Source organism: Myxocyprinus asiaticus, chromosome 24, assembly GCF_019703515.2.
Source record: "Myxocyprinus asiaticus isolate MX2 ecotype Aquarium Trade chromosome 24, UBuf_Myxa_2, whole genome shotgun sequence".
Lineage (NCBI taxonomy): Eukaryota > Metazoa > Chordata > Actinopteri > Cypriniformes > Catostomidae > Myxocyprinus > Myxocyprinus asiaticus.
This window is the reverse complement of record NC_059367.1, coordinates 47,037,407-47,109,495: the sequence shown is the minus strand read 5'-3', so window position 1 is coordinate 47,109,495 and position 72,089 is coordinate 47,037,407. Positions and strand designations below refer to the sequence as shown.

The 72,089-nt window shown below is 43.8% G+C and overlaps 1 protein-coding gene across 1 annotated transcript; it reads left to right on the top strand.

Annotated features, from left to right (window-relative positions):
- The first annotated feature begins 36,443 nt into the window (after positions 1-36,443).
- Positions 36,444-44,619, top strand: LOC127415223 (taste receptor type 1 member 1-like). The gene is made up of 6 exons (XM_051653875.1): positions 36,444-36,622; positions 36,842-37,139; positions 37,295-38,035; positions 38,225-38,437; positions 38,523-38,643; positions 43,691-44,619. The coding sequence occupies exons 1-6, from the start codon at positions 36,444-36,446 to the stop codon at positions 44,617-44,619; spliced, it is 2,481 nt and encodes an 826-aa protein (XP_051509835.1).
- Positions 44,620-72,089: the final 27,470 nt, after the last annotated feature.

The following is a 72,089-nucleotide window of genomic DNA, read 5'->3' as shown; positions in this document are numbered from 1 at the left end:
ACATAATTAAAGGATGTGAGGTAATGATATATATAAGGTGGAGTCATCAAAGAAAAAGAGGAGGAAGTAAGACAGAGACAGAGAGCAAAGCGAGTACAGTGTAGAAAGACGCAGCCTCATCAGCTGGGCGCACGCTGTGTTTTGTGCTGGAGTGATCGCGGGAGTGTTCTGAGGAACAGTGCTCCGAGCTTCAGATACCGGCATAGAGCGTGTGTGGACTCGAGCTGGAGTGTGTTTCAACCTGGGTATCTTCCTTTCACCTGGAAATCTTTGCTTACGATTCCCCGTTCCAAGCTGTTTCCCCAAGTTGCCAAGAGTAGTGGTTCAGCTGTACGGCTTGCTTCATACACACAAAACTAAACACCCACACCACTTTCGCCACCCGCATCCATTCACGCACCACTCCCGTTGTGTGAGTATACAAATGTCTTTTTTTTTTTCTTTTTTATATATTCATATCCCATATATAGTGAACAATATTTGTCTTAATATTGTTTGTATTTTCCCTTTATTTTTCTTTTGAACGGTTTTTTGATGAGAAGTGGACTCTTGAATCTGCCGATTTGAATGCGGGTCTAGAGCAGATCCTGTTTTTGTTTTTTTTTTGTTTTTTTTTTCTTTGTTTGTTTTTCCCTTTCCCCAATTGAATGAGATAAGGTGTAAAAAGGTACATGTAATGTGTTGTTTTGGTTGTTTTTGTGAAAATATAATTGGAAACTGAATTAAAAACCTCTTTTTCTCATGCCTTTGTTTTATGTTGGTGTAGAGAACTAAAAAAAAAAAAAAAAAAGGTAATTGTTTTGTAGTATGTAACCGGTGACTTTTAGAGCTTATCTGGGTTTTTTGTAATTTTGACAGTCTTTCTCCTGTCTGGCACCCGAACAATTTAATTTAGGTCAATTTATTTAATTATTGATTTAAATTGTTTTTCCTGGGAGTCGCCACTATTACAGAAGTGGCACCTGACTTGAAAAAAAAAATCTTGAACTTGAAAAAAAAAAAGAAAAGAAAAGAATGATTTTAACACTTTGTATTTACTTGAATTCTGAACTGCATTTCAAACTGTGATTGTCTGCTAAGGTGTTTTTTTTGTTTGTTTGTTTTTTTAAAGGGAAAATGTGTGAACTCTGTTTGAGGTGGTAATTGAGTTAATTTCTGGGTAACAATCCAAAGAGGGGAAAAAAAGGTGTGGTGTGACTAATTACTAATTTAAGTACGTATTGGGTCAAATTATGTGAGGACTGTAATTGTTGTGCTGGGAAAAAGTTGTAAACTTCAAAAACTTTTTAGTTTGTTATTTTCCTTTTTATATTTTCCTTATTCCCCTAAATGCCCAAAAACTTGACACATACATATTGAACTTCATTTACTGATTTTATTTGTACAAAAATTTATATTGCCCATTGCCCATTTACTTTTACACACACTACAAACATGGCCGCTTCCACTCCCCCTCTATCAACTTTTGTGGAAATTTATCCCCCTGACATATCAACCCCAGTCTGGCCACCTCTGCAACAAACCCAGCAGCAACCCAGACTACTTCCTCCACCTCGTGTTCCCACCATTCACTCCACATCCACTCCATTCAGCAGCACCCCTTCAAGGGTCCAGGTGGGTTTTGCATCCCCACCACCAGGTGGCAGATCTCCTTTCCAACTGGATCACATGCAACTGTGTACTTCCTCTGAAGTTTCACTACCATCTTCAGGAGCACAGCATGACCTGCCTTGCTCCTGGAAAGGAAATTTATCAGCTTACTGCACATGTACAAGGGAACAGTGATTATTTGTTTGACTGTCTGAAACGGCAGGATAGAGCTGTGAAATCAAAATCAAATCACTTTTATTGTCACACAGCCATATACACAAGTGCAATAGTGTGTGAAATTCTTGGGTGCAGTTCCGAGCAACATAGTAGTCGTGACAGTGATGAGACATATTGCAATTTACAATAAACATCAGATTTACACAACACAATTTAAAATCTAATATACACATAATTACACACAACACAATATACAAATAATAACATACAATGTACAGTATACAATACACACAATATAGAATACACATTATACAATAAAAAAATATATATATAGTATATATATATAAAATATACAGTAGGTTGTATTGTACTGTATTGACATTCAGGCTGTCGGTTGATAGTAAGTTGCCAGTGTGTTGTTAAGAAAGAATATAATTTATGACAGTCCGGTGTGAGATAATAAGATTAATAAAGTGCAGTGCTGATGTATTTGATCGTGAGAGATCAAGAGTTCAAAAGTCTGATTGCTTGGGGGAAGAAGCTGTCATGTAGTCGGCTGGTGCGGGTCCTGATGCTGCGATATCGCCAGCCTGATTGTAGCAGTGAGAACAGCCCATGGCTCGGGTGGCTGGAGTCTCTGATGATCCTCCGAGTTTTTTTTTCACACACCGCCTGGTATATATGTCCAGGAGGGAGGGAAGCTCACCTCCGATAATGTGTCTGGCAGTTCGCACCATCCTTTGCAGGGCTTTGTGGTTGTGGGCGGTGCTATTGCCGTACCAGGTGGAGATGCAGCCAGTCAGGATGCTCTCTACAGTGCTGGTGTAGAACCGTATGAGGATGTGGTGGTTCATTCCAAACTTCCTCAGCCATCTCAGGAAGAAGAGGCACTGATGAGCCTTCTTCACAACGGCCTCAGTGTGGACTGACCATGTGAGTTCCTCAGTGATGTGGACACCCAGGAACTTGAAGCTGCTGACTCTCTCCACTGGTGCTCCATTGATGGTGATGGGGCTGTGTTCTCTTTCTCTTCTCCTGAAGTCCACCAGAAGCTCCTTTGTCTTACTGACGTTGAGGGAGAGGTTGTGCTCCTGACACCAGTGTGTCAAAGAACTTACCCAAGAATTTACAAAGACCATTTCTCTTCATGATGCCAAGCTGGAGACATTGACCGCAAAAATGGAGTCTAACCATCAGCGATTTCTGAACACAATAACTGCAAATAAACACTATGAGGAAGAAACTGCAGATCAAATGACCAAGGCCATGAAGGTGATGGTGACAGGGGAACTACAGTACAAAAAAGTGAAATTACCTTAATTTCAGAAGTTCGCTTCATGGTGGAACAGCTTCAGCTGGAGCTGCATGAGGACATTTGAGCCACACAGCAAAACTCTCAAAAAACTGTGAACAGCTGTCCAAAGAGATTAATCACTGTAGCACTCAACTGAATGCCCTATGAGACCACCTTAAAGAGCTACAACTGGAAATGAGTAACAGCTTCAAAAAGGCAGTGGCAGACCTTCAAAGAAGTGTACCACTATCACCTCCCAATACCATTCCTTCACCTTGACCTCCAGTGACTGCAACGATATCGCACCCTACACCTGCTGTCAAAAGTGATCATTTAAAGTTAACATTCCCCACATTCAGAAGACCATCTGATGACGCTGATCAATTGTTGTACTTAACTCGATGTCAGGAATTTATGGCCTTACATCCCCTGGCTGACGATTATATTTTGGCTACCTTCTGCACTGTCCTGTATGGTACAGCACGTGATTGGTGGGAAGTTGCTCGAACCTCTATTACCACCTGGGATGAGTTCGAATCAGCTTTCCTCTCAGCCTTCCTCTCTGAAGACTATGAAAATGAGCTGGCTGAGCGAGTCCAAATTAGAACACAGGGAGAAAAGATGATTCTTAAAAACATCAAGACTTACCTTGCCAGCAAACTTCGGAGCCGAGTAAACACTGTGGAAAATCATCAGCTGGAAAAGGATCATGAGCATCAGTTGCACTACGAAGGATGCATAATTACTCAACACATACCACAAAAACCCACCTTTAACCAACTTGCTGAAAAACCTCCAGTCCAGTGTTGGAGATGTAAAGGACAACATCCGCCTGGAAATTGTCCACACCATTCCACCCTTCATTCCACACATTCTCCCCATCAGCATCCTTCTGCTGCAAGTAAGCATTCCTCCCAACCTCAGAAGTCAGGAGGTCTGCCTTCTAACAATGCCATGTCTGTCACAGTTCCCTCAAAATCACTCACTAGGTTCGAACATTTCACTTCCACTGCTTCTAACTTGTTTGTTTCCATACCTCAACAGTTAGTTGTTCCCATTTGTATTGGAGCCTGGAAAGGCGAGGCCATAGTACATACAGGAGCAAGTTATACTCTCCTCCATGAGAGCCTGTGGAAGGAGCTCGCTCCACATGACAACCTCCGTCCCTGGTCCTTTGGTCCACTCTATTTGGCCAATGGCGAGGCCGAAGTACCTTTAGTATGGACAGATATACAGATAACACTTCACAACAAAGGCTTCACCATACGTGCTGCCATTCTCACCTCCAAAGCCCTGGCTTATTTCGTAGTCCTAGGTTTGGACTTCATCTTTTCCAGTGGTCTGCAGATAAATGTAGCCAACAGGAAATATTCATTCAAGTCAACCCCCAATGAAGAGTATCCTTTTCAACCAGGCCAGGCCAGCGTTCCAGTTGAAAAACCCCAGCATCTGAAAAGGAGACCACACACCAAAAGTTCAAACCGGACACTTTCTCTACTCAGTTCCATTCCTCCATCACAATTCCCACAGGGATCACAACCACTAGATAGTATGGATGACCAAACCTTAATAGAGGCTGTGGTAAATGAAGCACACTTACCACTTGAAGGAAAACATCAGTTACTTCACCTTCTAGAATCCAACCCACAAGTTTGTACCCTTCGGCTTGGAAGGACAACTGTTCTTCAACACTGCCTCTACACCACTCATCCAGTACCCATTAAACAATGTCCATATCGTTTAACACCTGAAAAACAAGCTGTTGTGAGAGACCAGTTAAAGGAAATGGTGAAGAATTGTATAGTAGAACCATCACACTCTGCCTGAGCCTCACCTGTTGTTCTGGTCCCGAAAAAAGATGGAAGCCTAAGATTCTGCGTAGACTACCATAAGGTTAATGCCATCACTGAGAGAGATGCGTATCCTCTACCGACCATCACAGAGATCCTGGAATCTCTCTCCGAGGCTTTTCCACCATTGACTTGAACAGTGGTTACTGGCAGGTAACTATGGATCCAGAGAGTAAGCCTAAGACTGCCTTCATCACTTCCTCAGGGCTGTACAAGTTTAATGTCATGCCTTTTGGGTTGAAAAACGCTCCCACAACATTTCAGGGATTGATGGAGACCGTCCTGGGAGAGTTACGGGGACAGATATGCTTCGTATATATTGACGATATCATCATATACTCCTCATTCTTGACCCAACATTTTCACGATCTCCAAACTGTCCTCTCCCATTTACAAACAGCAGGCTTGACCATAAATCTGAAAAAGAGTAAATTCTGTCTTCAGGAACTGACATTTCTTGGACATGTTGTGAACCTTAAAAGCATTTCCGCAGACCCCAGCAAAGTGGAAGCCATACGTTCTTACCCTGTACCCAGAAATCTTAAAGTAGTTCAGCGCTTCCTCAGATTGGCGGGATGGTACCACAGGTTTGTACCCAGCTTCTCCCAAATAGCTGAGCCCATCAATGCCTTAAAGAAAAGAGATGTGCATTTCAGTGGTCACCTCAGTGTCAGGAAGCTTTTGATCAACTGAAGGCCTGTTTCATTTCTCCTCCCATCCTGGGTCATCCCGATCTACAACTGCTATTTGTGGTGTATACTGACGCCAGTGACACTGGACTGGGTGCAGTCTTGACACGGAGAGACCAAGGTTTCGAAGAGGTTATCACCATGCCAGTAGAACTCTAAACAAAGCAGAAATAAATTACTCTGCGACTGAAAAAGAATGTCTTTTGGTAGTTTGGGCACTGGAAAGGTGGCAACATTACCTTGAACCTAAACTATTCACCATTGTTCTAATTGGGCACTCTAGTCTTGTTAAGCCTTTGCCAGTCCTTGAAGTGTTTCGTTAGGAGGTGTTATGTTAAGCTTAGTTTGAATGTTAAGATTTAGTGTTTGTTCCAGCGTTTGTTCCACTCCAGCGATTACTATTGTTGAGACTTTCTTCTGTCTCCACTCCAGCGATTGTTCTACTCCAACGTTTATAATTAAAAGACTAAAAGAATCTACTCCTGCATCTCTTCTATTCCTCTTCCACTCCAGACACCAACGTTATACTGGGGTTGTTTTCTCCATGGGGGGAGAGTGTGGCGGAGCTGGGAAAACATAAACAAATGAGCCTTTGTTGTTGCAGACCCTCGAATATCAATGGGAACATAATTAACGGACATGATGTAATGATATATATGGACTCTTGAATCTGCCGATTTGAATGCGGGTCTAGAGCGGATCCTCGGCCTTATCATAATATTTATTATTATATTGTTTTATTTCGTTTTGTTTTTGTTTTGTTTTTTTCCTTTCCCCAATTGAATGAGATAAGGTGTAAAAAGGTTGTTTTGGTTGTTTTTGTGAAAATATAATTGGAAACTGAACTAAAAACCTCTTTTTGTCATGCCATTATTTTATGTTGGTGTAGAGAACAAAAAAAAAAAAAAACAACAAAAAAAGGTCATTGTTTTGTATGTATGTAAGCTTTTAGAGCTTATCTGGGTTTTTTGTAATTTTGACAGGCTTACTCCTGTCTGGCACCCAAACAATTTAATTTAGGTCAATTTATTTCATTATTGATTTAAATAGTTTTTCCTGGGAGTCGCCACCATTACAGTGTCAATCCTGCCAGATTGGGGAAAAAAACATTTAATTACACTTCACTAGTTGCTCACATTCACTGAAACAACACTTAGCTGTTACTACCCTTCATTTGTGTCCTCACACATTGAAGACAACTTCTAGCTGTAACATTACACCTAGGCCCTTAACCCCGTGCAGATCTGTGTCAGCTCTCTCCCTAGTCTTCCACTACAGTGTGGCAACATGTGGCTGAAGACTGACTCCACAGCCCACTGGAAAGACTTGAAGGCGATACTGAGTGACATGCTGGAAAAATTCACCAACTACCTGGCCCACAACTTCATAGGACAGATGAAACCGAGCGACAAGAACGCCACCCATCTGACACAGGAAGTAAACAACCTAAAGCTGCAGTCCACAAAGACCCAAAAGGTGCTAATGGAAATAACACCGCCCTTGCAGAGAGAGCTCTCGCGGCTGAAGCTACAGAGGTTAGTTCACTCTCCGTCTCTGTAGCGGATGTAACCTGATCCTTCCGACGGGTGAATATCCGCAAAGCTGTGGGTCCAGAGCGTCATCAGAGCTTGTGCGAACCAACTGGCTGGTGTTTTTATGGACATTTTCAACCTTTCCCTCTCTTTGTCTGTAATCCCCACATGCTTTAAAACGTCCACCATTGTGCCTGTTCCAAAGCAATCCAAAATAACTTGCTTAAATGACTGGCGTCCTGTTGCTCTGACCCCTATCATCAGCAAATGCTTTGAGAAACTAATCAGAGATTACATCTGCTCTGTGCTGCCTCCCTCACTAGACCCATTGTAGTTTGCTTACTGCAACAACCACTCCACTGATGAAGCCATTGCATCTACAATACACACTGCTCTCTCCCACCTGGAAAAAAGGAACACTTATGTGAGAATGTTGTTTGTAGACTACAGCTCAGCATTCAACACCATAGTGCCCTCCAAGCTTGATGAGAAACTCCGGGCTCTGGGCTTAAACAGCTCGCTGTGCAGCTGGATCGTGGACTTCCTGTCAAGCAGATGCCAGTTGGTTAGAATAGGCAGCAACATCTCCTCATCACTGACCCTCAACACTGGAGCCCCACAGGGCTGTGTTCTCATCACACTCCTGTATTCCCTGTACACACATGACTGTGTGGCAACACACAGCTCCAATGCCATCATTAAGTTTGCCGATGATACGACGGTGGTAGGTCTGATCACTGACAATGATGAAACAGCCTACAGAGAGGAGGTGCACACTCTGACACACTGGTGTCAGGAGTACAACCTCTCCCTCAATGTCAGTAAGACAAAGGAGCTTGTGGTGGACTTCAGGAGAAAAGATAGAGAACACAGTCCCATCACCATCAATGGAGCACCAGTGGAGAGAGTCAGCAGCTTCAAGTTCCTGGGTGTCCACATCACTGAGGAACTAACATGGTCCATTCACACTGAAGTCGTTGTGAAGAAGGCTCATCAGTGCCTCTTCTTCCTGAGACAGCTGAGGAAGTTTGGAATGAACCGCCACATCCTCACACGGTTCTACACCTGCACTGTAGAGAGCATCCTGACTGGCTGCATCTCCACCTGGTACGGCAATAGCACCGCCCACAACCACAAAGCACTGCAAAGGGTGGTGCGAACTGCCAGACACACCATCTGAGGTGAGCTTCCCTCCCTCCAGGACATATATACAAGGCGGTGTGTGAAAAAAGCTCGGAGGATCATCAGAGACTCCAGCCACCCGAGCCATGGGCTGTTCTCACTGCTACCATCAGGCAGGCGGTATCGCAGCATCAGGACCCGCACCAGCTGACTTCATGACAGCTTCTTCCCCCAAGCAATCAGACTTTTGAACTCTTGATCTCCCACGATCAAAATACGTCAGCACTGCACTTTATTACTCTTACTCTTATATCTCACACCGGACTGTCATAAATTAAATTATTATTATATATATTCTCTCTTAACAACTTGCAACTTACTATCAACCGACAGCCTGAATGTCAATACAGTACAATACAACCTACTGTACATTCTATATATACTATATATACTTTTTTTATTATATAATGTGTATTCCATATTGTGTGTATTGTATACTGTACATTGTATGTTATTATTTGTATATTGCGTTGTGTGTAATTATGTGTATATTAGATTTTAAATTGTGTTGTAAATCTGATGTTTATTGTAAACTGATGTTTATGTCTCATCACTTTCACGACTACTATGTTGCTCGGAACTGCACCCAAGAATTTCACACACTATTGCACTTGTGTATATGGTTGTGTGACAATAAAAGTGATTTGATTTGATTTGATTTGATAATGCATGCCATGTGCCGCATAGACCAGCTAGAAGCTGAAGCTCAAGATCGACGCAATGTGTCCAAACAACTGGAACAAGCATCAACGAGAGAAATCGAATGGCCCCAGGAAGCCCTGACAGCTGCCAAGCACAGAGAGCAGCAGGCTAAAGCTGCCCAAGAGGACCTGGAAAAGAAACTCCAGCACAGCAAAAAAAGCGCAACTGGAAAAGGCCAGGTTTGATTTGAAAGACATGAACTCTCGAAACAAGGCCTTGGAAGGCCATCTGGAAATGTCCAGAACTGAAGTTGAAACCCTGACCCAACAACTTGACCTCACCAAAGATGAGCTTGACATGGTCAGAGATGAATGGATACACTCTTACGAGTTAAGTCGAGAGCTTAAGATGGACAGGCATCCCATAGCAGCACTTCAGGTCAACAAAGCAGCATCCTACAACCAAAAGCTTCAACCTGATGAGAGAAACGAGGGCCTGCAGCACAAAACTTCACCAGCCTTCTTCCAAGAACCCCCTCCAACCACAGTGACAGGGTAAACATCCCAACGAACCCTGAAGCAGCATGTTGAATGGATTTTAAAGAACTCGACAAGCTGGCAAGGAACATTGACAAGTTAAAACCAAATCCTGCTGAGGGTCACAAGATCCATGCTTACCTACATGACATAGAATTCCACCTGAACATGAGGCCTCAGATGACTAACAGAAACACTTTATGCCTACTATGGATAACATCCAGCCATGAGGTACAAAGTTTTCTTGACAGACAGTCAAACCACACAAAGTCTGACTACCAACTTCTGAGAGATTGCCCTGATTAAAGAATTTTCAAACCCAGAGTCTGAGCAAGAACTGTTTACCGCCCTGAACACCAAACAGGGATGGAAAGAGACCATACAAGCCTAGTACCATAGACTATGGCAAGAACGAACTTGAGATGGAAGAAAAATTCAACTTCAAAACCATTTTCCTCCGAAACTTGCACCCCACGGTATCAACTAGGAGTCACAGCCTGTCCTCGCAAGATGACAGCTCAATAACTGTGTGACTTGGCACACAAAGCTTATGCTGAACAAAGAATGGCCTCAAGAAAGGCCCACAAGGCATTGTCAGTCTCAAGCCTTACCTCTCAAAACCAAGGGCTGGGATCAGAAGATATGTGGCATCACAGCAAAGCCAGGTTCTTCAGCATAGAGCGGAGTAAACCCCATGGCGAACAAGAGCATGACCCCCACATCAGTGCAAGACCCATATGCATGTCCAACCACTGGGAGAAACCATGGAACAAACCACATCCCTTAAGCAATCTAAAGGAAAGGACAACATGGGAACCCAGATGGACATTTAAAGGCAAACGAAGACGAAGCCATCTCAACACTGTGCAGACAGACACAGAACTAAGCCTGCACAAGAACACAGAACTTAGCCTGCACACAAACCAGATAAGCCACCTGCAGAAAACTCACCAAAACTGCTGAAGCTACTCACAGCATACTTCAAGCAGAATCCACACAAGGCCGACCATAAAAACATTTCATACTCTTCCTGTCACGACCATTGACAGAAATACATGTGCCAGGCACAACAGGACCAACACAGCACTGGCTTATGGACCGGCTTATGGACCTCAACCACATCCTAATTCAACATGACAGAAACTCATACAGCCATACAGCAGCCCATGTCGAGTTATATATAGACATCAAGAACTGTGTTAAAGACTTCTATGAACTGTAGCTTCATCAGCACTGACAGTCATCTAGAGGATCCAGATTAGCCAACACACAAAGTGCCAATCTTCAAATGGGTCTACCAAAACCAAATCAACAGACAACAGTCTGACACAGTTTACAACAGTCTCACATACAGCTAAAACAGTCTGACATAGTTCGAATTGTTCTTACAACACACCTTTATCACAACCAAACACTATAGGGAAATATCAAACTGTTTTCCTCATAGATAAAGCACCCAACATTACTTTAAGGTACTCGGAAACCCTAGCTACCCTACACTAAGTTCATTCAAGCATGCACTAACCACTCAACACTGGTTAGGTTAACTTACACATTATGATAGGAAACACTCAGATTCCTCTTCAATAGGAAAAATGCTAAAGCTAATCCAACTAGCCAGCAAGAAAGTCAAGGGCATTATATCAGGATTGACTCCATATGCTTTTCGTTCACAAGCCATCATGAATTCATAGAGCATATGTAGGATATTAGGTGCAGAAGAGCGAACAATTGCTGCAATATGACTTGAATCTAGAAAACCCAACCTTTTAATCCTGGAATTCCTCAACATCATAAATTAAAAGATTCTGCTCAACAAGGCAGCTCACATCTGGCCAAGAAAATGAACAAAAGGGACTTGTCCATATAGCACATGACTTGAGAACTTCATGCTTCTGAGGAAATACCCCCACATTTAATGGTCATTGCCTGACACTGCCATCAAGACCATCTCTGCAAAGATACCCTAAGGGCAGAGGTTACGGGCAATAAAAGACAGAGAACACACTCCCTGGAAACCCCGGGAAAGGCTTGAACACACTCTGTTTTTGTCCTTCAATATAAACCAAATTGCTACACTTAAACTAGACTCATCAGATCATGAGACATCATGATCATTATTCAGCAAACAGCAGCTAAAAAGGAATCCATGAACATTTCACACAAAGTACCAGTACTTGTGATTTAACCCTCTAAAATGTACAGAATGCATTTGGACCCAAAATGTACACAATACCTAGCCTTGCTAGATAATTCTGAAAATTACTTTATGACCTGTGATCACTTCTGTAACTGACAAATCAATGATTATAATCTTTAATCTTGTGTTATGTCATTTTTACTAAGAATGGTAACTATTCAGGAAGAAAACACCTCATGTTTACTATCGTTGAAATTCTTTCTGCATTTCAGGAATATTTATGTTAATTAATTTTTTATATATTCAGCTGTATCCAAGATATAAAAGTTCATGATTGAAAATGCAATATTTTGAGCGGGACATTTGTAAGAATCCTCCACACAAAGGATTGTAAATCAATTTTGAAAAGGACAGACCAGTTGACCATGTGACTCTGAAAAGCCACTTCTGATTGGCTTAGGACACCTTTGGAGTGAGGCCAATTTCAGCTCAAAAGTTTCCTACCAAGGAAGAAGTCTTCGGCGGTGGTCTCCTCTCTTCTTTGGCTGTCTTGCTCTTCACTTCCTCTGCAGCTCCTCTGTGCTCTTGCCCTTGTGGCTTGCAGCCTCCATGCCATATAGAGTCCAAGGAAACCTGGGATATGAAGTCCAGAGGAAGCCTCTCACTTTCTGCTCTACGGTTCACACACCCAACGGGAGTTGCAAGTCTGCCCTGCGGAAGGCCTCGCTCCAAAGTCCACCTCATCATCCATCGATACAACAGATATCCCTGATCCAACAGAGGTTCAAGACATCGATGGAATGAACTTTCTTCAAAGAACCAAGCCATTCAAGGAAAAGCAACGCTTGGAAACGCAACGACATGCAAGTACATCTCCAGACTTTTGCTGAAAATGCTGGTGTATTATTTAAATACTAAGGGTAATCCGATTGCAAATCGATTTAGACACAAAGAAGGATAAATGGTTCTTAAGGCATTGTCTACAGACTCCATAACATTCATTTTCTTTGTATTGACCATTTATTTCACATTCTGTCACTTTACTCACCAACCTGTTTCATGTTGTATGTGGTAGATATTTTTTTTTATGTTTAGAATAGCAATAAAGTTTGTTTGTATTCAAAGATGTGTATTCAAAGACTGTGGTATATTTTGATCAATAATCCCATCGCATGATTTTAAAAGATCTTGCTTCAAAGCTATACCTAAAATATGTGTGATATTATTTTCAATAAGCTGTGAGAATAATATTACTCAAATAAGTGAATTAATCATAATTCCCTTATTAAAGCTAATTGTAGAGCCGAGGAGGGCGGGGCCGGGCTGGAATGAGACACACCCGGTCCCCAATCAGCCTGGTGGGGCGCGCGAGGGATAAAGGTGGCCGGGGACGACAGTTCGAGAGAGAGAGAGATTGCAGGCAGCTGTACTGTGTGTTTTTGGTTGTGTGTTTTGTTTTAATTTTTTATTAAATTATTATTTAAGTTGTCAAGACAGTTCTCGCCTCCTCCTTTCCACTGAACCCCCTTACACTGGTGCCGAAACCCGGGAAGGAGGAGGGATTCCCGTCGCAGAGTCCTCGACACTGCTGTCCACCCAGGGGAGCGCTGCTGCCATCCGACGGGGGACGGAGTAGCCCGACCACCCGGACGCGGGGAACGGCCGCCGTCCGCCTGGAGTGGTAGGGCCACTGCCAGGGGCGGAGGAGTGTCCCCACGGGACGCCGGGAACGCGGAGGGGCGTTCTGTCCGCGGGGGGTCGGAGGTCTGACTCCGGTCCGCCCGGGGAGGAGCGGCTGCTGTCCGCCTGAGAGGGTGGAGTAGTGATCGAGGACCATGCGACGGTGCATCAGAGAACCGGTGAGTTTCTTTTTTTCTCTCTCTCCTCTCTCTCTCTCTCTGGTGCTCCGTGTTGGCCTTTCCCTCGCCATTTTGTGTTGTTGTTGTTTTTCCCCTCCTGTCTCAACACCGGGAGGAGTGTAGAGCCGAGGAGGGCGGGGCCGGGCTGGAATGAGACACACCCAGTCCCCAATCAGCCTGATGGGGCGCGCGAGGGATAAAGGCGGCCGGGGACGACAGTTCGAGAGAGAGAGAATTGCAGGCAGCTGTACTGTGTGTTTTTGGTTGTGTGTTTTGTTTAAATTGTTTATTAAATTATTATTTAGTTGTCAAGCCGGTTCTCGCCTCCTCCTTTCCACTGAACCCCCTTACACTAATTCCTTACAACAGAAATTGTGTACAATAAATGAACTCACACACAAAACTATGGAGTAGCAGCACTTACCACTTCAGTATAACTCTGACAAATGCAATCAGTTGATAATTATTAATGATTAATTGATGTACAACCTAGTTGTCGAGCCACAGTGTCAATCTATCCACTGCCTGAACTTTCTGCTGTTTATTCTAAAACATACCTGCCATAGACAGGCTGTCAATCTCAAAACATACTTATTCTAAGGAGGAGAAGAGGAACTAGTTCATAGTAATGTATCCTTTCACGTTTAATTTGGGGGAACCACCAAAATGGAGCAAAAAGATGCCCAAATTATCCCCAGCCGCCCAAAGCCATTTTTATGCGCTCAAAAAAAAAAAAAAAAAAAAAAAAAAAAAAAAAAATTCTGCGGGATCCTCCCTGTGCAGAACTGCCCCAAAGTACCCATATCCAGGGTTGGGAGGGTTACTTTTGAAATGTATTCCACTACAGATTACAGAATACATGCTGTAAAATGTAATTTGTAACGTATTTCGTTAGATTACTCAAGGTCAGTAATGTATTCTAAATAATTTGGATTACTTCTTCAGCACTGGTCAATTTTTTCACTTGTTTTGACTATAAAAACTCTGCCAGTACAGTAAGACAAAATACACATGTTAAAAATACATTCTCTGAAAAACCTAAATATCTTATGCAGTGTTGTTTCTAAAACAAGATAAATCAAATTGATCTTGTTTTAAGGATTTTTAGATATTTTTACAGGAAAACAATACAAAAATTATTATCAAGAATATGATTTTTGCCCTACTATCAAAGGTCTTATTAGAAAAAATAAATTATGATCCAACGTGAATTTTCTTAATAAAAAAATATGATCATGCTTGGTAACGTGCATGTAAAATGGCTAGAAATAGCATTTTAACTTAGCATAAAGCTGACAATTTACACAAGGATTATTTCTATTTCTTGTGCCCCAATCTTACTTCAAACTTACTTCTCTGTCTGCTCGTATGAATGTAACACATCATAAGAAAGTGTTTCACCGCTGTTCAAATGCACTTTGGATCTCATCATTTATATGTATAAATTTTTCCATCTGAAAAGACTAAATATTAAATGAAACAAATGACAATAAAATGCAAAGTAATCTCTTCAGTAATCAAAATACTTTTTGAATGTAACTGTATTCTAAATACCAATGATTTAAATTGTAACTGTAGTGGAATACAGTTACTTATATTTTGTATTTTAAATAAGTATTCCCATTACTTGTATTTCGTTACTCCCCAACCCTTCCTGTACAACACTAGCAACTTAGCGGCCAACTTCGGCTTTAACACAACTAACACAAAAAAACAAACCAAATAATAATTTTAGCGGCTACAGATACACTTTGGCTGTCTATGGAAACTTGTCCTAGTAATTAATAATAACGGCTAAATTAGCGGTCAGTATGCTTTAGGTCCCTGTGAAAAAAAACTCTCTAACAAATTAGCAGCTAAATTAGCGGCCTAACATTACACATGGTACACATTGGCTCCCTGGAAATCGCACTAACAATTGCAAAAGCGCAAGATGACATTAAAGTGCCAAAAGTAAGCATACATTGTTTGTTTCCTGACCCTACGTTAACTAGATAATTTAGCAAACTGTGGCATTGGCATTTAACTTACCAGGCATTGGCATCATGCGTTTTAGTCATATCACATTTTATACTGTATATGAATGAAATAACGTTATGCCTTTCAAATATTGACTAAAAGTTGTGGCTAGAATGTAATCTGTCTGCCGCGCTCTCTCATCGTCTTTCTACAGTGTGCTACACAGAGCCATAGACATGAGCAGAGCCGTTACACTGTCTACAGTCTCGTGTAATCTCGCGAGATTACCTCACCACTTGGGTCTGTCTGGGTCTGGATCATAGACTGTAATGATCCATGATACATTGACTGTATGGTCAAATATATATATAAAAATATAAGAACTTTATATATAATAATTATAATTTATAATAATAATAATAATAATAATAATAATAATAATTATTATTATTATTATAATTATTTATGATAATAATAATTATATTTTTAACATATACTTTTTTTTAAAGAGGTCTTATGATCAAAATATAATAAAATGCTAATAAAATAATAATAATGATCATAATAATAAATTAAAAGGCAGATATTTATTTTGTATGTTGTTGAAGACATTGAGGAAAAGGAAATGTGAACCATGCATGCAGGATCCATTAAATTCAGGCTTTGTACTTTTGCACTTGATGTCCAGTGTGAAATCTGGGTCCCAAAGGAAAACCAGTTGAACCACTAGGACCACTGCTGTAAAGAACTTCTCGTGTCCAGGAGAGACAGCATATCACAGTTCTGGGAGCATTATGTGTGTCCGTTCCTTTATTCTTATGACTTTGCCATGCAGATCTCTAAGATATTTTTCAAAAGTGCCAATAAACCTGCTCTTCTGGACATTTCAAGTTTGTATTCGATTATTTGTGTTGAGAATGTTCACCTAGGCGATGACGTAATGGGTTTTTGCCATCCCCTTGTCTGACCACCTGTAGATTATTAGTAATTAAATCTCTGCCTCTAACTTCCTGTGATTGCTGTCTTTGCTTATGGTGATTTTCCTCCCATGACCAGTTGCGGTTTTAACCACCATGCAAACCACACAATTGCGGGATGCCTGAGCATTTTGAGCATTTCAGTTCAGGACAGGGGTCCTCTTCAAACATTTTGCCGTCCGAGTGGGTGTCTTTTTGAGCATTTTTCCACTTCAATATGGGACATTTGGTTACCTGCAGTCTGAATTTCGGCCAAAATATGGGACGTCCTAAAACAGGACAGTTGTCAACCCATAACAGCAAAAAAAATTGCATACTACACCTCTCCTGTTTTTTAAGCCTTTGTCTGTGATGAAGCAGCACTGTCACCTTTACCTCATTGTGACACGTCACCATTAAGCCACACAAGCTACTGAGGAGAACAGAGTTTTATTGAAGAGGTGTGACACACAGCAAGACAGGCAGATGCATAGTTAACACTACAGATGCCTCCAACGCAGGCTGAGAAGTAGTGGTCGACCGATATATCATCAAGGCCGATAAATCGGCCGATTTTCTGCCTTTTTTAATTATCGGCATCAGCTGATACATTTTCCCGTTTGGACGATTTGTTTCTTGAGGGAGCCCAGAATCGCTTGCTTGCATGTGAAACAAGTGAGACATGTAAACGACCAATCATGGTTTGTTTTGTTGTTACATGCCATCGTGTTACTACAATAATAGACCAGTGTGCATTACAGTCTCATTTAAACAATCCACATATCAGAGATGTGGCAGACATGTTTGAGCTCATAATGTTAAAGTGCTCACCTGTTTCATTCTCCCTCTCTCACTTCAACAGTGGAACTTGTAACTTTTTTTTGTTATTAACAATTTTTATTGATTCCAGTGACAGATTAAATAAACTTGACAGAAAATACAGAATAAAATTATATGTATTAAACCCTTCCCTCCGAACATCCCAATTCCAAATGAAGGACTTCGCTATGCTATCAAATTGCTTGAAATACGAAAGGGGGACATCTACAGGGAGAGACTGTAGCAGGTAGTTGAATTCTGGAATACAATTCATTTTAATAACATGAAACTTCCCAAAAATAGATAAATGTAATGAAGCCCACCTGCCCACATTGCTCAAAAACCTTTTTTTATTAAGGGGTCAAAATGAATTTAAGTCGCACAAATTTGCTGGGAATAAAATACCCAAATACTTAATGCCCTGCTTAGGCCACTGGAAGGTGCCCGGCTGAAAAGCCGTTACTGGGCAGTAGACTTTCAGAGCCAAAGCTTTGGATTTAGACCAATTTACTCTGCATCCCAAGAACTTAAAAAAGGAATTAATAACTCTGTGGAGACAAGGCATAGATCTAGTAGGGTCAGAGACTAATTATAAAATATCATCTGCTTAAGCAAAAGCTTATGCGCCATACCTCCCACCACCCCTGGAAAATCATCTTCCTTTCTTATCGTGGCTGCTAATGGTTCCAGGGCAAGACAGAACAACAATGGGGAAAGAGGGCAACCCTGCCGGGTGCCCCTGTCCAGAGTAAAATAATCTGAAATTAATCCATTTGTTTGCACCGCCGCTACCGGGTGTTGAAAAGTAACTTAATCCATCCAATAAAAGTGTTCCTGAACATATTTCCAAAATCTTAAAAAGATAATCCCATTCTACCATAGCAAATGCCTTTTCGGCGTCATGTGAGATGGCAGCGACTAGAGTCTAATCATTCACCACTGACCACATGATATTGATGAGATGCCTGATGTTATCAGAAGAGCTGCAGCCCCGAATAAACCTCACCTGATCTATTTCAATAAGAGATGTCATAACTTTAATTAATTTTTGACAATATTTTTATGTCTAGCTGGATCAGGGAAATTGGATGGTAACTCTTACACTCGCTTGGATCTTTGTCCTTTTTAAGAATCAGACTGATCCGGGCTTGTGTCATGGTTGGCAGAAGCTTTCTATTAAATGATTCCGTATAAACTTCTAACAAAAGTGGAGCCAGTTCTGTAACATAAGATCTCAAAAATTCAGCGGCAAAGCCATTTGGCCCTGGAGCCTTGCCTGCAGGCAAGGCCTTAATTACCTCGCCAAACTCCTCCAAGTTTATCTCAGAATCAAGAGAATTTTTTTCAGTTGTCAGTTTAGGGAGTTCTAATGGTTCCACAAAATTTCTAATATCTTCATCAGTAGACGAAGACGTGGAACTATAGAGATCAAGACAGAATTCTTTAAAAGCATTATTAATATCAATGGCCGAGGTAAAAATTTAACTGCCAGCAGATTTCACTGAGGGAATGGTAGAAAAAGACTCTCTCTGCTTTATATATCTAGCCAAAAGCTGCCCTGCTTTGTCCCCCGACTCAAAATATGACTGTCTTGCCCAGAATAACCAAAACTCCAACTTCCATGACAAAATAATATTTGTAGCGGCCCTTTGGCATTGAAAGGAGGAGGCAGAGAGTTTCCTACGGGTGCCTTTGTTTATTTTGCTTCGGTTGCAATAAACTTTAACGTTCAAGAATGCTTTTGTTTGAATTCAGTCATTTTCATGCATCACATTCCTCTGCAGCACTGTATTGAACACAGTGATTCATCGTATATCATATCACAGCACTTCAAATCTCCTCAAAACATCGTAAAGCACTTCAAAGCACCGTAAAACACAGTAAAACTACACAAAAAGACAAATAAAGAATAAACAAATGTAAATACATATTCACAATATGAAATTAAGCATTCACAGCATAAAAAACATGTTACACACTAACATGTGCGGAGTTTAATTACAAATATTATGCTCGAAATAAGAAATCAAATAACTATGAAATTATCATGAAATGAACACAAAATATAGCATACCTTTCCAAAGGGTTACAAAAACAAAAGATATTCATATTTTTAATGATATTTAGAGCTTCTTTGCATGAGCTTGTGTAACACACGTGAACTCTCTTCTGTGTTGCAAAATCCCCTTATGTACCTTACACCCTAAAGTGGAGACATAAAGCAAAAACGAATTAAGGGGGTGGTCATTACAATGTTATATCTGTATTTCAATCGGGTCAATTCTCTGAGGCACTTCAGCTCTGCCTCTGCACTTTTAATATTCCCTTCCAACTCCATGAGTTCTCATGCTTTGTATTTTTTGATGAATGAGACATACTGTATGATCCGACCCCTAAGAACTGCCTTAAGTGCCTCCCAAGCCACACTCACAGAGAATACTGATGATCAGTTGGTCTTCATATAAACATTGATTTCAGCCTTTAACATTTGTTGAAAATTAGGATTTTGCAAAAGGGATACATTAAAGCGCCAAATATATAATTACCTCACCAGGGCGTGATCTGAGACTAAGATGTTTCTAATTAAGCAATCAACAACAGATGAAATGAGGGACTAAGATATAAAAAAAATCTATAGAATAAATCTTATGGACTGAAAAAAAAATGTATAGTCCCTACCAGATGGGTTCAAAAGTCTCCAAATATCTGTAAGACCAAGATTTTTACACATCCGGTGACACTGTTGCTCTAGGGGGCTTACACACTTTTGCTTCACTATGATCAAGGATTGAATCCGTCATGAGGGGTGCCAGCGGCTTGCAACATCCCTTTTAGATCTATAAAAAAGCCCTGATCATCAGCGTTAGGTGCGTAAATATTAGTCAAAATCAACCTTTGCCCCTGAATTTCTGCTAAAACAATAATGACTCATCCTAATTTATCATTAATCTGTTTGAGACATTTGAATTGTAGAGGTTTACTTATCAATGTAATGACTCCCCTGCTCTTACTGGAGCCAGCACTAAAGAAAACATGTCCACCCCATATCTTCCCAAATTTTCCAGCTTCCTGCGGGGAAAGATGCGTTTCTTGAAGAAACACTATATCATTATTTCATTTAAGAAAGTAAATAACCTTCCTTCTTTTATGGGGTGCCCCAACCCATTCACATTCCACATGGAGAGAGACAATCCACTCATATTAACATTTGACATTTTGACATAAGAGAAAAAGTAGATTGTGTGTCAAAAATAAAATAATAAAGACCACATTCCAACATTAGTGCAACAGTCAAACCCCAAACTTCCCCCCGAACCAAACTAACAGAAAAAAAAAACATGCGTATTAACCCCGCGCACGACAGCGCCTACCGTCATCCATCCCTCTAAACTCATACAGTCCATGTATACCTACGAGAGCCCCCGCGACAGCTTTGCCATCGGACTGCTCAAGTCCGTTGTTTCTATAGAAAAAGACAGAATTACATAACAGAAGAAAATCTATAAAACAAACTCCAGCCAATAGGCAGAATAAACACAAAGAACATGTAGATTAATTTGCATAACTGTCCCTAAGGTGTGTTCCTCCACAAAACAACCTCCAGCCTCTAGTGGAACCAGCACAACAACAAAAAAGCTGTTCAGTTTCTTCAGACAGTCAAACGAATGTTCAGTGAGCCGGCTGTTCATGAATGCAGCAGATGACCTAATCCTTCCAATGTCCTGCAAAAAATACTCCACACAACAAACTCCAGCCAATAGGAGGCATAAACACAAAGAACATACAGATTCATCCACAAACTATCCTGAAGGAGTGTTATTCTACAAAACATACTCCAGCCGCTAGGCGGAACCAGCACAAAAATAAACAAAACAGCCACCCAGTTTCCTCGGGTGGCTGAATGTTCAGTGAGTCAGGTCCACTAGGCTGCAAAGTGAGTGCCACACAATGACTTACTCACTCCACTGACTTTATGAAGGACAATGCTTGTAGGGGACAAGTAAATACTTTGTGGCCATCCTTAGCATCTATTCTCAACCTGGCTGGGAACTTCAGTGCAAAAGCGACCATCCGTCAATGCAAAAGTTTCTTGAAGGAGTGTTATTCCACAAAATAAACTCCAGCCGCTAGGCGAAACCAACACAAAATAAACAAAAAAGGCACCTAGCTTCCTAGGACGGAATGTGAATGTTCAGTGAGTCAGGCTCACTTGGCTGCAAGGTGAAAAACACACCATGGCTTACTCCACTGACTTTTAGAAGGACATCGCCTGCTGTGGGTATGTAAATATTTTGTGGCCATCCTTAGTATCTATTCTCAATTTGGCCAGGAACATCAGTGCAAAAGCGACCTTCTATTGATGTAAGAGTTTCTTGCATTCCTTGAATCGATCATGTTTCTCTCTTGTCGAATTCACAAAGTCTGGGAACAAGAAAATGCTGTGGTTCTTTCAAAAAAGCCTTCCTTTACTCCTCGCCTCGCGTAACACGAGATCTTTATTGGATGAAATTTCAGAAAAAATCTCAGTAATTTTTGCCAGAATTGATCGGGGCCTGTCTCCCTCCACGTATCTCCAAGCCGGAACTCTGTGAGCTCGCTCGATTTTCAGCTTACGGCCTGTTATGTCGAGCAGACTCGGGAAGAGCTCATATAGGAATTTCACCATATTTTGGCCTACTTCGTTCTCAGGAATTCCAACAATTTGGACGTTGTTTCGCCGGCTACGATTCTCTAAATCTTCCAACTTTTCCCAAATGCGTTCCAAATCTATCTTGGTTGCTAGCGGGTTAGCAGATAATTCCCTCTCCAATGACTCCAGATAATGGATCCATTTCTCGACATCCCCCATTCTTGTAACCAACTCAGAGAATTTCGTCTCCATGGCCGTGATCAATAGATGTATTACAGCAAGATCCTCCAAGTCAGCTACGACCTTCGCCAGCATTGCCAACTTGCTCAACAGTTGACGCTGAATCTCTCCCGACACACCGTCCACACTGAGTCCCTGGTCTGCAGCCCTGTCAGGGGTATCAGCTTGAGCACGTAAGTGTCTTTTAATGTCTCCAGAGCCCGAGGATTTTGAATTCTTTGACATATTGTCTTCATAGAATAGTTATGGAACAGGGTGTATTGAATCTCACTGGTTTATGACACAAATAGTATTAAAAACGAGCAAAGTGCGCAGAGCTCGCCTTTCACATGTCCGACCCTCACACGGTGTCAAGCGACCTCCGAACTTGTGACTTTTAACTGTCTTGTCTAATGATAAAAATGCAAATATCAATAAAACTAATATCATATACCATCTGCAAATATGCGCATACCTCGTTTAAACAGATGTAATTCACAAAACTTGAGCAGATCCAGCATCCTCATTTATTTACGTCTAAAGCATGTATTCTATCAGCCTCTCCTCAGCAGTTCCCTGTAACTTTTAACTTTCTTTTCTAATGATGAAAGGCAAATATAAATAAAACTTCTATCATATACCATCTGCATATAAGCAGATATCACGTTTAAACAGATGTAATTCACGAATCTCACGAAATCCAGCGTTTTCTTCCTGTCGAGCACTCATCTAATATCTTCCTCTGAAACACGTATCCTATCAGCCAGAATCAAAACTTAAGGATCAGGATCAAAAGTTCCTCTGATTCACAAATCATGACGGTCAGTCCGTGACAATCCAAGCAGGTGATCCAGGCAGTTTAAACTGTCAGGAGATTGCTGCTTGTGCTAGATCAGAGACTATTTAGCAGAGACGGGCCACTTCTATTAAAATGAATGGGAGAAATTGCAACGCCCAACCAAGAGGCTCTAGCGCCCAACGGTCAACGGATGTAGAATGTCCCGCCTTACAGGTAAAAGAGCCAATCACCTTTTAGATACAGACATCGCCTGTCAATCATCTCAAAAACGCACATGCGCATTAGCTATACAAGCCAGGAAAGTTTTTTGCATAATCTGAGTTAAAGAAGCACAATTTATGATACCCGCTTTGTCAGATTTTACTGCTGATTTGAAATATATTTTTTGATCGTAATCCTGACCAACCTTTTTTAAGATTCCCCGATTCAAGTAGATAGGAGCTGCACTGGCATGACTGGAAATAGTCTCCCAGGAGTGTTCCAAAGATGGTTGCCAGTGGATTGACTTGCTAGAAAGACTTTGGCTGGATCCTCATGAGCGCGTGAGTGCATCTTCAAAGTAAAAGCGCTTCACGTGTGCTATAATTAAATGTCTTATTCAATATGTACTGTATGTACAACTGGTTTGATTTGGTATATTTTGAGAAAATGTGATTGCTAACGTGGACATGCCATCCATGGTTGCTGGACTACTGTGTGTACTGTTATTTCCTTCTTCCTAATATATTAACAATTTCTTCATGTGCAAAGAAATTACTAAAATTTTATGACTAAACAGAAATCAGAAGAAACCATTTCAAATACAATATCATTTTTGTTAGATGATTTTTTTACAAAGTTAAATTTTTGTGTGAAATTGAATAAATATAGTGCTAAATAAGAGTTTGTAATTTTTTTTTTTAGCAATTTTATGTTTTAAATTGCATGATATATCGGCATTGTATCGGCCTATCGCCACCCTGCTCTCTGGATATCAGCATCGGTCATTAAAAAAACATTATCGGTCGACAACTACGGGGAAGCCCTGTGCAAAGGACGTCCGGTGTTGTGCACACAGAAAATGTGTACGAACTGTGTGGTACACAAATCACCTAAGAGGAGTACAGTCAAAGCGGCCAACATTGAACCTGGCGAATTGAGTTCTCCTATGGAGCGAGTTATGTCTCCTATGTGTGAAGCACGTCCTCGACCACAATGACCCAACAGCCATTGGTCCCTGATGTGTTTGAGCTTTGGCTGCTCCCCCATGGGAAATTCCTTTTAGGTCAGATCTGCTCTTGCAAACTCAAGGGACAATCTGGCATACTCAGCCACAGCTGTGGAGACTACATGTCTGGCCTCTGAATGGGGCTCATCTGCCACAACAGGGTTGTCGCAGTCTGTGTTATACACCATACTGCATGCCAGGACCCCCTCAAAGAGTCAGCTGTATGCCTTCAAGTGGTGACTTTTTCTGATTAGTGCTTCTCTAAAGATGAAGACCCAAACCATTGCCCTGTGCAGAATATACCATCTTTTATACAGAGCAGTTCAATGCAGGACTCTCTCCATCCACACTCAAAGTATATGTCACTGCCATAGCAACCACTCATGTCCTCTGAGGGCTTGTTTATAAGCAACACCCATCGGTCAGCAGAATTCTGCATGGTACAAGATGGCTGAGCTTTTTTCGCCACGATACCTTACTGGTCTGCGATTACGTGACTAGAGGCAGTATGCTTACGCATAATCCCTTTGGGGACTGTGCTGCTACTCACTTTGGCATCAGTCAAACATTTTGGGGAACTTCAGGCCCTTCTGGTCAATAACTCCTGAGTAGAGTTTGGACCGGGTCTGTTGTAGGCCATTCTTACAACCTCCTTTACGGCTTAGATTGTTAACTTACAAATATCCTCTCTTGGGTCAGTATGTCTCATTGGCCAAACGAGTCAATTCAGGGTATCAGAACAACTGTCTGTTTGCTTTGGAGGCCGCACAAAGATTTTGGCCATCTCCAAGCAATGAATGTCCCACTGGGTGGTGGATGCCATTACGCTTGCACATGACTCAAAAGGCATGCAATGCCCCATGGCCATAAAAGCTCATTCGACCAGGAGTATGGCCTCCTCCTGGACATAGGCAAAGGTTATGTCTCTAGAAGACATATGTCTGGCTGCAGGTTGGGCTTCCCTTAACACCTTTGTCAGGTTATATAACCTGCATATGTACCTCTTTTCCCAGTTCTTTACAGAGGAAAATGGTTGATCACTGACCAATTGGTCAGTATGGGTGTCAGAAATTTGGTCTCTCCATTCCCAGAGGTGCGAATGAGAGCATAGGTGCCAATGTTGGCTAGTGTCATAGTAACAAAGCCCTTGTCCAGGCACTTGCTTTGCTCCCCTCATTTCTGCTGACCTGGAATATGTGTTGAGACATTGACCCATTACCCAGAATGGCTAATGCCTCTGTCTTGACATCAAGCCTTTTATTTATTGTTCCCACCTCCCTTCCTATTTTTTTAATACGAAGGAGTGGCTCCAGCAATGCTTTTGACTCCCCTGTAATGGCTAGTAGACATTGCACATCAGTGCTATGGTGTGACTGTATATGACTCCTTAGTGTCAGCTTCTGACGGAGCGTCAAAGTGACCTTCTTGAAAGGTAATGTCCCCGTTACTGCATAACCATGGTTCCCTGAAAGGAGGAAAGGAGGTGCTGCATAGCTGTGTCGCAGCTACTGCTTTTTTCACTGTTAAGGGACTGAGAGATGTCTTCTCTCCTTCCTTCAGAAAATCCTGATATGTGAAGCTGACTCCGGCCTTATGCTCACTATGAGGTCAGCATGGGTGGAGTGCCAGGCTTCACTAGCTAATATATTGACATGACTGAATAGAGTTTCAAGTCACCGCCCCTGGGAGGAGCTCCCTTAGTGTCAACTTCTGATGCAGTGTCTTGTTCCCTCCTTTCAGGGAACAATGGTTATGTAGTAACTGAGACGTTTCCCTGTTTGAAAAGCTGTGGATTTTCTGATACAGTAGATTTTGTTGGGGTTAGGTTTTTTTCCTTGTAAATGATAGAACATTACAGACTCTATTTCCATGAGTGCGCAAAGTGCAGCGCTACAACCGTGTGCAATGTCTCATCCAATTTTTGTGAGAGTGCTAATTGTAAGTGCAATTTTTATGCCAAATAGGCGTGGTTGGGAGTGTTTGCGCTATTGTGGGTGTAGGTGCACAAACTGTGGGTGTATTGTATGTAAATGAAATGGTACAAAGTGCAAATTGCTATTTTCCTAAGAATTTGGTCGTTGAGCTAAGATTTTTCAATACCATCTCTTTACTCAGTGCAAAGTCCAAATTCAGTTCCTGTATTTGCAGTTTGGAGATTCCACCAACAGGTGGCAGTAAAGTTCATGTCCAAACTCTGAAAATATAGTGGAACATAAAATTAAGTTCCTACTAATCACTGTTGTAGCTGTTTTGAGAAAAAATTATAATTATGGGATTGTGTTAAACTATCTAAAATTCATGGCTTATTTTTCAATTATCATCATTGTTTATATTTACAACTGTATTTATTCTAATTTTTATATATATATATATATATATATATATATATATATATATATATATATATATTTTTTTTTTTTTTTTTTTTGGTGTGATTTTTAAGTCACTGCAAAAGGGGCCGTGGAAGAAGTTGGACAGAGTAAAATGTTTGGATTTGGTATGATTGTTTTGACAAATACATTATTTTGATTAGCTATATTTTAGTTTAGTTTGAAATATAATTTGAATTTAGAAATATATTTAGTTAAAATTATTCATGTTTCAATAAATTAATTTATTTTTTCTAAATCAAAATCGACTGCTATAAGTGAAGTGCATACAGATACAATCACTGTTAATACTAGCCATGATTTGTGTGTCAGTAGATGAAAATGACTAATAATACTTACATTCTCTATAATTTGAAGGAGAATACATCCAAATTATGAAGAGAAATCGCATTTTCCATGCATATAAAAGGAGCGTGTCACTGTCATATAAATATGCCAGACATTCAACAATGACGCAGTTAATGCACAAGAGAATGTAAGTCCATATTTCTATTCTTTTAATTCATTGCATACAGTCTGTTTACACTACCAACTTCTTATGAATGTGCTGTCTTTGATTAAATCATTGGTGCTTGAGGGAATGGACTTTATAAGAGGACACAGATGCTGGAATAACTGGAGAAGAACCTCAGAATTAAAGTGCACTTGGTCTTGCCTTTTGCACATTGCATTTATGATTTTGCCAAACCCAATTGCACCTAGACTAAGTGCATACTTGAACAAAATACCAAAATTAACTTCATTGCCATGCTCACTGACTTTGTGCTTATGACTTGGCATTGGCATTAGGCATAATGCTTGCACTCTTAAAATAGGGCCCAACAAATTCATACTAAGCATATGTTGGGCTTAGTTTGGAAATGTCAACCACATTTTTTTTAAACAAAGGAAATTTTTTTTAAAAAAATTCTATATTATAGTGGTTTAATGGATAATGGTGTTTAGACCTCTTGCTCAAACAGTGCTGACTGAAGCGCTGAATGTAGACTATATTTTAAAATGCACACTTTTAAGGTTTAGTAACCACACAAGGCCATATTGCAATTTCAATCTTAATTAAATCATGCAGCATTAATGGATATTATAGCAATGTCTTGGAATTCAAAGTCTGCTGGTTTCAAAGCATTTTGGATGGTTTTCCTCATCATGTGTGCTGTAGGTAAGTGCCTCTTTCACAACAGTCACATCTGTTTATGGCGGTTTTTCCTCATTAACATAAGAACGAGAAAGAATCAAAATTTAATATTACATGTTCTTAGGATTGCCAACCCTTCTACATTTTGTGGCAATAATTTTTTTCTAAACTGTGCATTTGAATTCACAGATTTTTTACAAAGTGTGTTACTAATTAATTAAAAATAAACCATCGGTTTTTCATATCGGTGTTTTCATGCTTATAACCGATATGCTTATGATCTTAATTTGAACAATAATTGGCTGATAACTATCAGCAGCCAATACTTCAGTTGATCTCTACTTTTCATGTGTTTTGTGAATGACGGCACTTAAGACAGTTTTATATCAGTGGATTACTTTACACCATCTTTGTTTGCTAGTTTCTCAGATTGGGTTGATTGTATATTGAAGTAGTGTAGTGTACATTATCTTAATTAAAACAATGAGCTAGAATATACAGAAGCACAAATACTATTACTTTGTCACCAGCTGGTATGACCAAAACAATGCAAACTTACACTAAATGTCCAACTACATTGGAGCTGTCCTTCATTATAGCAAAGAAAAATATTTGACCTTTGGTTGTGCTTTAGACACCTATTTAACATTATACTCAAAGATCTACTATCATATACATTACAGTCAATGTAAAGCTGCACTCTTGGCTCAAAGTAAAAACTCTTTAAAACCATAACAAATTTTAAGGACCAATAATATTTTTCCTGTTTTCTTTTTTTTTGTTTGTTTTTTTTAACAGAAGCTACATGGATTCTCATAATATATACATTTTACATAGAGTCAATACCTTTACATCTGGCTTTGTGTTTCATATCAGGATAGTATCTGGATATTCTTTAGTTGAATTGCATTTACACCTTGCAGTCAAATGCATCTCCACTGTCATCAGATAAGAGGTCCGTTCACATTTACCTGTGCAAAATGGTAAACACTACTTACATAGTACATTAGCTTTACATCACAAACAGTTTTCCTGCATTTAATTATTATTATTATTATTATTATTATTAATTTATTTATTTTTTGCCAGAGTGAAATTTTAGGCTGCCAAAGCAAATGTAATGATATTTATCTTGCGTTCTGCAACTTATAAGCACTTCTCATCTGAAATATGCATCTGCATGACGCAATTAAAGCTGAGCCACAGTGATTTTCCAAGTGTATTCCAATGGAATAATTCATGGGATATTGTTATGAAATCGGTTGACAAGATTGCAAGAAGACAGTGTCTGTTGTGTTCTTCACATTGCGGCAAGAACCCACAACACACCGCTTTAACAACAGATGACTGTAGCGCAACCTCATTATATAATTAATCACTTATGTAGTCGTATCTGGATAACAAAATGCCTTTGCATTTACACCTTCTTTGAATGTGGTCAGAATCTGTCCCTGACCACCTCCAAATGTGGTTTCAGTGAATCGATCACAATCCGATCACAATGGGTGCATTTTCACCTGGCATTTAATGTGGTCAGGTGCTATCCGATAGCGACCCGATCACCGAAAACTAATTTTAATGCCAGTTGTAAATGGGGCCAATGTCTGTATTTACTCACCACCTCTAAAACAAACATTGGGAAACAATTATGAGTGATGATTCTGATGTAAATATAAAACTCTTACTAAAAGTTCAGAAGGCTGAAGTTAAACAATTGGTTTCATGACAACTTGCTTTTGTAAAAATGCATTATGGATGAGGAGACAAGATAAAATTGTTCAATAGATTGGCTCCTCATAATTTTGCAGAATGATCTCTGTTAGTATCGGTTTATGCTTTCCAAATGTCCGAACTGCCCCGCTTAGTGGCCAAAGCTGGAACTACACTTGCACTGGACAAGAACTTCTTTCAATGGATGTGACATGAAAGGTACAGCACGCCTGATTTTCGGAAACATATTAGTAATTACATTAATATACTCCTATCCCAAACCCTAATCCTAAACTCTACTGAACCCAAACCGCAAACCTAACCATAATAGAACTGAGACGAAAACAGCATTTTTTTCACTTATTTGCATGATAGTGATGATACATTTTAGACTGCTACGTTTGAAGCACAGTTCTTTGTGATACGTCATATGCACAAATTTAGAGGCATGGGCATGCATTTTTTACATTTTGTTGCAAGCATGCACTAAGTCTTTGGTGTTCGTGGGTTGTCGAAATGCCTGCTCAACATGCAACTAGGTGTGGGTGGTAGTGTTCGTGCTATTTGTGGGTGCATGCATGCAAACAGTGTGTGTATTCTCAAAAATATATAGGAGGCCCATGTAAATTAAGCGGCAAAAAGCCTAATTTGCTATTTTTGTGAGAAATAAGAAAATTGTGCTTAAAATGTCTGAAAACCTTGTATATTCTCAGCGCAAAGTCTGAAAACAGACTTTGCATTTCCAGTTTGGGGATTCCACCAGCAGGTGCTACCAAAGTGCATGTCCAAACTCTGGTTCCCTATCTGTCACTCACTCGACGTTGTGTCGATGTTGTGACACTAGGGGTCACACTTGGGAGCCCGAGACACCTCTGGTCTTTGATAAAAGGCCAATGAAAATTGGCGAGTGGTATTTGCATGCCACTCCCCCGGACATACGGGTATAAAAGGAGCTGCTATGCAACCACTCATTCAGATTTTCTCTTCGGAGCTGAACGGTCATGCTCATTGAGCTGAATACTACTGTTCATTCACCTCTGCTGGATGAGTGGTTGCATACCAGCTCCTTTTACATCCTGGGCAACCTCAACACTACAGCGGACGCGCTGTCACGGCAGGTTACCCTCAGGGGAGAGTGGAGACTCCATCCTTAGGTGGTCCAGCTGATTTGGAGTCGATTCGGACGGGCACAGATGGAATGTTCGCCTCCCAAGAATCCTCCCACTGCCCGCTCTGGTACGACCTCACCGAGGCTCCCCTCGGCATAGACGCACTGGCACACAGCTGGCCCCCTGGCCTACGCAAATATGCGTTTCCCCCAGTGAGCCTGCTTACACAGACCCTGTGCAAGGTCAGGGAGGACAAGGAGCAGGTCGTCCTGGTAGCACCCTACTCGCCCACCCAGACATGGTTCTCGGACCTCACGCTCCTCGTGACAGCTCCCCCCTGGTGGATTCCCCCGAGGAAGGACCTTCTCTCTCAGGGACGGGGCACCCTCTGGCACCCGCGCCCAGACATCTGGAATCTCCATGTCTGGCCCCTGGACAGGATGCGGAATACCTAAGCGGTCTACCACCCGCGTTGGTAGACATGATCACTCAGGCTAGGGCCCCCTCTACGAGGCGCCTGTATGCCTTTAAGTGGCGTCTGTTCGCTAAGTGGTGTTCTTCCCGACACGAAGACCCCCAGAGATGCGCAGTCGGATCAGTCCTTTCCTTCCTGCAGGAGAGGTTGGAAGGGAGGCTGTCCCCTTCCACCTTGAAGGTGTACGTTGCCGCCTTAGCAGCACACCAAAATGCAGTCAACGGTAAGTCCTTAGGGAAGCACGACCTGATCATCAGGTTCCTAAGGGGCACCAGGAGGCTGAATCCCTCCAGACCGTGCCTCGTTCCCTCATCGGACCTCTCTGTAGTTCTTCAGGGTCTACAGAGAGCCCCCTTTGAGCCTTTGCAGTCAGCCGAGCTTAAGGCACTCTCCTTGAAGACTGCCCTCCTGACTGCGCTCACTTCCATCAAGAGGGTAGGTGACCTGCAAGCGTTCTCTGTCAGTGAAACGTGCCAAGAGTTCGGTCCGGGTTACTCTCACGTGATCCTGAGACCCCGACCGGGCTATGTGCCCAAGGTTCCCACCACCCCTTTTAGGGACCAGGTGGTGAACCTGCAAGCGCGGCCCCAGGAGGAGGCAGACCCAGCCCTGTCGTTGCTGTGTCCGGTGTGCGCTTAACGCATCTATTTGGATCGCACAAAGAGCTTTAGAATCTCTGAGCAGCTCTTTGTCTGCTTTGGTGCACAGCGGAAAGGAAGCACTGTCTCCAAGTAGAGGATCGCCCACTGGCTCATTGATGCAATAACTATGGCATATCTTTCCCTGGACATGCCGCCCCCGGTAGGGCTACGAGCCCATTCTACCAGAGGTGTAGCGGCTTCCTGGGCCCTGGCCAGAGGTGCCTCTATAAACAGACATTTGCAGAGCAGTGGGCTGGGCAACACCCAACACCTTTGCAAGGTTCTACAACCTCCGGGTGGAACCGGTTTCGTCCCAGGTAGTGGCACGCAACACAAGCGGATAAGCCCGGGATAGCTGGCCGGGTGTATCGCTTGCACATAGTGCCTTCCACCTCCCTTGGAGCTGAAGACGTGCGCCATTAATTCCCAGTAGTGTTCACAAACTTTGTTCCCTGGTTGACTTCCTCCGAGCCCTGTGGCAGTCGAGTTTTCGGAGAGACTCGCTGCTGGCCCAGTACATGTGCTAACTAAGAGTCCTGTCCTGGGGTAGGTGCTCTGCATGTAGGCGGTTCCTTGTAAGGCTAACCCCATGCGATATATATCTTCCGCTAGTTCGTTTCCCTGTTGGCAAACTGCGTCTTCCTAGGGCAGAGCCCCTCTGCACCAGTCTCCATGTTTGTAGTAACTCCTCCCCCGTTGGGTAGGATCTACCTTGAAGACTCTCCACATGGTCGGAAAGACCATGTGACGTATTTTTCCACTTAAATATCCCCCCTCTTTGGGCGAGGTATGGTCTCCGCGGTGTCTTCCTCTTGGGAGGGACACCCCCCGACTTGACCTGGCGGCCCAGTCGGATAATCCCCCTTCTTTTTTAGGGAGTGGAAAAAGAGAAGGGGAAAAGAGGCCACGACTGGGTTAAGCCTGTCTCTATCTTTTGGGTAGTCGACTTGTCCCCAAAGGGCCGTTCGACACTCATAACTATGTTGGGGGAGGTTACGTGTCGACCTGGTGTGCTGGCTATGAGGCACACAGTAGTCTGCCCACCACACACCGCCAGTTCACGTAACACAGTTCAGCCAATTGTGGCGTTTTGTATAGGGACTCCTAGTGTCACTACATCGACACAACGTCGAGTGAATGACAGATAGGGAACGTCATGGTTACTTGTGTAACCTCCGTTCCCCGATGGAGGGAACGAGATGTTGTGTCCCTCCTGCCACAGTGCTGAACTACCCGCTGAAATGGCCGGACCTTATATCGGCTCCTCAGCATAAAACCTGAATGAGTGGTTGCATACCAGCTCCTTTTATACCCGTATGTCTGAGGGAGTGGCATGCAAATACCATATCAGGATAGTATCTGGATATTTTCATTGGCCTTTTATCAAAGACCAGAGTGTCTCGGGCTCCCAAGAGTGACCCCTAGTGTCACTACATCGACACAACGTCTCGTTCCCTCCATCAGGGAACGGAAGTTACACAAGTAACCATGACGAATTACAGTGGAACATAAAAGTATGTCTCTGACAAGTACGGTTCTAGCCACGGTGTTGTATGTTAGTAGATCAATATGATGAATTATACTTACATTCTCAATAATTTAGGAGCCTACATCCAATTAGTCCTGACGAACACTGCCTTTCTACATGTCTATAAAGAGTGTGTCACAGAGGTATACCTAACATTCAAGAAGGATGCAGTTCCTGTGCAAAATAACATAAGACTCAAATGGTCTTTATTTCTATTGTTCCTAGCTACCGATGTCTTATGAATGGGCTGATTTCATTTATATCTCTTGCTTTGCATGCACAATTTCACAAACAAACCTAAGCCTAGACTTGCATGAAAATACAGAAATGCCCACTGACTTTGTTCAAATGGCGCATCTCCTACCCTGCTCTTAAGATGTAGCAATCTTAAAATAGGGTCCTAAATCACAATTACCTATTTCTCACAACAATAGCTAATAAGATTTTATGCCTTTTATTTATATAGACCTTCCATTTATATATACAGTATACACTCACAGTTTATGCATATACACCCACAAAAAGTGTGAGCACTCCCACCCATGGCCAATTACATGTTGCCCAGGCACAGAAATTGCACCATAAAAGTACTTGATAAGACTCCAGTATTTTAATTCATGTCTTCTGGAGCGATCCAATACGTTTTGGGTGAGAACAGACCAAAATATAACTCCTTTTTCAATATAAATCTTGATTTCAGCAGTCTCCTTGGTGATGTAACGAATGCTGGAACTGCTGACAATGATGTCAATGACGAAGGTGTGAAGATGAAGAACCCAAGTGCAGTTTATTTACAAACGTGAACACCAATAACCCTGACTACAAAACAAAACATGAACATGGACTAAACTAGACTAGACTTGACTTGACTTGACTTGACTTGACTTGACTATGGCTAGACTTGACTACAACGTACCAAACACATACCATCACATTCAATACTAGACCACTACACAATGGAAAACATGAGGCTTAAATACATGGACATGGGGGAACATAAACCAATGAACAAACAGAACTGATAACAAGATAATTAAACAATAAACCAATGAAAACATGACACATGAACATGGAGGGAAAACAGGAATCACATGACAAGGGAAACAAGAACTAAACATTTCAAAATTAAAGACAAGAATCAACAAAATACACCTGACATATCCCCCCCACTAAGGGGTGGCTCCTGACACCCCAACACATAAACAAAACACATAAAACATGACATAAATTCAAAGTTCTGTAGGGAGCTGGGGGGGGGGTGTCTTGAGGTGTGGGGCGTGGCATGGCCAGAAAGGACGAGGGGCATGGGACCAAGGCAAAGTCCATGGGGGGTGGAGCCATGAGAGGCTCGAGGGGCGGAGCCATGGAAGGCGGAGCCGTGAGAGGCTCGAGGGGCGGAGCCATGGAACATGGTGCCCGGAGAGTAGCCAAAGACTCGAAGGGCCAGGGTGGAGCCGATGGCAGGGAGGACCAAGGCGGTGCTGGAGGCTCGGAGGAGCAAGGCGGAGCTGAGGGATCGGAAGACTGAGGTGGAGCCGGTGGGACTGAGGACCAAGGTGGAGCCGTAGGGAAGGAGGTCCCCGGTGAAGCTGACAGATCGGAGGGACGAGGCGCAGCCAGAGGATTGGAGAGCCAAAGCGGAGCCAGGTGACCGACAGACCAAGGAGGAGCCGGAGGGACGAGGGACCCCGGCACAGCCGACAGGCTGAAGGACCGTAGTGGAGCCGAGGGAACGCCGAGCTGAGGCAATGTCGAGGGACCGACAGGCCAAGGCGAAGTCCAGGGCTCGGAGAGTCCAGGCGGGAATGGAGGGCCGAAAGTTCCCCTTGCCTGCTCAGGAGAACTAAGGGTGGGTATAAGGGTGGGAACCATCTCCAGGTCCCACTGCTCAGGTGTGGCTGTGACATGGCATGGAGCAGGCTGAGGCGTTGTGGTGACGTGGCATGGAGCAGGCTGAGGCATTGCTGTGACGTGGCATGGAGCAGGCATAGGCGTTGCTGTGACGTGGCATAGAGCAGGCTGAGGCGTTGCTGTGACGTGGCATGGAGCACGCTGAGGCGTTGCTGTGACGTGGCATGGAGCAGGCTGAGGCGTTGCTGTGACGTGGCATGGAGCAGGCTGAGGCGTTGCTGTGACGTGGCATGGAGCAGGCTGAGGCGTTGCTGTGACGTGGAACTCTGGCTCGGCGGCGGCCATGTCGTGGAACTCTGGCTCGGCATCCGCCTCCCCCACAGTGAACGGGGAACCAATGAGCCGTAGGGCGAGGTCGATATATTGAGCCAGGCTGAGGGAACTGCGACCGCCAGTCATCAAAAAAGAAATGGACTCATTCAGACCAAATCTAAAACAGTCTTTGAGGGCAACCTCATTAAAGTCCACCTGGCTGGCTAGACCTCAGAAGTCCTCAACATAGTCCTCCAGGGGACGATTCCCCTGACGTAGAAGCAGAAGTAAAACTGCTGGGTTCATGGTTGGTCTAGTATTCTGTAACGAATGCTGGAACTGCTGACAATGATGGCAATGACGAAGACGTGAAGATGAAGAACCCAAGTGCAGTTTATTTACAAACGTGAACACCAATAACCCTGACTACAAAACAAAACATGAACATGGAGGGAAAACAGGAATCACATGACAAGGGAAACAAGAACTAAACATTTCAAAATAAAAGACATGAATCAACAAAATACACCTGACAGGCGATCATTATTTTAAGCTCGATTACACTTCCTAGCGCCATCTAGCACTCTGTGCATGCGTCAAACACTAGAAAGTGTAATCAAGCTTAAAAAACATGATTGTGCCTAGAGATTTGAATGGCAAGATGTACAGTGAAAAAGGAGTTTCATTTTGGTCTGTTCTCACCCAAAATCAATTAGATCACTTTAGAAGACATGGATTAAAACACTGGAGTCCTATGGATTACTTTAATGCTGCCTTTATGTGCATTTTGGAGTTTAAAGTTTTGGTCACCATTCACTTGCCTGTATGGACCTACAGAGCTGAGATATTCTTCTAAAAATCTTTGTCTGTGTTCTGCAGAAGAAAGTCATACACATCTGGGATGGCATGAGGGTGAGTAAATGATGAGACAAATTTCATTTTTGGGTGAACTATTCCTTTAAATAAATCCCAAATGGTCCCAAAATGTCATATAAAGTGACATTTTGCATCTCGTGTTGTTGTGGTGTGGTGTAATGCTCTACTTAATAAATGATTGACATATGCTTTGTGAATTTAGATATGGAAATGGTCATTACTATCAGTAAATATAGTGGTTTAAGCAAATTGAAATGTGTTTTAAGCAAATTAAAGTGTAGTATATGAGCTTGACGTGCACATACCTTTTTCATGACCAATGGTCCATTTTAAATCATGCTTCTAAGAAGCAATTACACTTTCCTTTTGTGCTTTACTAGTTGTTTCTTCAAAGTTTCTTGCTCATCATCTGAGTTCAGCTTGGGGGGAGATTACTTATTGGGTGGTCTTTTTGCTTTACATGAAGTGGATCATGCTATGCTCATGTCCACCCCAGGGGCCATTGAATGTTCCAGGTAAGCAAAGACCTTTACATTTTTTATGAGATGAAAAATATAATTAATAATAGGTTATCAAACCTGCCTTCAACTGAATGCTTATCACACTCTTGAGTATATGGTTATTACTAGGCAATATTGTAAATTGAAGCTTTTCTCCTATATTAAATTGCAAGTCACATTTCTAAGACAAAGTTTCAATTAAGTGCAATTAACTTCCTTCCTAATGATTTCTAGGCACATCATCTCAGTATTTGGATATCACATGTTCCAAGTTATGAGGTTTTCTGTTGAGGAGATTAATAACTCCACCACCCTCCTGCCTAATGTTTCTCTAGGCTATGAGATTTTTGACCATTGTACTGCAATGAAGAATTTCCCTGCAGTATTCAGTTTTATCTCACAGAATGGATCAATAAAACCTAAAAAAATGCTGAAAGACCATCAGCCTAAAGTGATTGCTTTAACAGGTCCATTTGGAAGCACGAGAACTATGACGATTGCACCGTTGTTCACAATGGACCTTATACCAATGGTAAATTGTTTCTTTTCAACATTTTACACTTACTTCATACCCTTTATTCAGGACTATCAAACTGAACCATATTGAAATAATTGATAAATATATACACCATATACAATGTAAAGTGAATTGTTTATAAAAAAAAGTGTTTTCTTATCTTTTAAAAGGTAAATTATGGAGCTTCCAGTTATGCGTTAAGTAATAAACTTCAGTATCCCTCTTTTATAAGAACAATCCCCAGCAACAAAGACCTGATACAGATGATTATTCACATCATAAAGTGGTTTGGATGGAACTGGGTTGCCTTTCTTGGTGGTCAAGACGATTACAGTGAAGATGGCCTGAGACAGTTTAACAAGTTTATCAGCAATACTGGCATTTGTTTGGCCTATCAAGAGATTCTTAGCCTAGGGGCAAACTACAGTCGACCACTTAAAAAGATTGATATGCTTAAAATCAATGTCATCGTGGTTTATTCAGTGCAACAATATGCAAAAAACATAATTAAAGCTGCCATAGCAAGCAACATCCGAGACAAAGTTTGGATTGCAAGCCAAGCATGGTCGATGGACCAACAGCTTCCAAGAGAGCCAGGAATTGAGAAAATTGGTACAGTTATTGGCCTTACAGAGAAATTATTGGCATTGCCTGGATTTAATGATTTCATCTATAAAGCCAAAGGAACTACTAAAGTTCACAATACTGATAGCGATGAAGTCCAGAGTGATGCATGTAATCAAGCTTGTGAAAGCTGCTCATTACTGGCTGAAGAGGAAATTATAAATGAAAATCCCACATTCTCCTTTGGCATCTATGCTGCCATATATACCATAGCTCATGCATTACATAAAGTTCTGAAGTGCAACATGAATGGATGCCACAAAAACACAACGGTTAGGCCATACATGGTAAGACTTAATTATTTAATAATAAAATATTGATATATATTATTTTAGCTAATGTTTAAATAAACATTAATGTAAAGGTAACTGCTTCTCTGTAGCTTTTAATAGACCACATAATGTAATGTGCAAGTAATCCATGTAGATTTGTGTATTTTATTATTTTGAACATTTAATTTGCACTGCACTTTACAGCTTCTGGGAGAAATGAAGAAAGTGGATTTTCCACTTAATGGTCGTCAGGTGAAATATGATGATAATGGTGATCCAACCGTAAATTACTCAGTTGTGCTCTGGCATACTAAAACAAATCCTCCACGGTTTGAGATGGTGGGCACATATGATACATATCCAGAAATTACCTTTACCATGAGCAGCTCTCTCATGCCCTGGCATAACAATGGATCTGTAAGTCATCTTTCTTGGAGAACTTTTATCTAAACATTTAGCTGTCTAGATTAGTTTTAATATCACAATTTTCTATTCCAAATAGGTTCCTTTATCAAACTGCTCAGTTGAGTGTAAGGAGGGATTTTCGAAGGTACCGGAGGGATTGCATGAGTGCTGTTTTCAGTGTGAAAAATGCCCAAGAAACAGCTATGTGAATCATTCTCGTAAGTGCTATCTTGGCATTTTAGCTTTATCAGTCCATGCTACCACCACAATACTTCCCTGTAGGTATGGTGCTTTTTGAGGTGAGTCACTATGCTTTGCCATGTTTTTTTTTTTTTTTTTTGTAATGGCTTCTTTTGTGCCATCTCCCAATAACATTTCAGTGTTATGCAGAGCTCTGTATGGTTGACTTGTCCACTATTACTTTATTATCAGCTATTTTAATGTCATTATTTTAATGATTCATTGGTACAGGTAGAGACCAGCTGTAAAGAGTCTGAAATGACATCCAACATATAAAGATGAATTTTCAAATATGCTGTATTTCCCACCATCATTAATTAAAGCTGAAATAAAAGTTGTTTTCAAAAAAGCTGAATTCTGAATTACAAGATAAGCGTGTCGCTCAAAACAAACAAAGACATTTTCAGAGCTCCACAGAAAGACAGTGTTTACAGTTTTCAAGAAATGTAACCTATGAATGGCTTACTTATAGTTGTCTCTGCATATTAAGCTGGGATAGGAGAAAGTATTTTAACACAGAAAAAAAAATTCAACTTTAAATAATAAATTGTATTTTAAAGATGTGAAATCTACACAGTCGTCATGGTTACTTGTGTAACCTCCGTTCCCTGATGGAGGGAACGAGACGTTGTGTCGATGTAGTGACACTAGGGGTCACTCTTGGGAGCCCGAGACACCTCTGGTCTTTGATAAAAGGCCAATGAAAATTGGCGAGTGGTATTTGCATGCCACTCCCCTGGACATACGGGTATAAAAGGAGCTGGTACGCAACCACTCATTCAGGTTTTATGTTGAGGAGCCGATATAAGGTCCGGCCATTTCAGCAGGTAGTTCAGTGTTGTGGCAGGAGGGACACAATGTCTTGTTCCCTCCATCAGGGAACGGAGGTTACACAAGTAACCATGATGTTCCCTATCTGTCACTCACTTGACATTGTGTCGATGTAGTGACACTAGAGGTCCCTATACGAAACGCCACAATTGGCTGAACTGCGTTACGTGAACTGGCCGTGTGTAGTGGGCAGACTAATGTGTGCCTCATAGCCAGCACACCAGGTCAACACGTAACCTCCCCCGACATAGTTATGAGTGTCAAACGGCACTTTGGGGACAAGTCGACTACCCAAAAGATAGAGACAGGCTAACCCAGTCGTGGCCTCTTTTCCCCTTCTTTTTTTCCACTCCCTAAAAAAAGGGGGATTATCCAACTGGGCTGCCAGGTCAAGTCGGGGGGTGTCCCTCCCAAGGGGAAGACACAGCGGAGACCACACCTCACCCAAACTTGTCTACAAACATGGAGACTGGGGCAGAGGGGCTCTGCCCAAGGAAGAGGCAGTTTGCCAACAGAGAAACCAATTAGCAGAATATATATATATCGCATGGGGTTAGCCTTACAGGGAACCGCCACATGCGGAGCATCTACCCCAGAACAGGACTCTTAGTTAGCACGTGTACTGGGCCGGCAGCGAATCTCTCTGAAAACTCGACTGCCACAGGGCTCGGAGGAAGTCAACCAAGGAAAAAACTTGTGAACACTACTGGGAATTAATGGCACACGTCTTCAGCTAAAAAGGAGGTGGAAGGCACTATGTGCTTATCCACTTGTATTGCGTCCCACTACCTGGGACAAAACCGGTTCCACCCGGAGGTTGTAGAACCTTGCAAAGGTGTTAGGTGTTGCCCAGCCTGCTGCTCTGCAAATGTCTGTTAGAGAGGCACCACTGGCCAGGGCCCAGGGAGCCGCTACACCCCTGGTAGAATGGGCTCGTAGCCCTACCGGGGGCAGCATGTCCTGGGCAAGATATGCCATAGTTATGGCGTCAATGAGCCAGTGGGTGATCCTCTGCTTGGAGACAGCGCTTCCTTTCCACTGTGCACCAAAGCAGACAAAGAGCTGCTCAGAAATTCTAAAGCTCTGCGTGCGATCCAAATAGATGCATTAAGCGCGCACCGAACACAGCAACGACAGGGCTGGGTCTGCCTCCTCCAGGGGCAGCGCTTGCAGGTTCACCACCTGGTCCCTAAAAGGAGTGGTGGGAACCTTGGGCACATCGCCCAGTCGGGGTCTCAGGATCATGTGAGTGTAACCCTGACCGAACTCTAGGCACGTTTCGCTGACAGAGAACGCTTGCAGGTCACCTACCCTCTTGATGGAAGTGAGCGCAGTCAGGAGGGCAGTCTTCAAGGAGAGTGCCTTAAGCTCGGCTGACTGCAAAAGCTCAAAGGGGGGGCTCTCTGTAGACCCTGAAGAACTACAGAGAGGTCCGATGAGGGAACGGGGCGCAGTCTGGAGGGATTCAGCCTCCTGGCGCCTCTTAGGAACTTGATGATCAGGTCGTGCTTCCCTAAGGACTTACCGTCGACTGCGTCGTGGTGTGCTGCTATGGCGGCAATGTACACCTTCAAGGTGGAAGGAGACAGCCTCCCTTCCAACCTCTCCTGCAGGAAGGAAGCACTGATCAGACTGTGCATCTCTGGGGGTCTTCCCGTCGGGAATAACACCACTTAACGAACAGATGCCACTTAAAGGTATACAGGCACCTCGTAGAGGGGGCCCTAGCCTGAGTGATCGTGTCTACCACTGGTTAGGTCTTCCACGTCCCGTCCAAGGGCCAGACATGGAGTTTCCAGAGGTCTGGTCGCGGGTGCCAGATGGTGCCCTGTCCCTGAGAAAGAAGATCCTTTCTCAGGGGAATTCGCGAGGAGCGTGAGGTCCGAGAACCACGCCTGGGCGGGCCAGTAGGGTGCTACCAGGACGACCTGCTCCTCGTCCTCCCTGACCTTGCACAGGGTTTGAGCAAGTAGGCCCACTGGGGGAAAAATGCATATTTCTGCACGCCAGGGGGCCAGCTGTGTGCCAACGCGTTTATGCCGAGGGGGGCCTCAGTCAGGGCGTACCAGAGCGAACAGTGGGGAGGATTCTTTGGAGGTGAACAGGTGCACCTGTGCCTGTCCGAATCGACTCCAAATCAGCTGGACCACCTGAGGGTGGAGTCTCCACTCTCCCCTGAGGGAAACCTGTCGTGACAGCACATGCGCTGTAGTGTTGAGGTTGCCCGGGATGTGAATGGCTCGCAGCAACTTGAAGTGCTGCTGACTCCAGAGGAGGAGACAGCGGGCGAGTTGTGACATACAGCGAGAGCACAGACCGCCTTGGCTGTTGACATATGCTACTGTTACCGTGTTGTCTGTCTGAACTAACATGTGCTTGCCCTGGATCAATGGCCGAAACCTCCGCAGGGCGAGCAGAATTGCCAACAACTCGAGGCAGTTGATGTGCCAATGCAGTCGCGGGCCCGTCCACAAGCCGGTGGCTGCGTGCCCGTTGCAAACAGCACCCCAGCCCATTTTGGAGGCGTCCGTCATGACCACGACGTGCATGGAGACCAGTTCTAGGGGACCACCTGCCCGTAGAAATGAGAGGTCGGTCCAAGGGCTGAAAAGACGATGACAGACCGGCGTGATGACCACGTGATGTGTCCCGTGGCACCATGCCCATCTCGGGACTCGAGTCTGAAGCTAGTGCTGAAGCGGTCTCATATGCATCAACCCGAGTGGGGGAGGAAGGGGCCTGTCCTCGTGACCCATGGAGACTGTCACATCGGAGGCGGATTTGTGCCACAGCTGGGTGCTCAGGGGCGGGAGACCGCCACTGGAGCGCCAAACCTGCCAAATAGAGTGGTGGACGGTGGTCATGATGATGGCCATGCACACCAAATACGTGACCCAGGGAACAAGGAAACTGCTCTTGCTGAACTCTTGAGTACTGCAGCCACTTGGGCATGCAGCGCAATTAAATGCAAAAGGTAACAAAAAGATGGAGAGGTCTGCTTACCAGCTCTAGAGCAGTGGGTTTCGTCGTCCCTGGGTCGTCTGTCTCAAGGGCGCTTTGAAGCCTTTCACAGGTTCTGGGCGGATGCGAGACAGGTGGCATCTGCTTTCTGCGGTGGTCTCCATGTCGGGGCCGGGCCGAAGGGGCGGGTTGCGGTGGAGCCGGTGCAGTCACCGCAGGGGTACGCCCTTGGCGACGAGTAGACGGGATGCGGGATCTTGAGCCGTGCCGGGGCAGGATATGCCGGATAGCCTCCATCTACTGCTCCACCGTCGAGAACTGCTGGGCAAAGTCCTTGACGGTGTCGCCGAATAAGCCAGCCTGGGAGATGGGGGCAGCAAGGAATTGTGTCCTGTCGGCCTCGCCCATCTCGACCAGGTTGAGCCCAAGGTGGCGCTCCTGGACCATTAATGTGGACATCGTCCACCTGAGAGACCACACTGTGACCTCCGTCGCTCGGAGAATGAGGTCGGTTGCCGAGCGAAGTTCCTGCATCAATCTCGGGGCGGAACTACCCTCGTGCAGTTCCTTTAGCACCTTGGCGGACTTGCAGGAGAGCCATGGTGTGCAGGGCGGAGGCGGCTTGTCCAGCAGCACCGTAGGCCTTGGCCGTCAGAGACGACGTAAACCTACAGGCCTTTAAAAAGACGTTCCGTGTGTGCCGCTCTTTTAGAGAAATATACTCTTTTAGAGAAATATACTCTTATTTCTGACGAAGCGGCCAGGGGCATTCTCTGCATTGCACCAGTGCAGAGGGGGGAAGAAGCCGCTGAAATGGTGAATGGGTTCAGAGGTGAATGAACAATCGTGGGAATTCAGCTCAGTGAGTGTGACCGTTCGGCTCCGAAGAGAAAATCAGAATGAGTGGTTGCATACCAGCTCCTTTTATACCCGTATGTCCGGGGGAGTGGCATGCAAATACCACTCGCCAGTTTTCATTGGCCTTTTATCAAAGACCAGAGGTGTCTCGGGCTCCCAAGAATGACCCCTAGTGTCACTACATCGACACAACGTCGAGTGACTGACAGATAGGGAACTGTTGTTTCCTAACAAAAATCATCAGTGGTGTGCCGTTTTTTGATTGCTGACAATGGTTAAAATGCTGAGTATGCACCAACTGTTTTAACTTCTTGATCACAAGAGCCTGATTTGGGCTGTTTTGCTAAACATTCAAATTATTTTGCTGCTTTTCAGGGGACCCCTATACCTGTTTTCCATGTGCAGAGAGTGAATGGTCTGATGAGGGGAGCACAACATGCAAGATGCGTTTTGTTGTCTATCTTGAGTACACAGAAATCTCCTCCATCATGTTCATGCTTTCTGCCATATGTCTGATGACTCTCTTAGTTGCAATCTTTTGCCTTTTTGCCTACAATCATAATACACCAGTGGTGAAGTCTGCTGGTGGTAGCATGTGTTTTCTTATGTTGGCATGTTTGATTATGTCTAACAAAAGCTTGTTCTTCTTCTTTGGAAAACCCACATCTTCACATTGTATCTTGAGAAATTTCATATTTGCATTTTTCTTCACTGTCTGTCTCTCCTGTCTGACTGTCCGTGCCTTTCAAATTGTTTATGTCTTCAAAATGGCTGCCAAGTTTCCTAACTTGTACAGCTTGTGGGTGAAGCACAATGGCCAGTGGCTCTTCATTTTGTTTTCTTCTGTTATTGTTTTAATTGCTTGTTTGATATGGGCGACTGTCACACCTGCTAAACCCATCAGGGACACATTTTCTTTTAAAGACCAGATTATGCTTGTCTGTGATAAGGGGAACACTTTAACCATACTTATGTTTGTAAGTTGGTTTCTTGGTGTCTTGTGTCTCGTATTTTCATACATGGCAAGAGACCTGCCAAAAAATTACAACGAGGCCAAATCAATAACTTTCAGTCTGGTTTTGTTTTATATGAGCTGGATTGCATACTTCACAGCATTTTCTACTCTTAAAACCAAATACAGCATGCTTTTTAATGCAATGGCCCAGCTAGCCAGTGTTAATGCAATTGTCTTCAGTTATTTCATACCAAAATCTTACATCATAATATTTCAAGCAAAAAAGAACACTTCTGCATATTTTCAAACATCTATTCAGAATTACTCCCAAACCATTAGTTTGACTTAGTAGTCCACAACAATGGAGTTGCACAGATGCAAATAAAATAAACTTAAAGTGAATTGCAGTTGCTTTTAGTTTCAAGATAGTTGTGCAATTAAAACAATATTTTAGATGTTTGACATAAGTTATTGGACATTTTAGCTAACACTTTGTTTTCATGTATTTTTGAATAATTTAGCATTATGTATAAATATAAGAGAAACACTAACATGTGAAAACTTTGTGTTATTGGCTTAGATCCTTCGTTATTATGATCACTTTGAATTATGATACTATATAATAGTAATGAAAATAAAAGAGGTAATTTATTTGCTTATAAAGTTGTTACTTAAGTGTTAAAGGCAATGCTTCTCTTTAACTTGTAATAAAATGCATACGTTATCTGAATAAAATGTTCAAAATGTACATACATTTCTGACCAGTTATTCAATGTAGATTTTTGAGGTTGTTATTAACAAGCCTGTATGTTTGATGTCATACTGATTGTTCCTTATATACACATGCTTCTATTTTGCATCTAAATAAAGTTTTTATTTTTATTTTTTTATCAAAAATTATAATTTGGGTGAATTTGAGTGAAAGGTTGAACTGAAAATTTTCAACTTTTGAATTTCTTGGTATGCCACCCTTTTTTCCTCTTTTAATCCTCAACTTCAGAGTAAAAGCACCTTATTCACTTTGCAATGTATTTGCAATTGGTTTGATTCTGTTTTTTTTTTTTTTTTTTTTTAGAAAATGCGATTGCTAACGTGGACATGCCATCTATGGTTGCTGGACTACAGTGTGTACTGTAATTTCCTTGTTCCTAATATATTAACAATTTCTTCATGTGCAAGTAAATTACTAAAATGTGATGACTAAACAGAAATCAGAAGAAACTGCAATCTACCATATAAAATACTATATTATCTTTTTAGATTATTTTTTAGAAAGTTAAAGTTTAGTGTGAAATGTAGTAAATATAGTGCTAAATAAGAGTTTATTGATTTTTTTTTTTTTTTTTAGCAATTTTGTGTTTATGTTACTTGCTATATTAAATTGTGTGATATATCGGCAATGTATCAGCCATACGGCCACGCTGCTCTCTGGATATTGGCATTGGCCATTTAAAAACCCATATTGGTCAATCACTACTAAATATATAACTCATAATATAACTCATAACAATTATGTATGTATATATATATATATACACACACACACATACACATACAGTATGTGTGTGTGTGCTCATATTTTTAATTCTGTACACTAGGGTGACCATACCTCCTCTTTTTCCGGACATGTCCTCTTTTTCGGACCTTAAAAAAGCGTCTGGCCGAGATTTCTAAATTTGCGGAAATGTCCGGGATTCGGCTTTAGGTACATTATGATGTGCATCTGGTCTAATACTTCATTGTTTGGCGTGCATATTTGCATTGCTTTGTAAGTCATGCCTTCTTGCACACCAATTGGTCGATTATAAGAGGCTTGCAGCAACTATTGTCCAAATTCCTGCCTGTCAATCTCTTCGCGAACACGCGTTCGGCATCAAACAGTTGCTTGACAGTAGCAGCAAATGACAGCTGATTGGAAACAATGCCCAAACGATAGTGCAAATTTACAGAAGATTTGCAAAAAAAAATTCCCATGCTTTCGTCCAGGTCAAGATCCGTGGAAAGCAGAATGTTTGACATGTAAAGCTGGCACTTATGTGTCAGTTGCTAATAAAGGTGCAAGTGATTTAGAAGCACACATTAGCTCTGCGAAGCATAAACGTTCAGCAAAAGGTGAAAGTCAGGTAAATTAACGGACTACTTTTTGCGACCAGGTAAAATTGTTATCACATTGCTTCATTTTCCATGGCCATTCAGAATAATAGTAATAGTAAATGAAGGTACACTCATGGCATCAAATATTCTATTTTAGTACATGGACATTCAAAAGAATGTTGGAAATTTGTATTTATTTATATATATTTGTGTTATGCTAATAGAGTGTCTTTTTCACTGTATTAAAGTTTGCCCATTGTGCATTTTTATGGATTTCTATTGTGCCCGCAGTTTTTACATTTTTCCTGAACCTGTTTTGTGTGCTGGATACAAAACCTGGCAAGATTGACAGCAAAACTCCGCCTTCGACATTGACCATTTGACATTTATGTTTCGTTACTGTTAGTCTGTGCTGTTCTTCTTATACTACATGTATCCGTATAATGTAAATTCTTGGATTCAATCGAAACACATTTTTGCGCACTGCACTGTGACTGTGGGAGCAGGGGAACAGGAAAAGAGCCCAAGCTAGAATGACAAGATTGTTGACAAAGAAAGTAATGACTATGCCACCCTGGGAATTTTACCCAGGGAATATACAATGACGTAGAATTAAATCCACCTACTAAAAAAAGCCACACAGGTCTGTTTCCACCAATGAAAGTCAAGAAAAACCAGTACAAAAATATATTTTTTATTTGTCACACAATAATCAATAAAACCAGTAAAAGCACTGAAAACTCTGTAGAAATTAAATTAGTTTGGAATTGCAGAGGTTCATCAATTAATTCCACACACTAGGGATGTGCCCGAAGCCGAATACCTTATTCGGAAAGGCACGAAAATGACTTCAAATGACTTCCAAATAAGGAAAAAATATTTGTTAGACTGATTATCCAAGAAGCACAAGGATAAAGTGATATTTTTAATAAACATATACAAAATTACAACATATTATGAACTTATGAACATATATCTGTGAACTGAAGCCAATATTACTAAAGTGTTAACCTTATGAATGAAAGTGCACACAGTGGGATGGCCAAGGTCTTGGCTCTGAATGCAGTCTCTGTTTATTGTACGCATATCAGACATCTGAGCTTGTCAAGAGTAACATTAACTCATACTATATTATATACATTTTCTTCTTCTTTAAATGTTTATGTTAATGTTTCACAAGTAAGGATTCCTATCATAAATCAACCTGAGCACGATGTTGAATTCCTGAGCTGAAGTGATGATTTCACAGCTGAGATTGTCTGTCCGTGTCTTAAAGTTGACCATATTTACATCCCCAGATAGCAAGGAGACATTGATTCAACGTCTATTTTTAGTTGGAATGGTCGGGATCAGTCATCAATCAATTTTCAATGTTGAATCAACATTCACTATTTGGTCGGTACATTAGAAAGTTGTTAGGTTGAAAATAGAACATATATTCAACGTTGAAATGAGGTTGATTCATACCGGCGACCCATTTTGTCGAAATCATAAAATTTGTTCTATGTTGAAACTTGGTTGGGGAAGTCGGACGCACATTCAGATCGCAACGGTCAACTGCAACTGAACGCTGAAGTAAAAGTAAGCAAAATGTATTTTATTCTTCATTTTTACGCAGTGGTTTGCATATCTAGTGTTAAATGTCACTTTAGAGATAGTGTTTTTATTTTAAAGCTTTTAAAACATTACTGTTTAATAATTTTGCAATTTATCGTCCTGTTTTCACACGGTCTTTCCGTGAGTTAAAAAGCAGCAGGTAAAGTCTGAGGTAAATGTTGAGGAACCATCTGAAGAACCCTTTTTATTATTTAATTTGGCAGTTTCAACATGACGAACTTCACACTTATCACTTTATAATTTTTACATAATTTCTAAGCTTTAAGTATGTAAGGTGTTAGGTCATTTCGACTGCAAATGAGCCACAGAACTCCTTGCTGAAAAGACCAATTGCCCAGCATAGCCAGGCTGGTCAGTTGGCTAGTTTTAGAGGGGTTTGAACACTTTTTAGCTGGTCAGGCTGGGCAACCAGCTAAAACAGCCAACCAACTTAGCATTTCTTGAACGTTCCATTTCCGATCGTCATCAATCTTATGTTAATAAAAAAAAAAAATAAATAAAATAAAAAGGGTAGATAACCAAAAAATGTAACTTCTCTCATCATTTACTCACCCTCATGCCATCCCAGATGCAGGGCTGGACTGGGACAAAAAATCGGCCCTGGAACTGTTCATCCCAACAGGCCCACACAGATGTGTATGACTTTTTTCTGCAGAACACAATTGAAGATTTTTACAAGAATATTTCTAGAAGCATGTGGCAGGGAATTAACATCATCATAGACTTTAAAGGGAATAAAAACTCCACCATGAATACCGCTGCCTCTCTCCCGGATGAGCTAAATACTTTTTATGCTTGTTTCGAGGGAAATAACACTGCCCTCGCGGAGATAGAGCTCTCGCGGCTGAAGCTACAGAGGTTAGTTCACTCTCTGTCTCTGTAGTGGATGTAACCCGATCCTTCCGACAGGTGAATATCCGCAAAGCCACGGGCCCAGACGGCATTCCGGGCTGCGTCATCAGAGCGTGCGTGAACCAGCTGGCTGGTGTTTTTATGGACATTTTCAACCTTTCCCTCTCTTTGTCTGTAGTCCCCACATGCTTTAAAACATCCACCATCCAAAACATTAATTATAATTATTTATCACACATTATACATATACAGTGAAATTCTTTTTTTTCCCACATATCGCAGCTAAGCTGGGGTCAGAGTGCAGGGTCAGCCATGATATGGCGCCCTGGAGCAGACAGGGTCAAGGGCCTTGCTCAAGGGCCCAACAGTGGCAACTTGGCAGTGCTGGGGCTTGAACCCCCAACATTCTGATCAGTAACCCAGAGCCTTAGCCGCTGAGCCACCACTGCACCACTGCCCAAATAACTTGCTTAAATGACTGGTGTCCTGTTGCTCTGACCCCCATCATCAGCAAATGCTTTGAGAGACTAATCAGAGATTACATCTGCTCTGTATTGCCTCTCTCTTTTTGGTAAAAGTCCAATGAAAATTGGCGAGTGGTATTTGCATGCCACTCCCCCGGACATACGGGTATAAAAGGAGCTGGTATGCAACCACTCATTCAGGTTTTACGCTGAGGAGCCGATATAAGGTCCGGCTATTTCAGCGGGTAGTTCAGCATTGTGGCAGGAGGGACCAACGTCTCGTTCCCTCCATCAGGGAACGGAGGTTACACCAGTAACCATGATGTTCCCTATCTGTCACTCACTCGACGTTGGTGTCGATGTAGTGACACTAGGAGTCCCTATACAAAACGCCACAAGGCTGAACTGTGTTACGTGAACTGGCAGTGTGTGATGGGCAGACTTGCTGTGTGCCTCATAGCCAGCACACCAGGTCGACATGTAACCTCCCCCAACACAGTTATGAGTGTCGAACGGCCCTTTTTGGGGACAAGTCGACTACCCAAAGATAGAGACAGGCTTAACCCAGTCGTGGCCTCTTTTCCCCTTCTCTTTTTTCACAGGGGGATTATCCGACTGGGCTGCCAGGTCTAGTCGGGGGGTGTCCCTCCCAAAGGGAGGACACCGCGGAGACCACACCTCACCCCAAGAGGGGGGGGATATTTAAGTGGAAGAATACATCACATGGTCTTTCCAACCATGTGGAGAGCCTTCAAGGTAGATCCTGCCCAATGGGGGAGGAGTTACTACAAACATGGAGACTGGGGCAGAGGGGCTCTGCCCAAGGAAGATGCAGTTTGCCAGCAAATCAAAATCAAATCAAATCAAATCAAATCACATTTTTGTCACACAGCCATATACACAAGTGCAATGGTGTGTGAAATTCTTGGGTGCAGTTCCGATCAACATAGCAGTCATGACAGTGATGAGACATATACCAATTTACAATAACATCAAATTAACACAACACAATTTAAACATCTGTTATACACATAATTACACTCAACAATATACAAATAATAACATACACTGTACAGTATACAATATGCACTATATAGATACACTAAAAAATGAAAAATAAAAATATATAAAGAGGTATATATATATATAGAATGTACAGTGTTGTACTGTATTGACATTCAGGCTGTCGGTTGATAGTCAGTTGTTAAGAGAGAACATAATATAATAATAATAATATAATTTATGACAGTCCGGTCTGAGATATAAGAGTAAGGGTAATAAAGTGCAGTGCTGATGTATTTTGATCGTGGGAGATCAAGAGTTCAAAAGTCTGATTGCTTGGGGGAAGAAGCTATCATGGAGTCGGCTGGTGCGGGTCCTGATGCTGCGATACCGCCTACCTGATGGTAGCAGTGAGAACAGCCCATGGCTCGGGTGCCTGGAGTCTCTGATGATCCTCCGAGCTTTTTTCACACACCGCCTTGTATATATTTCCTGGAGGGAGGGAAGCTCACCTCCGATGATGTGTCTGGCAGTTCACACCACCATTTGCAGTGCTTTGCGGTTGTGGGCGGTGCTATTGCCGTACCAGGTGGAGATGCAGCCAGTCAGGATGCTCTCCACAGTGCAGGTGTAGAACCGTGTGAGGATGTGGTGGTTCATTCCAAACTTCCTCAGCCATCTCAGGAAGAAGAGGTGCTGATGAGCCTTCTTCACAATGACTTCAGTGTGGATGGACCATGTGAGTTCCTCAGTGATGTGGACACCCAGGAACTTGAAGCTGCTGACTCTCTCCACTGGTGCTCCATTGATGGTGATGGGACTGTGTTCTCTATCTTTTCTCCTGAAGTCCACCACAAGCTCCTTTGTCTTACTGACATTGAGGGAGAGGTTGTACTCCTGACACCAGTGTGTCAGAGTGTGCACCTCCTCTCTGTAGGCTGTTCCATCATTGTCAGTGATCAGACCTACCACCGTCGTGTCATCAGCAAACTTAATGATTGCATTGGAGCTATGTGTTGCCACACAGTCATGTGTGTTCAAGGAATACAGTAGTGGGCTGAGAACACAGCCCTGTGGGGCTCCAGTGTTGAGGGTCAGTGATGAGGAGATGTTGCTGCCTATTCTAACCACCTGGCGTCTGCTTGACAGGAAGTCATGGATCCAGCTGCACAGTGAGCTGTTTAAGCCCAGAGCCCGGAGTTTCTCATCTAGCTTGGAGGGCACTATGGTGTTGAATGCTGATCTGTAGTCTACAAACAGCATTCTCACATAAGTGTTCCTTTTTTCCAGGTGGGAGAGAGCAGTGTGTATTGTAGATGCAATGGCATCATCAGTGGAGCGGTTGTTGCGGTAAGCAAACTGCAGCGGGTCAAGAGAGAGTGGCAATACAGAGCAGATGTAATCTCTGATTAGTCTCTCAAAACATTTGCTGATGATGGGGGTCAGAGCAACAGGACGCCAGTCATTTAAACAAGTTATTTTTGATTGTTTTGGAACAGGCACAATGGTGGATGTTTTAAAGCATGTGGGGACTACAGACAAAGAGAGGGAAAGGTTGAAAATGTCCGTAAAAACACCAGCCAGCTGGTTCGCACACGCTCTGATGACGCGGCCCGGAATGCCGTCTGGGCCCGCGGCTTTGCGGATATTCACCCGTCGGAAGGATCGTGTTACATCCGCTACAGAGACGGAGAATGAACTAACCCCTGTAGCTTCAGCCGCGAGAGCTCTCTCCGCGAGGGCGGTGTTATTTCCCTCGAAACGAGCATAAAAAGTATTTAGCTCATCCGGTAGAGAGGCAGCGGTGTTCATGGCGGAGTTTTTATTCCCTTTAAAGTCCGTGATGATGTTAATTCCCTGCCACATGCTTCTAGAGTTGGTGGTGTTAAACTGTCCTTCAATCTTACTCCTGTACTGGCGTTTTGCGGTTCTGATAGTTTTTTGGAGGGCATAACTGGCTTGTTTATGCTCCTCCACGTTCCCGGAATTAAAAGCGGAGGTCCGCACATTAAGTGCCGCGCGAACATCGCTATTGATCCATGGTTTCTGATTCAGATAGATTCGTACAGTTCTGGTCGGAACACGTCCTCTACGCACGTTCTGATGAAACACGTTACGCTCGATGTCGTCATCAGAGGCGGACCGGAACATCTCCCAGTCCGTGTGATCAAAACAGTCTTGTAGCGTAGAATCTGATTGGTCCGACCAGCACTGGATCGTTCTGAGGGTGGGTGCTTCCTGTTTCAATTTCTGCCTGTAAGCGGGCAGAAGCAGAATGGAAGAGTGGTCCGATTTGCCAAATGGTGGGCGGGGGAGGGATTTGTAGCCTTCCCGGAATGGAGAGTATCAATGGTCCAAAACCCGATCCCCTCGTGTGTTGAAACTAATGTGCTGGTGATATTTTGGTGCAACTGATTTTAAACTGGCTTTATTAAAGTCCCCAGTCACAATGAACGCGGCCTCAGGGTGCGTGGTTTCCTGCTCACTTATAATCCCATACAGTTCCTTGAGTGCCCGGTCTGTGTCGGCTTGTGGCGGGATGTACACAGCAGTGATAATGACCGCTGTGAATTCCCTCGGTAGCCAGAATGGTCGACACAGAAGCATAAGAAATTCCAGATCAGGAGAGCAGAAAGACTTGATAGAATGTACGTTCCTCTGATCACACCAGCATTTGTTGATCATAAAACATACACCACCACCTCTGCTTTTACCTGAGAGGTCTTTCGCTCTGTCCGCTCGGTGCACGGAGAACCCCGCTGGTTCAATGGCTGAGTCTGGAATCTCCGCAGACATCCAAGTTTCTGTTAGGCAGATAATGCACCAGTCCCTTGTATCTCATTGGAAAGAGATCCACGCTTTCAGCTCGCAGAGCTTGTTATCCAGAGACTGAACATTTGCCAGTAGAATAGTGGGTAGCGGGGGTCGATTTGTGCGGCGTCTTACTCTGATGAGAACGCCGGCTCTGTTTCCCCTTTTCCTCTTGCGTTTCCGTGGCCGTGCTGCCCAGACAAAGGGCTCCGCTTGCGTGTTTGTAAACAGCGGGTCGGCATTGAGGAATATGAAGTCCGGTTTACGGTGTGAGATTGCTGAACCAATGTCCAAAAGTGTTTGTCTGTCGTAGACAATAAGGCAGACAACATCCAAGACAAAAAACATAAGAATTGTGAACAAAACAAACAAAACATTACTATGTTGTGTCGGAGCTCGCAACGCAGCAGCCATACTCAGCGCCATCTTGAGTCCAGTAGGGAAACGAATTAGCAGAAGATATAGATTGCATGGGGTTAGCCTTACAGGGAACCGCCATATGCGGAGCACCTACCCCAGAACCAGGCTCTTAGTTAGCGCGTGTACTGGGCCGGCAGCGAGTCTCTCCGAAAACTCGACTGCCACAGGGCTCGGAGGAAGTCAACCAGGGAACAACTTTTGTGAACACTACTGGGAATTAACGGCGCACGTCTTCAGCTCAAAAGGAGGTGGAAGGCGCTATGTGCAAGCGATACACCTGGCCGGCTATCCCGGGCTTATCCGCTTGTGTTGCGTGCCACTACCTGGGACGAAACCGGTTCCACCCGGAGGTTGTAGAACCTTGCAAAGGTGTTGGGTGTTGCCCAGCCCGCTGCTCTGCAAATGTATGTTAAAGAGGCACCTCTGGCCAAGGCCCAAGAAGCCACTACACCACGGGTAGAATGAGCTTGTAGCCCTACCGGGGCGGCATGTTTTGGGCGAGATATGCCATAGTTATGGCGTCAACAAGCCAGTGGGCGATCCTCTGCTTGGGGACAGCGCTTCCTTTCCGCTGTGCACCAAAAGCAGACAAAGAGCAGCTCAGAGATTCTAAAGCACTGCTTGCAATCCAAATAGATGCGTAAAGTGTGCACCGGACACAGCGATGACATGGCTGGGTCTGCCTCCTCCTGGGGCAGCACTTGCAGGTTCACCATCTAGTCCCTAAAGGGGTGGTGGGAACCTTGGGCACATAGCCCGGTCAGGGTCTCAGGATCATGTGAGAGTAACCTGGACTGAACTCCAGGCACATTTCGCTGACAGAGAACGCTTGCAGATCACCTACCCTCTTGATGGAAGTGAGCGCAGTCAGGAGGGCAGTCTTCAAGGAGAGTGCCTTATGCTCAGCTGATTGCAAAGGCTCAAAGGGGGCTCTCTGTAGATCCTGAAGAACTACAGAGGTCCGATGAGGGAACGAGGCATGGCCTGGAGAAATTCAGCCTCCTGGCGCCTCTTAGGAACCTAATGATCAGGTCGTGCTTCCCTAAGGACTTACCGTCGACTGCGTCGTGGTGTGCTGCTATGGCAGCAACGTACACCTTCAAGGTGGAAGGGGACAGCCTCCCTTCCAACCTCACTTGCAGGAAGGAAAGCACTGATCTGACTGCGCATCTCTGGGGGTCTTCCCGACAGGAAGAACTCCACTTAGCGAACAGACGGCACTTAAAAGGCATACAGGTGCATCGTAGAGGGAGCCCTAGACTGAGTGATCGTGTCTACCATTGCAGGTGGGAGACAGCTTAGGTCTTCTGCGTCCTGTCCAGGGGCCAGACATGGAGATTCCAGAGGTCTGGGCACGGGTGCCGGATAGTGCCCCTTCCCTGAGAAAGAAGGTCCTTCCTCAGGGGAATTTGCCAGGGGGGAGTTGTTGCGAGGAGCGTGAGGTCTGAGCACCACATCTGGGCGGCCAGTAGGGTGCTACCAGGATGACCTGCTCCTCGTCCTCCCTGACCTTGCACAGGGTCTGTGCAAGAAGGCTCACTGGGGGAAATGCATATTTGCAAATGCCAGGGGGCCAGCTGTGTGCCAGCGCATCTATGCCGAGGGAGGCCTCAGTCAGGGCGCACCTGAACAGGTAGTGGGGAGGATTCTTGGGAGGTGAACAGGTGCACCTGTGCCTGTCGAATCCACTCCAAATCAGCTGGACCACCTGAAGGTGGAGTCTCCACTCTCCCCTGAGGTTAACCTGTTGTTACGGCGCATCTGCCGTAGTGTTGAGGTTGCCCGGGATGTGAGTGGCTTGCAGCGACTTGAGGTGCTGCTGACTCCAGAGGAGGAGACGGCGGGCGATTTATGACATACAACGAGAGCGCAAACCACCTTGGCGGTTGACATATGCTACCATTGTCGTGTTGTCTGTCTGAACTAACACGTGCTTGCCCTGGATCAATGGCCGAAACCTCCGCAGGGCAAGCAGAATTGCCAACAACTCGAGGCAGTTGATGTGCCAATGCAGTTGCGGACCCATCCAGAGGCCGGCGGCTGCGTGCCTGTTGCAAACGGCGCCCCAGCCCATTTTGGAGGCATCTGTCATGACCACGACGTGCCTGGGGACCAGCTCTAGAGGAACACCTGCCCGTAGGAACGAGAGATCGGTCCAAGGGCTGAAAAGATGGTGACAGGCCAACGTGATGGCCACGCAGTGTGTCCCGTGGCGCCATAGCCGTCTCAGGACTCGAGTCTGGAGCCAGTGCTGAAACGGCCTCATATGCATGAACCCGAGTGGGGTGGCCACCGCCGAGGATGCCATATGCCCCAGGAGCCTCTGAGGGAGGTTTAGTGGAACCGCTGTTCCCTGTTTGAACGCCTTCAAACAGGCCAGCACCGACTGGGCACGCTCGTTCGTAAGGCGTGCCGTCAAGGAGACTGAGTCCAACTCCAAACCGAGAAAAGAGATGCTCTGAATTGGGAGGAGCTTGCTCTTTTCCCAGTTGACCCAAAGCCCTAGTCGGCTGAGGTGTGAGAGCACCAGGTCCCTGTGTGCGCACAACATGTCTCGAGAGTGAGCTAGGATTAGCCAGTCGTCGAGATAATTGAGAACGCGAATACCCACCTCCCTTAACGGGGCAAGGGCAGCCTCGGCGACCTTCATAAAGACGCGAGGAGACAGGGACAGGCCAAAAGGAAGGACTTTGTACTGAGACGCCTGACCCTCGAACGCGAACCGCAGGAAGGGTCTGTGTCGAGGAAGGACGCTCGCCAGAATGCGTTTTCGCATCAGCATCTTGAACGGGAGTCTGTGTAAAGCCTAGTTCAGAACTCACAGGTCCAAGACTGGCCTCAACCCACCGCCTTTTTTTGGTACGATGGAGTAGGGGCTGAAAAAATTAGGAGGGTAGCGATCTCCGGCCAAAGTAGCAGCGTTTTCGTCTTTCACCAAGGTGAAGTGAACACGGCTGAACCTGGGCGATTGCCCGGCGAAGTGAATCGCGCAGCCGAGTCGGACGGTCCGGACCAGCCCTCGTGACGGATTGGAAAGCGCAAGCCATGCGTCCAAGTTCCGCACAAGGGGGACCAAAGGGACAACGTCATCGGATGTACCGGCAAGTGGGGCCTCGAGGCGGGGTGGAGCTCGAGGTGCCACACCATGTCATGGCCGTGTTGAGTCTAAGGACATCGAAGCACTTACCTGGCTCCTTGTGACCACCCCTGGAACAGCCTGGGACGGGGGAGGAAGAGGCCTGTCCTCGTGACCCGTGGAGACTGTCACATCGGGGGTGGATTTGTGCCACAGCTGGGCGCTCAGGGGCGGGAGACCGCCGCTGGAGCGCCAAACCTGCCAAATGGAGTGGTGGACGGTGGTCATGATGCCAGCCGTACACACCGGCTACATGACCCAGGGAACAAGGAAACCGCTCTTGCTGAGCTCTTGAGTACTTGGGCATGCAGCGCAATTAAATGCAAAAGGTAACAAAAAATGAAGATCTGCTTACCAGCCCCAGAGCAGCAGGTTTCATTGTCCCTGGGTTGCCCGTCTTAAGGGCACTTTGAAGCGGTCTTTCACGGGTTCTGGGCAGCCGCGAGACGGGTGGCGTCAACTTCCTGCGGTGGGCTCCACGCCGGGGCCGGGCCGAAGGGGCGGGCTGCAGCGGAGCCGGTGCAGTCACCGCAGGGGGATACCCTTGGCGATGAGTAGACGGGGTGCGGGATCTTGAGCTGCGCCGGGGCAGGATATGCCGGCTAGCATCCATCTACTTCTCTACCATTGAGAACTGCTGGGCAAAGTCCTCGACGGTGTCGCCGAATAGGCCAACCTGGGAAATGGGGGCAGCAAGGAATCGTGTTTTGTCGACCTCACCCATCTCGACCAGGTTGAGCCAAAGGTGGCACTCCTGGACCACCAGTGTGGCCATCGTCCGCCCGAGAGACCGCGCCGTGACCTCCGTCGCTCGGAGAGCGAGGTCGGTCGCCGAGTTCCTGCGTCAATACCGGGGTGGAACTACCCTCGTGCAGTTCCTTTAGTGCCTTTGTGGACTTGCAGGAGAGCCTTGGCTTGCAGGGCGGAGGTGGCTTGTCCAGCGGCACCGTAGGCCTTGGCCGTCAGAGACGACGTAAACCTACAGGCCTTGGACAGGGGCTTTGGGCACCCGCACCAGGTGGCAGCGCTCTGCGGGCATAGGTGCACCGCGAGCGCCTATATCCACCGGGGGATTGCCGAATAGCCCTTGGCCGCCCCACCATCAAGGGTATTGAGGGCAGGGAAGCTGAAAAGATCGGGACCGGGCAGTAAAAAGTGCCTCCCACGACATTGTCAGCTCTTCATGCACTTCCGGAAAGGAAGGAACGGGGGCAGAGCGTGGCTTTGAGCAGCACCGCGAGCCCAGAAACCAATCACCAAGCCGTGAGGGTTTAGGGAAGAGCAGTGAAATCCACTCTCATCATCTCCGTATCAGCCTGTGACTGGGCAATCGACCCTGAAGGGAGGAACCCAGCTGAGGCTTCCGACTGGACGAGCCTGCTCTCCGATGCTGCGCTCAAGAGCTCATCACTTTCGCGGGCTCTGAATAAGAGGTCGAACTCGCCGTGAGACGAGCCGGCGGACTCACCCGGAAGCCCGATCGGGGCAGACGAGTGTGCTGGTGAATGGGAGGTCCGCGGGATATCCCCCCCATTGGGGTCCCATTGGGGTCCCCAAATCGCCCCCAGTGCTAGCCGCGCTGGCCTCATACCCGTGGGTAAAAGGACCGAAGCGGGAGCCTCTGGTGTGGCTCACTTTCTTACGAAGGCGAGCCGCGACTGCAACATTGCCATGGACATATTGTGATCGTGACCGTTAGAAGGTGAGAGATAACTAGCACAACCAGGAATAACACACAATCGGAAAAGCATCTTTAAAAAGACGCGTCTTTAAAAAGACGTTCCGTGTGTGCGCTCTTTTAGAGAAATATATACTCTTTTAGAGGGGAAAAATGCTCTTTCAGAAAATATACTCTCTAGTTTTTCTGCCGAAGCGCCCAGGGGCATTCTCTGCAGTGCACCAGTGCAGAGGGTCAGATCCAGTAGAGGTGAATGAACAGTAGTATTCAGCTCAATGAGCATGACCGTTCGACTCCGAAGAGAAAATCTGAATGAGTTGTTGCATACCAGCTCCTTTTATACCCGTATGTCCGGGGGAGTGGCATGCAAATACCACTCGCCAATTTTCATTGGCCTTTTATCAAAGACCAGAGGTCTCGGGCTCCCAAGAGTGACCCCTAGTGTCACTACATTGACACCAACGTCGAGTGAGTGACAGATAGGGAACATGGATTTAACCACTGGAGTCTTATGGATTACTTTTACGCTAAAAATCTTAATTTGTGTTTTGCAGAAGAAACAAAGTCATACAAATCTGGGAATGATGAGAGAATTTAAATTTTTGGGTGAATTATTATTTTAAGTTAACACGTTTAAATTTGCCCATACATTTATTTATTTATTTCTTGCACAGTGTGTCGATGAAACACACCACTCTAACTGGATTAGGATTGTCTTAAAGGGATAGTTCACCCAAAAATTAAAATCCTCTCATAATTTACTCACTCTTATGCCATCCTAGATGTGTATGACTTTCTTTCTTCTGCAGAACACAAATAAAATTTTTAGAAGAATATCTTAGCTCTGTTGGTCCTCACAATGCAAGTGAATGGTGACCAGAGCTTTGAAGGTCCAAAGATGATATAAATTAATGATGGCGCCGCGGATGGCTGCCTCGGTGTGGAGCTCCTCAGTTCTTTTGTTGTTTTTGTTTGTTTGTCCTGTGTTTAGTAATCTTTTTCCAGTCAGTTTTAACAGAGACAAACTGCTGAACATTTGACAGCATGTACCAGACAATCTTTTCCTGGTTTTCGAATATTCAGATGTTTTGCTAGACATTTTAGTTGGAGGCGCAGCTCTGCTGTTCGAGAGATGCAGGCGAGGGAGACGAGCCGTTGCGCTGGTCAAACTCCGTCGGCACGGATTTCGAACAGCGCTGCTGAGTATTCACTTAGCGAATCTCCGCTCTCTTCCAAACAAAAAGGACGAACTACATCTCCTCACCCTCACAAACAAGGACTTTTCAAGCTCTGCTGCCTTGTGCTTCACAGAAACCTGGCTGAGTGAAGCCATTCCAGACAGCACGCTACATCTGCCAGGCTTCCAGCTGTTCAGAGCGGATAGCATCACGGAGTTAACGGGGAAAACATGAGGCTGTGGAACATGCTTTTATATCAATGAAAGTTGGTGTACAGATGTGCTGTCCTAATTTGGAAGCACTCTTTATTAACTGTAAGCCTTTCTACTCGCTGCGGGTGTTTTCCTCGTTTATTCTGGTGTGTATATCGCACCAAAACAGCGCTGCAACAGCTGGCTGATCAAATCACAGACATGGAACAACAATACCCAGACTCAGTTATTATTATTCTTGGGGATTTTAACAAAGCAAATCTCACACGTGAACCGCCCAAATACACACAGCACATCACACCACCAGAGACGGGAACATACTGCATAATTTTTACACAACAATAAAGGATGCATATCGCTCTGTCCCTAGAGCAGTTTTGGGACTCTCTGATCACTGTCTGGTTCATCTTCTTCCAAACTACAGGCAGAAATTAAAATCAACCAAGCCAGTAGTAAGGACTCTAAAGAGATGCACCATTGAAGCAAAGCGGGAACTACCAGCCTGCTTCGAATGCACGGATTGGAGTGTTTTTGAGGCTGCAGCCACAGACCTGGACGAGCTCACAGATACTGTTACATCATATATCAGTTTCTGTGAGGATATGTACATTCCTACTAGGACTTATTTAAAGTTCAACAATGACAAACCGTGGTTTACAGCAGAGCTCAGGCAGCTTCGTCAGGCCAAAGAGGATGCGTACAGGGGTGGGGATAAAGTCTTGTACAATCAGGACAGGAACACACAGAACAGGGAAATCAGAGTGGCTAAAAGAAGATACTCTGATAAGCTGAAAAACAAGTTTTCAGCTAATGACCATGCATCAGTGTGGAGTGTCATGAAACAACTCACAAATTACAGGACTCCTACCCCCAACCCTGTAGAACCAACAACTGGCTGACGACCTGAATGTGTTCTACTGCAGATTTGAAAGGCCCAATCTCACACCCACTCTGACCTTCATTTCACACAAACACCAACACCTCCTGAAACCCCCCTCCTCCCCCCTCCTGCTACTCAACCTGCACTTAACATCTGTGAAGATGATGTGAGCCGCATCTTTCAGAAACAAAAGACGAGGAAGGCTTCAGGCCCAGATGGTGTCTCACCAGCGTGTCTTCGATCCTGTGCTAACCAGCTGGCCCCCATCTTCACACAGATCTTCAATAGATCACTGGAGCAGTGTGAAGTCCCATGCTGCTTCAAACACTCAATCATTATTCCTGTCCCAAAGAAACAAAAAATCACAGGACTTAATGACTACAGACCTGTCGCCCTGACATCTGTGGTCATGAAATCATTTGAGAGACTGGTGTTGGCCCACCTGAAGAACATCACTGGACCCTTTCTAGATCCCCTTCAATTTGCTTATCGAGAAAACAGGTCTGTGGATGATGCAGTCAACATAGGATTGCATAATATCCTGCAACATCTGGACAGACCAGGGACATATGCAAGGATCCTTTTTGTGGACTTCAGTTCAGCTTTCAACACCATCATCCCAGCTATACTCCAGAATAAATTACACCAACTCTCTGTTCCCATGTCTATCTGTCAGTGGATTACCAGCTTTCTGACGGACAGGCAGGAGCTTGTGAGACAGGGAAACTCACTTCTAGCACCTGTACAATCAGCACTGGTGCCCCCCAGGGATGTGTGCTCTCCCCACTACTCTTCTCCCTACACCAATGACTGCATCACCAAGGACCCCTCTGTCAAGCTCCTGAAGTTTGCAGATGACACCACTGTCATCGGCCTCATCCGAGATGACGATGAATCTGCATACAGAAGGGAGGTTGAACAGCTGGCTGTCTGGTGCAGTCAAAACAACCTTGAGCTGAACACGCTCAAAACGGTGGAGATCATTGTGGACTTTAGGAGAAACACCCCAACACTGACCCCCTCACCATTCCACTGTGGCAGCAGTGGAGTCACTCAGGTTCCTGGGCACTACCATCTCACAGAACCTGAAGTGGGAGACCCACATTGACTCCATTGTGAAAAAGGCCCAGCAGAGGTTGTACTTCCTTCGCCAGCTGAGGAAATTCAACCTGCCACAGGCGCTGCTGATACAGTTCTACTCAGAGTCTGTCTTCTGCACTTCAATAACTGTCTGGTTTGGTTCAGCTACCAAATCAGACATCAGAAGACTACAAAGGACAGTTTGTACTGCTGAGAGGATTATTGGTTGTCCCCTGCCCCCCCCCCTTCAAGAACTATACACTTCCAGAGTGAGGAAAAAGGCTGGAAAAATCACTCTGGACCCCACTCACCCTGCCCACTACCTTTTTGAACTGTTGCCTTCTGGCCGACCTTTCAGAGCTCTGAGCACCAGAACCATCAGGCACAGGAACAGTTTTTTCCCTCAGGCTATCCATCTCATGAACAGTTAAATTGTTCCATTGAGCAATAACTATGTGCAATACACAGTTTAGTCTTTCTTATATTTATCCAACACATCCAACCTCTTCTCCCATTTCATTCCTCTGAAAAAAAAAAAAAAAAAAAAAAAACATTTGCACTGTACATAAAGATTGTATTAGATTTGCACTACCCATGTGTATGTGTGTATGTATGTGTGTGTGTGTCTGTACATATGTGTATAATTAGTTTTATTTTTTATTTGTTATTATTATCTATGTCTTGCTGCTGTTTTTGTATTGTTTTTGTATTGTTGTACTCTGGAAGCTCCTGTCACCAAGACAAATTCCTTATATGTGTAAGCATACTTGGCAATAAAGCTGATTCTGATTCTGATTCTAAAGGAGGCATAAAAATAATCTATAAGACTCCAGTGGTTTAATCCATATCTTCTAAAGAAATATGATAGGTTTGGGTGAGAAACAGATCAATATTTAAATGCTTTTTTACTGTCAATCTCCACCTCTGACCAGCCCCAACCAGTAGGTGGCTAAATGTGAAAGTGAAAGTCACTTCCACACCAGAATGTGGAAGTGAAAGTGTAGATTTCCAGTAAAAAAGGACTTAAATATTGATCTGTTTTCACAGCATTTATATAGCTTCTGAATACATGGATTTAACCACTGGAGTCTTATGGATTATTTTTATGCTGCCTTTATGTGCTTTTTGGAGCTTCAGAGTTCTGGTCACCATTCACTTGCATTGTGTGGACCTACAGATCTGAAATACACTTTTAGAAATCTTATTTTGTGTTTTGCAGAAGAAAGAAAGTCATACAGATCTGGGATGGCATGAGTAAATGGTGAGAGAATTTTATTTTTGGGTGAACCATCCCTTCAGTAACTGCTAGATCTTTTGCCATGTGTTTTGCTCATATAAGTAATATATCAGGCATGTTGACTTTCAGTGATAATTTATTTATCCCACACAAAGACTCCAAAGGATTTTACTGTTGTTTAAAGTCCTATCTGGATTTAACAAATAAAATTGCTGTTTAAAAAAGGTATTTCCCTATTATTTATGGTTAAATGAGAGCCCATGAATGTCATGTAATTGATCCTTCAGTTGGGTAACCCTTTAAAAGCATTAAATGAAGTTAAATATTATTAATCACAAAAGTTCATATTTAAAGGTTGGAAGTTTCACCCCATGAAAGTTTTGAATCTATTCTCACACTCGTGTTGGAATAGTCCTGTATCTTGGAAGATTTCTATACCGCCACTCCTTTCCATATATTTCAAGGAGATTTCGGGCTTCAAAGGGATACAAAAACATCATAAAGTTTTCTAAAAAATAGTCCATACCATCAAATCGTTTGTAGCCATGCAATATCTTTGTGTGATGGACAGACTGATATTTAGGTCATTATTCACCGAAAATATTCATAAAGTATAAATATTGATGATATCCACCTGCCTGGGCACATTCTTGTGAACAAATCATAACATCTTTTTATTCACCTCTTTTCAATGGAAAGAGAGAAAAGTGGTTTCATTGTGATTTTTTTTTTTTTTTTTTCACAAATTGGACTGATCTGTTTTTTGGGTTCAGCTCACTGACTTGATCCAGTAGCAATAGTTAACTGCTCACTGAAGGAAAAGTTTATAAGTGAATAACAACTTAAAATTCATTCTGTTTCTCACACAAAGCTATTGAATGGCTTCAGAAAACTTGGAATAGACCTATAGCACACAGGTTGTATGGACTTTGGCAAAAATAAGTATTTTGCTTCCACACCTATTGACAGGATTATTGTCACACTTTTTACATTACTACAAAAAACTTATGCCACCTGAATTTTCATAGCGTTAAAAATTGCTTCCACATATTGAGGCTAACATACCCTCGGGAAGCAGATGCACCGGATTCTGCCATATTTGTCTTTTGGTCAGCTAGCCCAGTTGTTAGTGTCGTTGCCTTGCATGAAGTGCATGAATTTGGGGGGCGGAACTTCTGAAGGAGCACTGAAGGGAGGGGTGTGTTTGTTTGGCTGTTGAGTTCAAATATCAACAGTCTTTCTCAGGAATCAGTTACTCCACCTTTAAGGACATAATCAAACAGAATGACTGCATTCATATCTTGTGTCGTTCTACACAAACCCATATGACTCTTCTGTTATTAAATGCCATAGAGTCTGTCTTGCAAAAAAAAAAAAAAAAAAAAGACTAAAATGGTACCTTTGTCTAGTGTGAAACACAAGTATGTCCTTCCTGAAAACAAAAATGCATTTTTTGCAATACCACTTCTCCATCATAGATAAATAACTTGATGTGGCAAAAGGAGCACAGACGTGCATGGTGGGTTTAGTGTCAGGCCTTTGGAGGTGTTTTTAAATGAAAATGAACATCGAAAATTAAAAAGGGGGAAATAAAGTGGCCAAAAGTTATAATACCATAAGTAAAAGGGTTGTGGTGTCCTGACAATGTCTGGAAATCATGAGGGTTGGGGAGTTTAGACAGGGTGTAGTCCAGGTAAGGACCTTGGTCCAGAAACTACACATGTCCCCTTCCTGGTCAAGGGTGTGAGGGGCAGCAGCTTCTCTTAAGTGTCTCAGCTTCCCCTGGGCTGGCAGAGAATGAGGATCCTGACAGCCCAGTATCCTGGCCTATTGGCCACAGTGTGTGTTCCTGAAATCCAGGGTGCAGGTTCAGCAGTTCACACCTGGTGACAATGATTTTCCTACCCACTCCCTTCCTGGACTGCCAAAGATACCAGTGTGCATGCACGGGGACGAGACAGTCATCCAAGGAGAGGTAGCTTCTACTTTTAATGGTAAAGAGGCTCCATTGACTGCAGGTGCACCTCATCAAATGTTGCAAGCTGTGTTGGTTATTGCACCCCTTATCTATCATGCCTGCTCCAATCTGGAGCCTGACTGCAGGGTGATGATCGATGGTGTGTACAGTGATGAGGCTAGGAATAGGTGGTTACTTGTTGGTTTAGTTGACAGCCTTGATTAGTTGCAGAGTAAAATGCATTTAGCATCATGAAGTAGCCACATCTTACTTGCTCTCAGCACTGCCCACGTTCTCAATAATTTATCTGCAGCAGATATGTAAGCAAATAAGTTAGTGGAAGTTTCTCCTATCCACTGCCTCATTCATACGAGAGCACCCTTATGAACCAGTGGCAAAAATAACTTATTAAATATAGCCGCAAGTTGCAATCATTGGGGTCCAAGCACAAATGGCCAGAACATGACCAAATTATTTGGGGGCTGGATTCAGAAGAAACAGATTTTTTTGTTCTAGCCCTTGTGGTTCAGAAGTTATTAGCAAAAATGCAAATTAGATCATTATAGCGCCACCTTTTAGCCGATTATTGTAAAATCTGGGATACAGCCTAATACACCTGCTAGTACACCGTAAATTTCATAACGACTGGCCATTCCCAACACAAGTTATTAGCTGCTGAAATTTTATTGGCTGCTAGTGGCCATGTTTGTTGATTTGTCATATATGTTAACATGTGACTTGATGATGCATGCCAGATTTAAATGTTTTCACTCAAACAGTTGCAGTTATAAGGAATTTTTAGTTGTAGCGCCCCCTTTTGGTGAAATTGGACTAAACTTGGCATGCATCCTCAGAATGGAATGAACATATTCCAAGTTTCATAAAGTTTGGACTTTGTGTTCAGAAGATATAGGCCATTGAGTAAATTAGGGTCATGCATAAAGAATTAATTAGCTTATATCTTCTAAACGATTTCACAAATCAAAAATCTAAAAAAAAATTATAAACGGAAATAAAATCAGAAATAAAAATTTTTTGTTCGTCTTGACTCAAGGAATCAGAGGGAAAATAATTTTGATTCTAGCCCTTATGATTTGGAAGTTATTAGTGAAAATGCAAATTAGCTCATTAAAGCACCACCTTGAGGCCAATTCACACCAAATTTGGTATACAGCTTAAGAGTGGTGACCTGTAAGAGCACCATAAATTCCATAATGATCGGCCATTTGTAACGCAAGTAATTAACTGCAGAAATTTGATTGGCTGCTGGTGGCCATTTTTGTTAATTTCTTAATCATTTTTGTAAGGGTATGTTAGCAGGTGACCCAAAGATGATGCATGCCATATTTAAACTTTTTCACTCATACTGTTTAAATTTTTTTTTAGCTGTAGCACCCCCTAGTGGCAAAATTGGACACAACTTTGCATACATCCTCAAAATGTTTTGGTTTGAATGTATACCAAGTTTTGAAAAGTTTGAACTTTGCAATGAGAATATATAGCCCATTGAGTAAATTTGGGCCATGCCAAACATGTTGAACAGGTGCGAACTGCTGAACCCACACCCTGGATTTCAGGAGCACGCACTGCGGCTGATAGGCCAGGATACTGGGCTGCCACGATCCTCATTCTCTGCCAGCCCAAGGGAAGCTGAGCCACATAAGAGAAGCTACTGCACATGGCACCCCATACCAGAATTGGGACGCGTGTAGTTTCCCAACCCTCATGATGTCCAGTAACGTCGAGGGCGCCACATCTCTTTTTGTTCTAGCACTGACCTTTGGACACTTATTTTTCCCCTTTTCAATATATATATATATATATTTTAAAAATAATATTAATTTTTATTTAAAAAAAACACCTCTCAGAGGCCTGACGCCACACTCACTATGTCTGTTATTCTTTTTCTCACACACAAACTGGTAGGCATACGTACACTAGTGACTCACCCCACAGTGGCTGGAATGGGTATGAGAGCTGAACACACAGCAACCCAGAACTACTCACAGTCGGGAACAATATTCAGACACACACATACAGTGGTGTGAAAAAGTGTTTGCCCCCTTCCTGATTTCTTATTTTTTTGCATGTTTGTCACACTTAAATGTTTCAGATCATCAAACAAGTTTAAATATTAGTCAAAGATAACACAAGTAAACACAAAATGCAGTTTTTAAATGAAGGTTGTTATTATTAAGGGAAAACAAAATCCAAACCTACATGGCCCTGTGTGAAAAAGTGATTGCCCCCTAAACCTAATAACTGGTTGGGCCACCCTTAGCAGCAACAACTGCAATCAAGTGTTTGTGATAACTTGCAATGAGTCTTTTACAGCGCTGTGGAGGAATTTTGGCCCACTCATCTTTGCAGAATTGTTGTAATTCAGCCACATTGGAGGGTTTTCGAGCATGAACTGGCTTTTTAAGGTCATGCCACAGCATCTCAATAGGATTCAGGTCAGGACTTTGACTAGGTCACTCCAAAGTCTTCATTTTGTTTTTCTTCAGCCATTCAGAGGTGGACTTGCTGGTGTGTTTTGGATCAATGTCCTGCTGCAGAACCCAAGTTCGCTTCAGCTTGAGGTCACAAACAGATGGCCGGACATTCTCCTTCAGGATTTTTTGGTAGACAGCAGAATTCATGGTTCCATTTATCACAGCAAGTCTTCCAGGTCCTGAAGCAGCAAAACAGCCCCAGACCATCACACTACCACCACCATATTTTACTGTTGGTATGATGTTCTTTTTCTGAAATGCGGTGTTACTTTTACGCCAGATGTAATGGGACACACACCTTCCAAAATGTTCAACTTTTGTCTCGTCAGTCCACAGAGTATTTTCCCAAAAGTCTTGGGGATCATCAAGATGTTTTCTGGCAAAAATGAGACGAGCCTTAATGTTCTTTTTGCTCAGCAGTGGTTTTCATCTTGGAACTCTGCCATGCATGCCATTTTTGCCCAGTCTCTTTCTTATGGTGGAGTCATGAACACTGACCTTAACTGAGGCAAGTGAGGCCTGCAGTTCTTTGGATGTTGTTGTGGGGTCTTTTCTGACCTCTTGGATGAGTCATCGCTGCGCTCTTGGGGTAATTTTTGTCGGCCGGCCACTCCTGGGAAGGTTCACCACTGTTCCATGTTTTCGCCATTTGTGGATAATGGCTCTTACTGTGGTTCTCTGGAGTCCCAAAGCTTTAGAAATGGCTTTATAACCTTTTCCAGACTGATAGATCTCAATTACTTTCTTTCTCATTTGTTCCTGAATTTCTTTGGATCTCGGCATGATGTCTAGCTTTTGAAGATCTTTTGGTCTACTTCACTTTGTCAGGCAGGTCCTATTTAAGTGATTTCTTGATTGAGAACAGGTGTGGCAGTAATCAGGCCTGGGTGTGGCTAGAGAAATTGAACTCAGGTGTGATAAACCACAGTTAAGTTATGTTTTAACAGGTGGGGCAAACACTTTTTCACACAGGGCCATGTAGGTTTGGATTTTGTTTTCCCTTAATAGTAACAACCTTCATTTAAAAGCTGAATTTTGTGTTTACTTGTGTTATCTTTGACTAATATTTAAACTTGTTTGATGATCTGAAACATTTAAGTGTGACAAACATGCAAAAAAATAAGAAATCAGGAAGGGGGCAAACACTTTTTCACACCACTGTATTTATAGGAAATCATACAGTTTGTGTAAAGGGGGTTAGGTGTTAAGTGAGAGAGGATTTCTTTCAAGCATTTGCCTGATTAAGCCAACTTTTATTTTTCCCAGACGATGGCAGATAAAGTGAGGAGAGATTACATGATAATAGAATTTCCAGACAAAAGCACAGATATTGTGCCAGAAATTTGCCTGCATGGCCAAAAATGCCACTGGCCAAATTACAACTCTGCAAAATTGAAGGCTGCTATAAAGAGAGCAGACCTAAAACAGGAAGGAAGGCAACTCTTGGAGCCTGCACGAGTGCTTAAAAAGTGTGGTAAGAATGGGTAACAAATAGTTAAATTTTTTTTTAATTAACACAATTGACTGATTTCTATACTTACTGTGCTGAAATATTGTATATACACTGCATCTCAGAAACCCTAGAGAAAGCACAAAAATATTGAAGAAATCTATGGATTTTGATCTGCAAACATCTGAGATAACTTCTGATGAAGAGGAATTTAATGCTAGAAACAACAGGGAAAAAAGGTTAGCTTGTTGATAAATACTATACGGTTTAAGTTTATCAGTGTTGTTGTCCTATTTAGAAGTAATATGAAAAGTTTTGCATTACAAGCCAAATCCATGGTATCAGAGTTTTGTGGAGCTAGATTCTGATCATGAAAATCGACCACCAAAAGCATTATGGCTTGCAGCTGCCCTTTTGTTTGATTTCCACTCTGTATACTTCAATAGGGGTGGGTAAAAATACAGTTTTTCAGATTAATTTCTATCTTCATTTAAACTATCTCGATATCGATTCTTAAATCCCAAGATCATTGTTTCAGCAACGAGCCTCCTGGCTTACGGAGACTTAAAGAAAGCCATCCTGCAACGGGTTGGTCAGAGTCCGGAAGAAAGTCGTCAACTCTTCCGGAGCCTGAAGCTGGAGAGCTCCGACCGCCCGTTTGCCTTCGCCCAATGGCTCCGCGATGCCTGCCGAAGATGGTTGCTAGCGGGGGACCGCGGCGTCGACGGGATCATCGACCAGGTGGTACTGGAGCAATTAATACATCGACTGCTGAAAGGGACGGTGGAGTGGGTCCAGTGCCACCGCCCGGTGTCGCTGGAGGAAGCCGTCCGGCTTGCGGAGGACCACATGGCGGCGATCCCGAGGGCAGAAGAGCCCTCCTACTCTCTCTCTCCTCCCCCTGTCTCATTCCCCTCCCCTCTCTCTCTCGTTCTGCTCTCTCCCCAGGGCCCGTTCCTGCCCCACACAGACGAGGAGGACTTCAGACACCGAGACCAGTTCCCTGGGCGTGGGAGGCGACACCTTCCCCTACCCCAATGCCCCGCCGCTCTCCCCCTCGGGGGGGGGGCACCCGCTGACGCAAGTGGGGGCATAGCGCCTGGGCCAGCCTGCTGGAGGTGCGGAGACCCGGACCACTTTCAGGATCAGTGCCCTCTGATGGAGCTGGGGACGGTGGTGCGGGTCTCTGACCTCCCGCAGGCTGCCCCCGACCGGGCCGGAGCATACCGGATACCGGTAAGTGTCAAGGGGGGTACTCACCAAGCGTTGGTGGACACTGGGTGTAATCAAACCACTATCCACCAATGCTTGGTTCAACCCGAGGCTTTGGGACAACTAAAACAGTGAGGGTGAAATGTGTGCACGGGGATATTCACAAGTATCCGGTGGTGATCCTGACGATTAAATTCGGGGGAAAAAGCATAGAGTGGAGGCCGCGGTTAGTTCCCGCCTCACCCATCCGCTGATTCTGGGGACTAATTGGCCTGACTTTAGAGTTTTATTAAAGGGAATTTGTGCGGATGGGTCCTGTATGAAATTAGGGAGATGTGCAAAGTGCGATGCTCTGGCAGGGGAGGCAGAGCCGGGGCCATCCTTGACAGCTCCACGTCATAATGACTTCTCAGGGAATTCCCTGAGGGGGATTTCCCTTTGGAGCAGTCACGAGACGAAACCCTCAAACACGCCTTCGACCAAGTGAGAGTCATCGATGGTCAACGACTCCAGCCTGTCATTGCCCTTTCATACCCCTATTTTGCGATTATAAATAAGTGGTTGTATAGAGTGACACAGGACGCTCAGACTAAAGAGGATACAAACCAACTTTTGATTCCACAGAGCCGTCGGGAAATGGTATTCTAGGCGGCTCATTATAATCCCATGGCGGGTCACTTAGGAGAAAGGAAAACACTGAACTGTCTAATAGCCCGCTTCTATTGGCCGGGCATTGGCGGCGATGTCCGCAGGTGGTGTGCGGCATGCCGTGAATGCCAGCTGGTTAACCCACTGGCCACCCCAAAAGTGCCATTGCGCCCTCTTCCCTTTATTGAGGTCCCCTTTGAGAGAATTGGAATGGACCTCGTCGGGCCATTAGAATGGTCAGCACGCGGACATCGCTTTGTATTGGTCCTAGTGGACTATGCAACGCGGTATCCGGAAGCAGTGCCTCTTCGCAACATCTCAGCACGCAGTGTTGCAGAGGCACTCTTCAAAATAATCTCCCGGGTGGGGATTCCGAAAGAAATCCTCACCGATCAGGGCACAACGTTTATGTCACGGACAATATGCGAGCTGTACGAATTGTTGAGTATTAAATCAATTCGCACCAGCGTGTACCATCCTCAAACGGATGGCCTGGTGGAACGATTTAATAAAATCCTCAAAAACATGATTTGTAAGTTTGTGCACGACGTTGCTAGAAATGGGATAAATGGCTCGACCCCCTGTTATTTGCAGTACGATAGGTCCCGCAAGCCTCCACTGGCTTCTCCCCATTTGAGCTGCTGTATGGGCAACGCCCACGCGGTGTGCTTGATGTATTGCGAGAGGCCTGGGAGGAGGGACCTTCAAACAGTAAAAATGAAATTCAATACGTTCTTGATCTTAGAGCAAAACTCCACACTTTGGGGCAGCTAACACAGGAGAATTTGCTCCAAGCTCAAGAACGACAGCGCCGACTGTATGACAGGGGAACTCAGCTAAGGGAATTTGCACCGGGAGATAAAGTGCTTGTATTGCTTCCCACATTGAGCTCTAAATTACTCACCAAGTGGCAAGGACCCTTTGAGGTCACACGATGAGTGGGAGATTATGAAGTTAAACGAACCGATAGAGGGGGCGCACGTCAAATATACCACCTCAATCTCCTGAAATTGTGGAGGGAGGCGGTCCCTGTGATGTTGGCTACGGTAGTTCCCAAGAAGGTGGAGCTCGGACCGGAGGTGAGTTCAAAACATAAACAGTTCACCCCGGTCACTTGCGGAGACCACCTCTCACCGAGTTAACTCGCGGAGGTTGCTAGGTTGCAACAGGAGTTTACAGATGTGTTCTCCCCTCTACGGGGCGTACAAACCTCATTCACCACCACATCGAGACCGAGCCGGGGTCATGGTACGTAGCCGCCCCTACCGATTACCCGAACACAAGAAGAAAATCATTCGGGAAGAATTGGATGCAGTGTTCGATATGGGGGTAATAGAAGAATCCCACAGTGATTGGTCCAGCCCAGTTGTTCTAGCGCCTAAGAGCGACGGGTCTG

Coding starts and splice junctions, on each gene's coding strand:
- LOC127415223 (XM_051653875.1), top strand. CDS start 36,444: ATGCTTCTAAGAAGCAATTACACTTTCCTTTTGTGCTTTACTAGTTGT. Junction 38,036..38,224: donor CAACGGTTAGGCCATACATG/GTAAGACTTAAT, acceptor TGCACTTTACAG/CTTCTGGGAGAAATGAAGAA. Junction 38,644..43,690: donor CAGCTATGTGAATCATTCTC/GTAAGTGCTATC, acceptor GCTGCTTTTCAG/GGGACCCCTATACCTGTTTT.